Genomic DNA, 72,089 nt, shown 5'->3' with positions numbered 1-72,089 from the left:
ACCATGTCAAAACCACCAAGAGGAAGAACTCCTAAGTTACCAGAGAATTGAAAACCCTGCATAGTCCACAACAATCCATGACATACACCTTGATTGATGGTAGTGTCACCATTGGCCACTGTGACCAACATTTGTGCAGTTGGTGTTATACAGAGTTGGAGCTGCTCAGCTAGATTAGCATCCACAAAATTGTGGGTACTACCAGTATCTATAAGGACCAAAATCTTCTTCCCATGAAGTAGTCCATGCACTCGAATTGTATTTTGGGTAACCAAACCAGTTAAACCATGAAGTGAAATTTCCATAGTGGTATCAGTAGAGGTTGTAGGTGAAGGTATGTCTTCTTCAGACTCCTCAACTGACAATGGTGATTGTTCTTCATCAGAGGCTACAAGCATGAACAATTGTTGAGTTTTGCAAAAATGGCCTGGCCTATAAAACTCATCATAATTATAGCACAACCCTTGATCACGTATTACTTTCATTTGAGCAGGTGTAAGCTTCTTGATAGGAGGAATGTTGGGTGCTTGTTTTATAGGAGTGGATGGATGTGTGATCAATGGTTTGGGAGAGTAGAAAGATGGTTTAGTAGGGGTAGTGAGTGGGGATAAGGAGGGTTTATATCCCGATGAGGAAGGAATAAATGAGATGGTACTAGGATGAAATTGCCGATGAAATGGTTTAATTCGCTTAGTCTGTGAATCGACTGTAGCTTGTTGAATCCGAGCCAAGTAAAATGCCTCTGCATCAGATTTGGGTTTGAACATTTGCACGGGATGACGAATATCCTCCTTTAATGTAGGTGCTTTTTCACCACTTCGTGTCACTAATCAAAACACAAGATCGAAGAGGCTGATACCAAATGTTGTGAATCAACAATGGGGGACGAACAAACACATAGCAGTAACCTTCTCCTCCAAACGGATAGAGTCTGATATTTCTTTCTTACCTAATTACAAAGAAATCATTGGTCATAAATACAACCAATTCCCTCATCACTAAACTCTCACGCTATCAGCCGTCCATTCCGGTCTACCTAACCATCTAATGGCTAACAACGCGATCGGAATGAACCAAGCCACAACTGACACGTCGATAATGGAAAGAACCAATTACAGCTCACCGTTCTTACTCACCGAGTTACGACCAGACTCGGTCTCAGCTCACTGAGTTACAGAGTGACTAGGAATCAAGGTAATGAAACAAACTGGCTAGTACAAATATAGGCATATGACAAAGATCCCCGTCGAAACTTCGATCTAGTTTGAGTGAATCTTATATCATAAGAGAAGATTCTCAAGCATAAACAAACTAGGTACAATCAAAGTTCAACCACCGTTAGTCAATCAAATCAACTGAAAACTATAATAAACTGCAATTATCTAGTTTCCCACCAACGGTACTAATATAGCTTCTCAATCCCATAAAAGTCTTTAAAATGAGCGGTCGTAAGAGACTTCGCCTAATTAGGTTACTTTCTTCTCCGAATAGGAGGCTCCACCAGTAACAACACAACTAGGTAGTTTTGCTGGCTCTGAGGATTAGTTTGATCGAAATGCAAACTTCAATATTTATAGACCAGGGAAGTTTGGACACCAAGGAATTTCCAAAACCGAAAATATTCTCATGATATGCCCAAATTCGGTTTCCATAATTCCTGGAAATTATTTGTCCAAATAATGACCGAAATCTCAGTAGAAAATATTCAATTAGTAAATGCACATTACCAATTTTAACTTTCTAAAGATATGCATTTATTTGCTGGATAATAAAAGAATATAAAACTAAAAACCTTAATTAAAAGATTCTCAATTTATTTCGATCCGGGATTCTCCTTTAGCTATTAAGGAACATCTTTGGACAATAAAAGATAAGAGTTACTGCACATGTTCAAAGTATGTCGACATCTTAACTTTGTAAATCCTTTTTCACATTTACAATCTTGGAACCGATTTACCACACTTCCAAACAAGTTTAGAATTGGTTCATATGACTTTTAGAAACTATGTAATTGATCAAGAACACTCAATAACCAATCATAGGTTTCACGGTTCTACCAAAACAAGTTTCGGTTATACCTCCATGTAGGTACCGTAAATAGTCACATTAGCTTTCCAAAATTTGGTTGACTAGGTAATAGGATCGGTTCCCACATATATATGGTATCTGACTTGTATTTGGTGCACATGTCCATAGGATCGGTTCCCAATAACTAAAAACGTGTTGCACATGTTCATAGGATCGGTTCCCAATAACTAGAAACTTGCTGCACCTCTTACAAGGATCGATTCCCCTTTGTGATTAGTTTCACCTCTTCATAGGATCGGTTCCCCAATGTCTAGAGTTGGTCAAACCAATAACAACAAATCATACCATCTCAGGTGATTACTTAAGATCGGTTTCACTAATAAAAGCCATACTAATACTAAAGTCAGGCCTTGTGAATAGTTTTACCAAGAACATAAGCAAGTCATGAGCGGTTATACTAATCACACATATTGGTAATCCAAAGATTTGCAATGAATAACAAATACCAATAAGAGTAGCGATTTCCCTTTCTATTCACAAAACAAGTTTATGAACTTACTTCCTTTAAAAGAATGTAAAACATTGTTTCCTAGGATGAAATATTCACTTTACCCATACACATAATCACAATAACATTCATACGATTATGTCGACGTCTTATATACGAAGTTTAAAAGATAAGCGTTATACTTCGTATTGTATTCCTTAATACTACGTCTAACTAGAGTATAATCGTTCATGGTTTGCAGTTATGTTATCAATATGCACGACTTGAAAGATATGTTAGGGAATGAAACAGTGCAAGTCAAATATTACTAACCTCAAGAGGAAGGATGATGTCGTCGTTGTAGCTCCTTGCTTCTTCGCTTCTTCAAGTCTTCATGTAATACTTGTAATGTCTCATATCCTAATACTTTCAATATAACCTGTACGAAGTTGACTCTAGTACATAATCAAGCGACTCTTTAAATGAGTTTTGATTCATTAAAATATGACAACCAAACTTGACATACCAACGCTTGGTGAGTTCAACCGAGCTATGCTCTAACAAAAGGAGAATCGACTTTAGTCGCAACTAGTATCACACAGGAGGTGTGGGGATTAGGTTTCCCCGTTGCTAGAGTTCTCCCTTATATAGTTTTCCAATCAGGGTTTGCAATCTAAGTTACCTTGGTAACATAGCATTCAATATTCACCATTAGATGAAAACCTAATTAGATTCAAGCTAATATCTTTCAACCGTTGGATCGAACTTAGCTTGTTATACACAAATGAAATGTACCTTCATTTAAGTTTGAGTAACTGTACCTAAACGTGTACACTAGTTTGGCTCAACAGTAGTTAACTAAAGTTAGGTATATGAACACTCTCATATCAACCTTATTCATCTTAACCACAACTAGTTCAAATGACTCAAACGAAACTAGTTATAGAGTTGTTCAATTGCTATATTCTCATGGAAGTATATAAGAACACAATCGAAGCAAAATCGGTTTGATTCACTCAAATCAATTCATGAACATTATAGCCACAGTTTGCATAGAATGCATTCCTTATTATTGAAATGCATTAGTTCATGAACAAACCGATTTTATAACTTTAACCACTTAAGTATGCAAACGGGTACACATACTTAAAGTAGCCGAACTGAGTTTGGGTTCGCCAGTATGCAAACGGGTACGCCTACTTCCAAACGCAGCAGAAATTCCCGGACCCAAACCCTTCGCCAGTACGCGTACGGGTATGTGTACTTAGGATCTCGGAATTTCACAACTAACAGGTACACATACGGGTATGCATATTATAGTTCCGGTCATGGATCACATATATGCAAGCACGCATACTATGTTCATAATCCAGTGATGATTAAGTGTTGTAAACACTATTTCAATGATTGAAACATTCTTAAAGTATGACAATAGATGTTTTCACTAACTATTAGCATCAAAGAAATTTTCAAGTTATTGAAATAATCATTACGAAATATTCCAAGTCTACACCAAATGATTTTATCACACAAACCATGTAAGATGTTACTCGGCGATTTTCATATGATCATCTTTTGACTTTCATCGAGAATATAAGATGAACTTGGTTAAAGAGAAAGCTTACCAACACATATTTCGAGAAATATGTAAGCGATTTAAACTCATCTCTCCTTAGTAGTTCTTCGTCTTCTAATGATGAACGTCGTGAAGTTTAATGCTCAACTACACAATCTACTAGTCTGAGACATCACTATAAGTAGACTAGAAATCAAGACTTATAGTTTTGATCACTAACATTGACAAACAAGTTTGAGATAGCAACGCTTGCAAATTTTAACGAGCAGTGCTCTAATAATCTCCCCCTTTATCAATGTTATTGACAAAACTTTCAATACATATGGATTATAAAATAAATAAACTTTGTAGCTTCTCATCCAAATGATTGATCTCCTTGGTTCTTCAACATTACTCGAAATCTTCGTCACTTCCAAGTACTCCAATGGTTCTAAATGTGTTCAACTCAGCATCATAGTTGTTGAAGATCTGTAGCTATAACAATGAGAAAACAATTGCTCTCAATCATTGTTATACAATGTCATAGTATTATTACACAGCATCAAAGTCCAATTGTATCACAAATTTGACAAAAATACTATGGTGATATGTATCACTCCCCCTTAGTTAATACTTCATCTCACAATGAAAACCACTCCCCCTTACATAATGATCCGTAAACCATATGTATTTGTAGTGTGAACTACACATTAATTCTCCCCCTTTTTGTCAATATAAATTGGCAAAGGTACGAAAACTAATGGGATCCTCATGAAATTTTCATAGAGATACTTCATGACCAAAAGAGAACAATATATCAAATTGTTTCAATGATTTCACATAGTCGAAACTTAGTGTATTCATCAAGGAGTTTATAAAGATACAAGAAAACTCCTACAATATTCCACAACCGCACTCCCCACAAAGATTTGGAAATTAAGCACAAGTTCAAATAATAACTCTCGCCCATAAAATGTCATTACCGAAAGAACAAGAGCGACCTTACTTTTACAAGAAAAGAAGAATTTTTGAAGAACACTAAGATACTTAACAGAAATTCAACTACTGGAAACAAATGCATAATTGAAGTAACACCTAAACTGGAATTCCAAACTCAATTGCCCGACAGATCGAGATAAGTGCAGGGGGGAGGTTTTTGGAAAGACTAATGAACCAAAACAACACCAATAGAATGCCGTAAGTGTGGAAATTTAGCAGTATCTAATGGTTTGGTGAGAATATCAGCCAATTATTGTTCGGGAGGCACAAATTCCATATTTATGATACCATTTTCATAGAGATCTCGAATAAAATGATACCTTATGTGAATGTGCTTAGTTATTGAGTGCTCAACATGATTCTCAGTGATCCGAATCGCGCTTGAACTGTCACAAAAGATTTTCATTTTTCCAATGTCAATTCCATAATCAACAAACATTTGTTTCATCCAAAGAAGTTGAGTACAACATGAGCCTGCAACAATGTATTCTACTTCACATGTAGACAGGGATTCTGAATTTTGTGTCTTGATATGCCAAGCCACAAGATTCAATCATATATAGTAGAAACCCCCTGATGTACTTTTTCTGTCTTCTACACATCCTGCCCAATCAGTATCTGAATAGGCAGAAAGATTAGTGTTAGTATCAAAAGTGTAAGATAGACCATACCCGACAGTGTGATTGACGTATCGTATGATCCTTTTTGCAGCTGCAAGATGAGATTCCTTTGGATTTGCCTGAAACCTATCAAGCAACCAACACTAAAACAAATATCAGGTCTAGTGGATATAAAAGGCTTCTAATGATAGATCGATAGAGTTTTTGATCCACATTTACACCTTTATCATCTCGATTTAGTTTACCCGTGGTAGGCGTAGAAGTTAGTTTTGGAGTTGACTTATCAATACCGAATCTTGTGACAAGATCTCTTGCATATTTTTCTTGAGATAAGTAAATTCCATCATTGGGTTTTTGAATTTTTAAACCCAAAAAGAATTTTAATTCACCAACATTGCTCATTTCAAACTCCTTGCCAAGAGAGACTTTAAAATGTTTTGCAAGTTTCTCAGATGTTGATCCGTAGATGATATCATCTACATAAAATTGAGCGGTAACAACATATTTCCCACTCCATTTGGTAAACAATTTTTTATCAGCTCCACCTATCGAAAAACCTTTCCTAAGAAGGGAAGTAGTCAATTTTTCGAACCAGGCACGAGGTGCTTGTTTTAACCCATATAATGCCTTATTAAGCTTAAGAACATGATCTGGGAAATCAGGTTTTTCAAATCCCTTAGGTTGAGCGACATAGACCTCTTCCTTTGAATTTCCATTTAGGAAAGCAGATTTAATGTCCATTTGAAACAGCTTAACCTTAAAAAAACAAGCATAAGCTAATAACAACCGAATGGACTCAAGGCGTGCCACAGGAGGAAAGAAATCTTCAAAGTCGATTCCTTCTATCTGTGAATATCCCTGAGCGATAATTCTACCTTTGTTTTTGAAAATGGTGCCAAATTCATCAGACTTGTTCTTGAATATCCATTTAGTACCAATAATATTCATATTGGAGGGACAAGGTACGAGCTTCCATACGTCTTGTCTTTGGAACTGATTTAACTCTTCATGCATTGCATTCACCTAAAAGGGATCACTAAGTGCTTCATCAATGTTTCTCGGCTCTACTTGCGATAGATAACAACCAAAATTGCAAATATCATGAAGTTGTCTTCTCGTCTTATATGTAGCATCTCTTCCTCCAATAATACTGTTAGTATCATGATTCCTTTGAACCCGAAGATGCCGCGGAGGGGCACGTTCTTGTTCAACATGAATATCCTGACTAGGGATTTTCTCCTCATCACTAGAAACATCAGGATTAGTAATAGTTGGAGTAACATCTACTGATTCTGAAATTTCTTTGACTTTCTCAATTGTCTCGGTTGGAGGCAATTCAGCAGGAGAGTCATCATTACAAAAATTACTTAGATCATCAATTATAACATTTGCAGATTCCATCATGACTTGGGTTCTGAGATTAAACACTCGGAAACCACGACTATCTGATGCATAGCCAAGAAAAATACCTTCATCGCTTTTTGAGTCAAATTTCCCTTTCTGTTCACGGTCCTTTAGAATGTAGCACTTACTTCCAAATACTCTTAGATAATGTAAGTTGGGTTTCTTACTGTACCACAACTCATAGGGAGTGTTTAAGGTCTTAAACCGTAAGTACACACGATTGATCAAGTAGCAAGCCGTAAAAACAACCTCTCCCCAAAACCTTAACGCTAAGTTTTTGTTATGGAGCACTAACCTTTCCATTTCATGAATGTTTATATTCTTTCTTTCTGCAACTCCATTAGCTTGTGGAGTAATGGGTGGAGAGTATTGTTGAATAATCCCTAGATAATCACAGTATTCAAACACCTTGGTCTCCTTGAATTCAGTGTCACGATCGCTTCTAATTTTCTTTAGTTTGCGACCCTGTTCATTCTGGATTCTATTAACAATAATCTTGAATCCACTGAGGGTTTCATTCTTGTGAGTCAATAAAGCCACCCAAGTGAATCTGGTGTAATCATCTACCATAACCAAAGCATACTTCTTTCCAGCCACTGTAGGTTGTTGAATTGGGCCGAAGAGGTCCATATGAATTAAATCAAGTGGAGCTTTAGTGAGAATATCTCGAGATGATTTATGTGGAACTTTCGTTTGTTTACCCTTTTGACAGGCACCACATACACCTTCAATCTAGCATTGATTTTGGGAACACCTCTAACAAGTTCTTTGTTATTGATCTTAGTTATAAGTCAATAATTAAGGTGACCAAAACGCTCATGCCAAAGGTGTGTAGATTCCACCTTAGTCAAATTGCAACAATTACTAAACTGAGTATCCAACTGATAACAGTTATTTTTGCCACGTGATCCTTGAAAAATCACTTTTCCAAATTTGTCTACAATGTTACATCCATTAGCATTGAAGACAACCTTATGGCCTTTGTCACAGATTTGACTAACATAAAGAAGATTAGTAGCCATACCTTTATAGTATACTACATCACGAATTTCAGGAACGCCAGGTAATTTGATCGTCCCCTTCTTGCTTATGTCGCAGCAGCTCCCATCACCGAATGTTACTAGACCACCATCAAAGTCGCTTGTGTTGACAAACCACGAGAGATCTCCAGTCATATGTCCGCTACATCCACTATCAAGAAACCATTGAAATGGTGATGTTTATTTTAGAGCAAAATCTCCCATACTATATGTAAGGATTCGCAAGGTCGTCAACGCTATTAGATGGGTCAAGTCACGCTTTAGCCGCGAATGATTCGGTTAACCAATTTGAATAATAATTACTAAAAATTAATCCAACAATAATCTGGAGATGAAATTAGTACCACTATATAAATCTCGAAAATTTATGCGAAATGGACTACAAGAACGCGCAAATCGGATATATGTAGAAGAAGATATCACACTCGGAAGATAGAGTCGAAAATTAGTCAAAGTGCCGTCGACTTTGACCGCGACCGTTGACTTGGATTGACCGGACCTCTGGTTAGTAAATAGTCACCCCTTAATGTTCTTAATGGGATTCTAATAGTAAATTTTGATCCGACCTAGATTAGGTTAAATTAATCATAGTCAGGCATATTTAAGATTAATTAAGTGTTAATTAAACCTACTTAGCTAATTAATGAAACTAGATATTTTGAAAGTTCGATACTTATTTTCTTAAAACCTCAAGTTGCTTTTGTTGTGTTTGTAGGATAGGTATGGTAAGTCATCTATCAGCTATAGTGTTAATAGGGCGGTAAGTCATCCATCTGAATATTATTATAACTATTTCATTTAGTAGCGCGGTAAGTCATCCCTTTAAATATTAATGTTTATTAATATATTAGGGTGGTAAGTCATCCATCGACAATAATATTAGTAGGGCGGTAAGTCATCCGTTTGATTATTATTATATATTATTTTATTTTGGATGTCCATATTATACTTGTTTGTCTAACTTTCTGATCTTAATAGTAATATTCTGAATCATCGTTTGTACGGGCACGCTATGTGGATGATGTTATTATTATTTATTAGGGTTGTTATCGCGTCGTCTTCTCCAATGAGTTTGGCAAGGTTAGGATAACACTTTCTTCTTGTTGTATGAATTGTTGAATACTTAGATTCATTACTCTTTCTTTTAATTACTGTTATTCAAGAACTGTGAAGCATGTTGGTGATTATTTGAGAATTATATGTTACCAATGGGCACCATTGGGATGATGTGCTCACTTGTTCCCACTTCAGTTTTCAGTAATAAGAAAAAATGGAGCGCTCGAAGATATCCCTTCATAGCTTAGAGCTTTATTGAATCTAGTGTTTTTGTGCATCTTTTACTACATGTATACTTTCTTATTCTGTAAACAACACATTAATATATTCTTAGAACTCGAAAGACTTTCATTTATACAACATATCAGAGGGTTTGGTTTTTGTTACTAACACTTTCTGTAATATGATTTTTAAAATCGGTAATCTAGTTTTGATGCTTCAATTAGGTTATAATCCTATCAGCTAAGTAGCTTTAGTATTTGGGGCATCACACTAGCACTACTAACCACATAAGCTTTCTTATTAGTATTGAATTTCTTATAAGAGCAGATAAAAGTTGTACATCATTCTTGTGAAGACCACGTGCAACTTTTAATCTTTTTCTAAAAGGCAAACATACATGTTGGAAGTGATCATGAGAACCACAAAACAAACATGTACCAACATCTTTATCTTTGTTCGAAGAATTCTGAGCACCTTCAGGTTTCACAAAGCCCAAACCTCGCTTATCACCTGACATACGACAGATTTCAAATCCTTAAGTTTTGCAATTTTTGCAGTTAGATCAGAGTTGATCCGGATTTGTTCATCCAACTTCTTATGGAGATCAACAACCTCTTTAGAATGTTCTCGAAGCTCAGATTTTTTTATAATCTCGCAATGAAGTCCATCAATTTTCCTTATCAATCGATGTTTTTCTAGACAAAGATTATTGATGAATTTTTTTAAACTAGGATTCTCAAACATATCGATGGTTTCTAGAAAACGCTCGAAATTGAGTTTATCCATTTAGGATTCTCAACCATATCGTCCATACTCAGTTTGCTACAAACACATACTTATGAGGTCTTAAGTGTGTTTGCCTTCTCTGATACCAATTGAAAAGGTGGGGGTCTAACAACCACACCCAATATTCCGTTCGGCAATCTGAATAGACAAACTCCAATATACTTTCAAGAGAATCAACTAGACAGCCAGATTCAATCTATAGAGAAGTATATCAAAGAGTTATATCTCAATTTCTCAATTCAATCTGCAATCAAACAAATAGGAATTTGCGAGCCTGATTGAATAAGAGAAATAACTTGGAGGGTATCACAAACCAATATCCAAGTTTCAATCAATTCAATCAACAACCCAAAGGTCGGATTCAAGAACTGATTGAACTTAACGCACAACCTGTGATATTTTTATTATATAACAAAATATAATGCGGAAAATAAATAACTCAGACAACGGAAATTTAGTTAACGAGGAAACCGCAAATGCAAAAAAAACCCGGGACCTAATCTAGCTTTGAACGCCACACTGTATTAAACCGCTATAGACACTAGCCTACTACCAATGATCTTCGGACTGGAATGTAGTTGAGCCATAATCAATCTCACATTGATCAAGGTACAGTTGCGCTCCTTACATCTCTGAACTCTAACAGGATTCTACGCACTTAATTCCCTTAGATGATCTCATTCACAACCTAGATTTGCTACGACTCAAAGTCGAAGACTTGATAAACAAATATGTCTCACATAGAAAAGTCTGTTGTAATAGAAAAATTTGTCTCTCACAGAAATACTTCTGAGTTTTGTTCAGTCTTTTGATAAATCAAGGTGCACCGGAACCAATTGATAAACCGAAATTATTCCCTGAGAAAAGCCTAGTATTATCAATCACTCACAATAATCTCAATCGCATGGAAGCGAAACAAAATATTTTGGAATAAAAAACGATGAGACGAAGATGTTTGTGACTACTTTTAATCTTACCTATCGGCGATAAATCTCAAGCAAATCTTAGAAAAGATTATACTCAATCACGATAGTAAAAGTAAGATCAGAACACGCAACAACAGAGAAAATAGTTGGGCCTGGCTTCACAATCCCAATGAAGTCTTCAAGTCGTTAACCTGCAGGGTTTCGTGAAAAACCTAAGGTTAAATGAGAATCAACTCTAGTCGCAACTAGCATCACACATGAGGTATGGGTATTAGGTTTCCCAGTTGCTAGAGTTCTCCCTTATATACTTTTCCAATCAGGGTTTGCAATCTAAGTTACCCTGGTAACAAAGCATTCAATATTCACCGTTAGATGAAAACCTGATTAGATTCAAGCTAATATATTTCAACCGTTAGATCGAACTTAGATTGTTATACACAAATGAAATGTACCTTCATTTAGGTTTGAGTAACCGCACCTAAACGTGTATACTAGGTTGGCTCAACAGTAGTTAAACAAAGTGAGCTATATGAACACTCTCATATCAACCTTATTCATCTTAACCATAACTAGTTCAAATGACTCAAATGAAACTAGTTATAGAGTTGTTCAATTGCTATATTCTCATAGAACTATACAAGAACACAATCGAAGCAAAATCAGTTTGTTCTCTCGGGAATGACATTATATGGGGGAGATTTCCTAATTGAACTTTTGGTTAATTGCCAAATCTTTGTGGGGATTGCGGCTGTGGAATATTGTAGGAGTTTTCTTGTATCTTTATAAACTCCTTGATGAATACACTGGTTTCGGCTATGCGAAATCATCGAAAGAAAGTTGATATGTTCTCTTTTGGTCATGAAGTATCTCTATGGAAATTTCATTAAGATCCACTAGTTTTCGTACCTTTGCCAATTTATATTGACAAAAAAGGGGAGAATTAATGTGTAGTTCACACTACAAGTACATATGGTTTACGGATCATTATGTAAGGGGGAGTGGTTTTCATGTGAGATGAAGTATTGACTAAGGGGGAGTGACATATATCACCATAGTATTGTTGTCAAAGCTGTGATACAATTGGACTTTAATGCTGTGTAATAATACTATGACACTGTATAACAATGATTAACAGCTACTTTTTTCTCATTGTTATAGCTACGGATCTTCAACAACTATGATGTTGAGTTGAATACATTCAGAATCCATGGAGTACTTGGAAGTGACGAAGATTTCGAGTAATGTTGAAGAACCAAGGAACTCGAGCATTTGGATGAGAAGCTACAAAGTTTATTTATTTTGTCATATGTATTGATAGTGTTGTCACTAAAATTGACAAAGGGGGAGATTGTTAGAGCACTCCTCGGTCGAACTCGCAAGAGTTGCTATCTCAAGCTTGTTTGTCAAGTTTAGTTTCCAAAACTATAAGTCTTGATTTCTAGTCTACTTATAGCTAAGTCTCGTATTATGATAGAAAGTGTAGTTGAGCATTAGACTTCACGGCGTTCAACGATTGAAAACGAATAACTAATAAGTGGAGCTTGTGGAACTTCATCAACAAAAGGTATGTGGAGACTTGAACTCATCTATCACTCTAAAGTCTATCTACTATATCTCCTATTCGAGACAAAAGTCGTATAGCTATATAGACTTCAACTATGCACATTTGATATTTCGAGTTGAGTTTAACTCACTTGCATATTTCTCGAAATATGTGTTGGTAAGCTTTCTCTTTAACTAAGTTCATCTTATATTCTTGACGAAAGTCAAAAAGTTGATCATGTGAAAATCACCTCGTAACATCTTACATGATTTGTGTGAGACAGTCATTTGATTTACACTCGGAATGTTTCGTATTGATCATTCGATCACTTGAAAATTGCTTTGAAGCTAATAGTTATGTGTGAGACAACTATTGTCGTCTTCCAAGAATGTTTCAATGGTTGAAATGAGAGTTTAGAAAAATTGGATATAAGCACAGTATGCGTACTTGCATATGTATGATCCAAGTCCAGGAATCATGGTATCCGTGTCCATATGCGTACTGGTTAGTGTAGTGAAAGTCCGGGAACCTTGTACGCATACCGGTACGCGTACCGGCGTGAGGTTCAGGTCCGGGAATTTCTGCTGAGTTTGGTGGTATGCGTACCCGTTCGCATACTGGCGAGCCCAAACTTAGTCCTACCACTAAGGTATGCGTACCTGTTTGCGTACTTGAGTGGATGATGTTCTAAAATCGGTTTGTTCATGAACTAATACATTTATATATAATAAGGAATGCAATATTTTCCAAACCGTAGCTATAATTTTCATGAATTGATTTGAGTAAACCAAAATCGATTTTTGCTTCAATTGTGTCTTGTATACTTCTATGAGAATATAAACAATTGAACAACTTTAGAACTAGTTTCATCTGAGTCATTTGAACTAGTTATGGTTAAGATGAATAAGGTTGATATGAAAGTGTTCATATGGCTAACTTCGGTTAACTATTATTGAGCCAACAAAGGTGTACACGTTTAGGTATGGTTACTCATATCTGAATGAAGTCACTTTTCATTTGTGTGTAACAAGCTAAGTTCGATCTAACGGTTGAAAGATAGTAGCTTGAGTCTAATCAGGTTTTCATCTAACGACGAATATTGAATACTCTGTTACCAAGGTAACATTGATTGCAAACCCTGACTTGAAGACTATATAAAGGAGAACTCTAGCAAATGGGAAACCTAATCCCCACGCCTCCTGTGTGATACTAGTTGTGACTAGAGTCGATTATCCTTTAACCTTAAGTTTTTCACGAAACCCTGTAGGTTAACGAGTTGAAGACTTCATTGGGATTGTGAATCCATACCCAACTATTTTCTCTGTAGTTGCGTGTTCTGACCTTACTTTTACTATCGTGATTGAGTATAATCTTTGCTAAGATTTGCTTGAGATTTATCTCCGATGTGTAAAATTAAAAGTAGTCACAAACATATTCGTCTCATCGTTTGTGATTCCATAATATCTTGTTTCGCTTCCATACGATTAAGATTATTGTGAGGTGATTGATATTTGTAGGCTGTTCTTCGGGAATATAAGTCCGATATATCAATTGGTTCCTGTTCGCCTTGATTTATCAAAAGACGGAACAAAACTCATATATTTATCCATGGGAGAAAGATTTATCTATTCAATAGACTTTTATGTATGAGACAGATTGGTTTATCAAGTTTTCGACTTTGGATCGTAGCAACTCTTATTTGTGGGTGAGATCATCTAAGGGAATCAAGTGCGCAGAATCCGGCATGGTTCAAGAGGCGTAAGGAACGTGACTGTACCTTGATCAGTGTGAGATTGGTTAGGGCTCAACTACACTCCAGTCCGAAGTTAACTTGGAGTAGGCTAGTGTCTGTAGCGGCTTAATACAGTGTGGTGTTCAAATCTGGACTAGGTCCCGGGTGTTGATGGTGGATTTTCGACAAGGGATAAAATCGTAAAATCATGATACTACGTGTTTCTGACCTGGCTTCAGGAATGTATGTGACGATTCATATTTTATGATCCATGAACCGTTTCAAGATCTTTGACTGAGCGAACATTCCTTTCAGATCTATGATGAATATGTTTCTCGAAAGGCCTCCCAGCTGAGCGTTCAATGCTTCACACATTTCATCATCACCTCTACATATAATAAAAATGATTAGGAGGCTCCTAGATATAATTTTTTTTTAGAGAGCTTAACTCCTTCAGTACATCTCGCTGCTCGTTGTTCCATGACTATGTAGAGAGACCGTGTATAGAATCTCTTAATGATTGGGGGTTCCTAGACATAATGCTGGTTAGAGATTTTAACGCCTTCAGAACGTCACGCTGCTCGTTTTTCCCCGACTATACACCCCTCAGAACGAATATGATGCTTCAATTATCTCATATCTCGATTTTGCAAATAGATTAATTCTAGTGTGTCATTCATCAACTGAATTCCTAGAAAATAATCTATTATATCTCATTACTCTGTTCCATGGATGACCTGGATTCCATGGATTAGTAATAGATAATCATTTTATCTCATTACTCCGTTCCCTGAATCCCCAGCTGGATTCCATGGATTAGTAATAAATATTCAACTCATTGATTGACAAAGTTCTACTTGCTCATTCGAGCAAAATTGAAAGTTTCAGTCAAGAACAAACTCTTCTGAGAATCCAAAATATTGCTCAAACGCACACAAGAAAATATCAAAACTCTCAGGACTAAGACACGGGCATGCCACCTTGACCGACCAAGGTCGGCCCTTAGGCTTGCAAGGAGCCGATCCCACACTCTTTCATGATGTAGACCTAATTATCTCTCAATAGTTCATATTGGGTCCAAACTCTCTCCAACGAACTTGGGATTTGCTGAATTGGCCGTCAACTGGTTCCACGACCACCAGGGCCGGTTCCATAATCCCTTGGTCGGTCCCTCATCTCTCCATAACTAGGTTTTACTACCTAACGCTCACACGAGCACTATTTTAATAAATGATTAAACCAGCATTTGATCATCCTTTCATCAACTGGTCAACAAAGGACTTTGGTGCATGCTCACTCGAGCACTTGGGCGCTACATGGTCGACCATCATCCCATGTAGCCGGTCCCTCCTTAACTCAGTGATTTATTTTCAGTAAATCATCGATTGACCACCAATTGATTAAAATTAGGGTTTTGAACAAATGCTCTGCAAATCATAATCCTGAGCGAGTTCAAACACTAATAATTTTATATTGATCCAACAACCAACATACAGATTAATTATATAATATTCGGTCCATCTAACAATATTTTAATTAATATTTTATTTGGTCATGTTACCAATAATTCATCGAATGAGCAATATTTTCTCAGATGCTAGAATATTGATTCAACTATCAATATTCAGTAATTCATCAACCGACCAATAATTTCTCAGATGCTCGAATATTGATTCAACTTTGAATATCCAGTAATTCATCCAATGAGCAATATTTGCTTAGATGCTCGAATATTAATTCAACTATCAATATTCAGTAATTCATCCAATGAGCAAAATTTGCTCAGATGCTCGAATATTGATTCAACTATCAATATTCAGTAATTTATCGAATGAGCAATACCTGCTCAGATGCTTCAATATTGATTCAACTATCAATATTCAATAATTTATCGAATGAGCAATACTTGCTCAGATGCTCGAATATTGATTCAACTATCAATATTCAGTAATTCATCCAATGAGAAAAATTTGCTCAGATGCTCGAATATTGATTCAATTATCAATATTCAGTAATTTATCGAATGAGCAATACCTGCTCAGATGCTCGAATATTGATTCAACTATCAATATTCAATAATTTATCGAATGAGCAATACTTTCCCAGATGCTCAAATATTGATTCAACTATCAATATTCATTAATTTATTGAATGGGCAATACTTGCTCAGATGCTCGAATATTGATTCAACTATCAATATCCAGTAATTTATCGAATGAGCAATACTTGCTCAGATGCTCGAATATTGATCCAACTATCAATATTCAATAATCCATCATACGAGTAATATTTTCTCAGAACAATATTTGATCAGACTAACAATATTCATTATGTTGACTTAACTATCAACATCATTCATTCGAGTACTATACGTCCCAGCAAACATGTTCAGTTCATGAATCCTAGAGCATTCAACAATCACCCTCGACTGAACAATACTTAGACTCATCGTCTAATCAAGCCAACGACTGACTAATCAAATAACATCTGCTTTGCAGATTCCACGTTTGTGAGACATCAATCATGTCACATGGGGGATATTAATTAGGGTTTTGGTCTGGCGGCCTACGACACGTGTGTTCATCCATGATGAGAAATGTAAGTAAGTCGTGCAAGAAGTTGAGGGAGTTAGCAAAGTAGTGGGTGGACAATCAACCAAGTCTCTGCACGACCTGGAACTGGTCAAACCACGATTTTCCACTTTCCAACTCTTTCACTCGAGCAACCGTCAAACTTACTGGAGATCAATGCGTCTACTATTTTGGCAACATAAATAAGTTTATGAATCCATGATTAAAGGAAAAGACAACATTCGTCAAAAACAAAATAATTCTGATCCGAGCAATCACTCTCAGGAATTCAATCAATCGACCAGAACTTATTCGAACTCAACAGTTCACAGAAAACTTGGAGAAACCTTAAACTCATTCACAATCCTTGATCATCATTGATCTTGCACACTTCTCAGATTCCCTCATACAGATTAACCCTCTTCCCTCTTTTTTAACGAATTGACTATAGAACGACCATTGTCTTGGTTTAGGTCGGAGTCCTACATATTAATATCTAGAAATCAAAGCACTCTCGTGCAGTGCATCTGTTTGAGGATAGGCAGTTTGATCGGTTGAGGAGCCTCCATCCACACGGTCGTCTCTTCATTCCCTAAAAACCAAAAAATCGTGTTTCCCCATCAACATCGGGGTTTTTCTGCATATGTGGTTTCCTCGTTAACAAAACTTCTGGTGTTTGTGTTATTTCTTTTACGCATCATATTTGTTTATATAATTGAAATATCACAGGTTGTGCGTAAGTTCAATCAATTGTGAATCCAACCTTTGTTTGTTGATTATATTGATTGAAACTTGGATATTGGTTTTTGATACCATCCAAGCTATTTCTTATATTCAATCGGGCTCGCAAATTCCTATTTGTTTGATTGCATATTGAATTGAGAAATTGAGATATAATTCCTTGATATATTTTTCTTAAGATTGACTCTGACTGTCTAGTTGATTCTCTTGAAAGTATATTGGAGTTAGTACATACATATTGCTAAGCGAAAATTAGACCCCCGTTTTTTCAGATATGTAGAAGACGCACACAAGACATAGAAAATATGGAGATAATCATAAAAAAAGATAAAGAAGAGAATGAAAAATAGCAAGTGATGTGTTAGAGCATTGCTCGGTCGAACTCGCATGCGTTGCTATCTCAAGCATGTTTGTCAATGTTACTGATCAAAACTATAAGTCTTGATTTCTAGTCTATTATAGCTAAGTCTCGGATAAGGATAGAAAGTGTAGTTGAGCTCAAGGACTTCATGGCGATTCATCATACAAGTAGAAGAACTACTCAAGGAACCGGTGGAACTTCTCGACAAAAAATTTATGTGAAGACTTGAACTTATCTGTCACTCCAAAATCTATCTACTGTCTCCTACTCTTTGATACAAGAAGTCATATGCTATATATATAGACTTGGATTATACACATTTGGTATTTTGAGTCGAGTATACCTCGCCTATCTATATCTCGAAATATGTGTTGGTAAGCTTTTCGCTTGAACCAAGTTTATCTTTACCTAGTGACGAAAGTCATGATATGTTTCAATCATCTTGAAAATTTCTTTGACGAGAAATGGTGTAACAACTATATAACTTCCTCTAAGAATGTTTCAATGATTGAAATGAGAATTTAGATTACATAACCAATGGTAGACATAAGCATTGTTTTGGAAACACATTTATGTATAAGTCCTATTCCTTGAACCAAAGTTTGCGAACTTGGTTGATCAAGAGAACCGGAAGAATAGCGTGAGCCAAGTCCGCGAACTGCCGAAGTTCTCAAACCCGAGAATTTCTGCTGGAGTTGACAAAATACTTGCGTGAATCTAAGTCTGCGAACTCAGTCCCCGAACCCAGTCCGAGAACCGGCGAAGTTCTCAAACCCGAGAATTTCTGCTAGAGTTTGTAAACTCTGCCCGGTAACTTAAGTCCGCGAACCTAGTCTGCGAACTTGAGAAGGTTATATATCTGAAGATGATTTCTGAACTTAAACTTAAAAATACTAAGGAATGCAATTTGAAAATCGTGGCTATAAAAGTTCATGAACCGATTCAAGTGAATCAAATCATCTTTGCTTCAATTGTGTCTTGTGTAGTACATGAGATTTCCTTGCAATTGAACAACTCTCTAACTAGCTCATTTGAAGTCATTTGAACTAGTTATGGTGAATAAGAACATGGTTGATATGAAATGCTCATATGGATAACCATTTGGTTAACTATTGTTGAACCAACAAGTGCATACGTTTGGGTACGGTTAACAAACCTAGAAGCGTGCATTGTCAAGTTTGTGTAACAAGCTATGTTTTCGATTTAACGGTTGAGAAATATTAGCTTGAATCTAAATCAGGTTTTCATCTAACAGTGGATATTGATTGCTTTGTTACCAAGGTAACCTAATTGCGAACCTTGATTTTAAAGACTATATAAAGGAGACATCTAGTATTGTGCAAAACTAATCCCCACACCTTACGTGTGATACTAATTTGCATACTAGAGTCGATTCTCCTTTAACCTTTGGTTTTCTTCTTCTAAAACTAGGTTAATGACTTAAAGAATTCATTGGGATTGTTAAGCCAGACCGATACTACTTTTATCGTAGTTGTGTGATCTGATATTGCATCTTCTATCATACGAGTACAATCAGATTGATTGGCTTGAGATTTATATCTCCGATAGGAAAGATATAAAAAGTAATCACAAACATCTTTGTCTCATTGTTTGTGATTCCGCAACATCTTGTTTCGCTACCGTACGATTAAGATTGTTTTGAGGTGATTGATAACTCTAGGCTGTTCTTCGGGAATATAAGACCAGATTATCAATTGGTTCCTGTTCACCTTGATTATTATCAAAATATGGAACAAAACCTTTAGGGTTTATCTGTGGGAGACAGATTGATCCTTTGATAGACTTGTCCGTGGGAGACAGATTTGTTTATTGTCAAAGCCTGCGATTTGGGGTCGTAGCAACTCTTAGTTGTGGGTGAGATCAGCTAAGGGAATCAAGTGCGTTGTATCCTGCTGGGATCAGAGGCGTAGGGAGTACAATTGTACCTTGAATCAGTGGGAGACTGATTGGGGTTCAACTACAGTCCAGTCTGAAGTTAGCTTGGAGTAGGCTAGTGTCTGTAGCGGCTTAATACAGTGTGTGTTCAATCTGGACTAGGTCCCGGGGGTTTTCTGCATTTGCGGTTTCCTCGTTAACAAAATTTCTGGTGTCTGTGTTATTTATATTTCCGCATTGTATTTGTTTATATAATTGAAATAATACAGGTTGTGCGTTTGAATCAATCAATTGGAAATCCGACCTTTGGTTGTTGATTGATATTGATTGATCCTTGGATATTGGTCTTTGGTACCATCCAAGTTATTCCTTATATTTGATTAGAACTCGCAGTTCTTGCTTGAGTAAATCAAATCAAGAAGAGAGATATAAAATCGTTGATATACTTTTAATTGATTGAGTCTATTTGATTCTCTTAAAAGTATATTCGAGTTTGTCCATACAGATTTCTAAGCGAAATATTGGGTGGTGTTGTTAGACCCCCGCTTTTTCAATTGGTATCAGAGCAGGCAAACACGTTCAAGACCTTACAAGTCTGTGTTTGTAGCGATCTGACTCTATAGACAGAGGTGTTATCTCTATTAACGTACCACCAGTCTTTGATGGCTCAAATTACTTATGGTGGAAAATTGTTATGCGAGCTTTTCTTCAAGCACGTGATTTTCAATCATGGGTATATGTTTCTAATGGATATGATGCTCCCGTTGTGGCAGTTGGAGATGTAAACGTTCCAAAGAATATTGGTGAATATAATCTTGCAGAGATACTTGCTGCAAAGAAAAATTCCGATGGTTTGAATGCCATCATACATGCCATTACCCCAAATCTTCAGCACCATGTGTCAAATTGCACTAGGTCTAAAGATACTTGGGATATCTTAGAAACCGTATTTGAAGGTAACTCCAGTGAAAAGGAAGCTAGGCTTCAAAACCTTAATTTCGATTGGGAGAACCTTCGTATGGAAGATGAAGATACATTTTATGAGTTTAATCATAGAGTGTCTGAAATTTTTAATGCATCTTTTGCATTGGGTAAGACTATTCCTGAAAAGGACATTGTGATGAAAATTCTCAGATCGCTGCCATCTAGATACGAACCTAAAAAGCATGCTATCGTTGAGGGAAATAACCTTGATAATCTTTCCAGAAATACATTGGTTGGAAATCTAAAGATCTTTGATCATGAGCAAACATCCAAAATCGGAAAGGATGTTGCCTTTAAAGCACAGAAGAACACTAAATTACTTGATAAAGGTAAAAATGTTTATATCTCTGAGGATGATCGGTTTGAGGATGATTTTTAGGATGAAGATCTTGAAAATCAGTCTCCTTGATCACAAGACAGTTTAGGGATCTTCTATTAAAGAGAAGTAAACGGTTTTCAAGAGACAAACCTAGGTCATCCGATAAACCTCACAATCGCGTTCCTCCTAAAAAAAGGAATGCTGGCGAGGCTAATGTCGAGGACATGCCATGGTGATTTAAGTGTAAAGGTTTTGGTCATTTTGCAAACTAGTGCCCAAATCGTAGAAAATACACCGGGAACAAAGGTCTCGCTGTAACACTTGATGAGATGTCTGAGATCTATGATTCTGATGAAGACAGGAAATCAAGTGTCGGCCTTCTTTGTGAAAACATTGATTTTGATAATTGTAGCAGTACATATATCAACTTTGATGTCTTCGGTGAAGAGGATAATCCAATCAAGCTGGAAGAATCAATTGACTCATCCTTTGGAAACTCTGGTTGTAATGTTTCAGGATCTACTATGTGTCTAGCTGTGTTCACACCACAGATGCATGAATACTGTCCAAGTTTGACGTGCTCGTTTTGTTTTCATAAGGGTCATGAACTATCAAGATGTTACAAGTACAAACATCAAGTGAGGCACGCCAACAAACTTCAACGAAGAGAAAACCGATTGGCAAGAAAGCTTAAACTTGCTCAGAAGACTGCTGAAGTATGTAGGATTTTATCTTCGTCCAAGAAGTTGGTTTCCAAAGACAAAATAAGACCATTAGAGAAGAAAGTATGGTCAAATCTCTTTGATGGACATAAGTCTGAGGATTCCTCTCTAGAGAAAAATGGTGGAAAAATTGTTGTTCACCACAACACAAATTGATTGTGTTGTTAAGTAAATCTTGTCTCATGTGCCTGTCAAAAGAGACAAGGTTGTGTACCAATTAGGCTTTAGGAAAAGTTTTTCTTCTTCTTTTCTTAGTTGTTTGTCTATCAAAATAAAAGAAAAGGTTATTATAGACAAGTCTACTCTTTATAGGGTTTAGAGTTGGGCGTCCACGAACCAGTTTAAAGGTTGCGAACCTTACATTCTTTTTTCCTCTATGATATCTTTTACATCTTAAGACTGCTTGATGAGATTGTGAATTCCACTCACAAAAAAACCATTCGTTTATAACTGTTCTCTAAGCATCATGTCTTTGAATGGAAAAGATGTTAATATGATTGTTAAGCCATCAATCAAGGAAAAAGAGAAATCTCCAGTAACTCTTTCCTTGAAAAGAAAGAGGAGGAATACAAGAAATCCAAGAGCCGTCCCTTCTAACTCTCAGAAGTTTTCTGATGTTCTTGATGAGTTGAAGGAAGTAAGAAAGGAGATTACTGAAATAAAGGCTTACGTTTTAAGATCTTTGGAAATTCAGAAGGCTGTTCGACATCATCAGCCAAGACGGTTTGTTGGTATTGACTCCTTCCTCCACGAACCTTATATTCTAATGGTGGTAGGCTCGAAAACCTACAATAATATTACTGCAAGTGCACAACGTCTAACTTGTATACAATGGCAAGTACAGGTCGTTCCCACGAGGAGTGTGAAATACCACTACTAAGTAATACCAAGAATAACTAATCAAAAATATGATGTTTTTAAGAGTTTTCAGAAATTCAGACAAAATGAAATAATAAATAAATTTAACGATAAACAAAATGATAGAAGGTTGTTAGGATTTTCTGTTTCCACCAATTAATTATGCAAACTCTACTAATCTTTAAAAACCTATTCCATGCATTTTCAAATATTGTTTCTCCGCTGTAATTTTCTTCGCTTCAAGGGTAGTGATTCTAAAGCATTACCTATCAATCTTAAAGCATATCACGTCAAGGGATTTAATCAAAGCACGCCACATCAATTGAAAAGCATAAATAATCAATGAAATCAGATGAACAATAAAATACCAAGCTACATGAAGAAAAACTACTAGTCATTCAAATCATTATTGAGCATATAAATATGGAGTTTACACAATTTATTGGTTTCTACCTAAACCCTAACATAACACTAGCTAGAAATGGATTTCTCAAAAGCCATAAACATATTAAAATTAAACTCTAGCTAATGAAAAATGAAGAATCGAAAACAAAACTTCAAAACCCTTCCTTTGTTGCGGCACTGTGGCCAGATCCCCCCCCCCCCCCCCCCCCCTCAAATATTTGACATCCTTCTTATACACCTTCCCTTTCTTTTATTTCATTAAACAAAGTATCAAAATAAATTATTCTATGAAATACTTGCACACAATTTGATGTCGTCATCAGTATCTTTCTCCAAATAATATTGCCACCTCGTTCTTCCAATAAAATAATAAACTCCCCTTATTTCCAAAATTTCCCAAATGAAGAGAGAATTATTTTATTTCCAAATAATCTCACGTGTAAATATTCCTCAATTAATTCTTCACATGGCAAATAAATTATCTTTCCCGGTGGAATATATTTGTAATAAAGTAAGAAAGATAAAATACTTCTCATTTTTCAGTTTGCATGTGCCAACCTGATCGAATTTTAGATAGTGGTAAATAAGGTTGTCGTTCACTCAGACTTTGGTGAATTGATTCTAGGCTTAAATATAAAAATACTAACAATAAGAAATTATATACAAAATATTGTCACAGAATGAAGAATTTACTGGGACTCAGGATTTCATTGTTTTTCATATTCAAGTGGTTCAGAAAATAATCCTAGGCAATTATAGCTCAAAATAAAAGTAATATTAACTCTATTCTTTGCCAAAGTAGATTTCATAAAATATTAATTGTAAGTTGTGAGCATGAGGCATCAAAGGTAATTAAAACTAAGCATGCGACATCAGACAAAATAACAAATAACTAATATAAATCATAAAACAATTAAATTCTATCCAAATAGTTATAAAAGAATTAATTTAATTACCACATGGGTGAAAAACAACTTCCTCCGTTGTCCCGGTGATGGGTTCTAGCTCCGCATGGTGAAAACACACTCAAAAATATAACTCATAGCTCAAATGATGCTTCTATAGATGGAAAACTAATGAAAACAGAAGTTCGCAACGCTTTGTTGGCGTTACAGAAACTACTGTTACAATTACACTTCTGAACAATTGTTGCAAGGAAACAGTTACAATATACGATAAAAGAATACTGTTGTTGTCACTGTTTATATGTCGCTACAAAGACTGTTGCAAAACCGTGAATAAACCACGGTTTATTAACGACAGGCTTTGACAGCTTATTGTTCTTCGTCTTCTTCTCTTCCTGCAGGTGCAGAGAGCTCTGCAACTTCTTGTTCTTCACTCTGTTCTCGCCCCCAATCACTCCATAACCTTCCCCCTGCTTCCACAATATCTTTTATACTCAACAGACCCATCCAATCTCCACAATAACTCAATATTATTCGAGAATATTTTCTTTATTTTTTTCTTCAAGCCACGGGATTTACTTTCTTTTTATTTCTTCTCACACATATGTTTGCATTGAATTCTTCCAAGCACGTTGATTACTCGTCTCAGATGACGCTAACACGCAGCAGATATATACGCTAACTTCCCAAAACAACACCTTCCCGTTGAAAAAGAATATCTCCGGTTTATCTTCTTTCCTTTAAACTTCCAAAGCCAACAAGAATTCCCGATATATCTTCTTTTATGTTCTACACTTCCACACGTCTCTGAGTTGGCAAAGAAATCTCTTTCAATCAATAGAATATAATCTACAGAGTAAAATCTTCTCTCACAGTTCACGTATCTCCCATGATCAAATCCAGAATATCAAGTATTTATCACGTGAAATATTCTTATTTTATCGATTTTAACTTGCATACCATTCCTGTTTTAATGCAACAGGATATTCCCAAATCAATTCCAGCGAAAAAATCCCAACAAATCAGCCCAGAAATCAACACAGGAAGTTACGGAATCTGAAATTATTTTCCCGCCAAAATGTATTCTGTAAACAGTTATGAAGATGGTGATGGTTTCCCCTTATCCAGTGATAGGGTGCGGTTAGCAGTTGGTTCCTGGGGTACAAATAGTAATTGAGGTGCCCCTTAGTAATTGAGTGCCCCTTATCCAAATTAGGTTTCGTTTAACATGTGTCCTCTAGAGTACAAAAACCACTTTTCGAGCAACTTTCTCCATAAGAGCTTATTTCACAAAAACACCTACAAACAAGTTTATTAGTGATAAAATGATTCCCAACTAATGTATTTATGAGTGAAAATGCTTCGCACTTTTGTGCTCATCACCACCCCATTTTGATTTCAATTCCTTTGTTGCATTTGGGCCTCGCCGATGAAACAATTTTATGCTGCTGATATATATGGAGATACCAGGCCAGCTACATTTTGTCATTTTTTTCATTGTGGTTGATGATATATTGAAATACCAGGCCTTGTGGTTGCTGATATATGGAAATACCAGGCCAACCCCATTTCATAATTGTGGTTGCTGATACATGGAAATACCAGGCCAACCCAGCAGCTGATACATGGAAATACCAGGCCATCATAATAAGTGCTGCTGATATATAGAAATACCAGGCCATCATAATTGATCATTGTGGTTGCTGATACATGGAAATACCAGGCCAACCACATTTCATCATTGTGGTTACTGATATATGGAAGTACCAGGCCAAACACATTTTTCCATTTTCGTCGCAAACACCATTAAGTCTCACATTTTGTTGTTTATTCGTTGGATGATCGAATTTACTTGTACTTTCTACAAAAGCACTAAAATAGAATTAGTAACTACAATATTGTATCATAGCTGATATAAATATGGGTATAAAATGTAGCATATACATGCTTATCAAATGGATGTTGACGACAAGGAGTTCGGGAATGATAAGTAATTTCTCAAAGACATTGTTGCCTAGTATGTCTTCTTTTTGGTTTAGTTGGAAGAATAACTAGTGCTTTGAATAGCAACGAGTGCGACTACACATAGCTATTATTTTCATCTTCTTGTTCTTTTTTAGGTTTATTGGTATTAAATTCTGAAAATATTTGGAGGATAATGTTTTTGCAATATTAATCTTTATGATTTATTATATTGCAACGGGTTATGGGATTGGTTTTTACGTCCGTGAACTATATTTGTCCCATACTTTGTCAAAAGTAAAGTCGTTCATGGTCGGTATTCACGTACTGGTAAAAGAATGAATGGACTTTCGGCAAATACAAAAGTTAAGCCTATATTGTCAAATATTTGATGAAAGATAAAGTTAAAATCTTTTGTTTTCAAAGATTATGTATATTATTATCGTTATGCAAATAGTGATTGAAGATAGAATGAATCCTTGTGTATTCCGCAGTATTGATAATCCCTGATCCATATTTTATGTATTACTGTGAGGCTCCGTAATGTATCTTATGTTGAGCATTATACAACCAAGTTAATTTTCTTAGCTTAGTTATTGTTCCATGAGATATGTTATGTCGATCATATTGAACTAAATTAATCATCTTGTTTGGTTGTTTAGTTATTGCTCCGTAAGTATTCTTATGTCGAGCAAAATAAATGACAATTAAATTGATTACTTTGGTAATTAGTTTGGTTGTGTATTCCAATTAGATTAATTATGGATTCTCTTGTAATTAATCTAGTTGAGTATTTTCGTGTCTCCATAAAGTTCTCTTATGTTGAGCACAATCAATTGAATTGATCACTTTTTGGGTATTCCGATTAAATTAATCATGGGTTTACTTGTGATTAATTTGATTGAGTTTTTAGATATAGAAAATCATTCTCATGGTTTTTGGTATCCAATAAAAATCCTTCTTTTCTTTTGAAATTAAGGTCACTCTTGTTGTTCTTTCGGGAATGACATCAAATGGGGGAGAGTTCTTTTGAACTTGTGCTTAATGGTCATATCTTGAGGGGTGTGTTGCTGTGGAATTTTATAGGGTTTATCTTGTATCTTTAAACTCCTTGATGAATGCATTTAGCTTCGGCTTTATGATTGCATCTAAATTAGTTGGTATGTATTTTTCTTTTAGTCATGAAATGTCTCTTTCGGAAATTTCATTATGATCCCGTTCTTATAACTTTGCCAATTTTATTGACAAAATGGGGGAGAATTAATATGCAGTTCACACTACAAAAACATATGGTTTTCGGATCATTGTGTAAGGGGGAGTGGTTTCCATGTGAGATGGAGTATTGACTAAGGGGGAGTGATACATATCACCATAGTATTATTGTTGAAGTTGTGATACAATTGGACTTTGACACTGTATAATAATACTATTACACTGTATAACAATGATCGAGACTGATGCTTTCTCATTGTTATAGCTACGGATCTTCAACAACGGTGATGCTAAACGTACAACCTTTGGGATCATTGAAGTACTTGGAAGTGACGAAGATTTCGAGGAATGTTGAAGATTAGACATGTGGAATAGGAGCTACTAAAGTTTCTTTATATTTTTTGTATTCCATATGTATTGATAGTTTTGTCACTAAAATTGACAAAGGGGGAGATTATTAGAGCATTGCTCGGTCGAACTCGCATGCGTTTCTATCTCAAGCATGTTTGTCAATATTAGTGATCAAAACTATAAGTCTTGATTTCTAGTCTATTATAGCTAAGTCTCGGACTAGGATAGAAAGTGTAGTTGAACTCAAGGAATTCATGGCGATTCATCATCCAAGTAGAAGAACTACTCAAGGAACCAGTGGAAATTCTCGACAAAAAAGGTATGTGAAGACTTGAACTTATCTATCACTCAAAAGTCTATCTACTCTATCTCCTACTCCTTGAGATAAGAAGTCGTATGCTATATATATAGAATTGGATTATATACATTTGGTATTTCGAGCCGAGTATACCTCGCCTATCTATATATCGAAATATGTGTTGGTAAGCTTTTCGCTTTAACCAAGTTCATCTTTACCTAGTGACGAAAGTCATGATATGTTTCAATCTCTTGAAAATTGCTTTGACGAGAAATGGTGTAACAACTTTATAACGTCCTCTAAGAATGTTTCAATGATTGAAACGAGAGTTTAGATTACATAACCAATGGTGGACATAAGCATTATTGTGGAAACACATTTATGTATAAGTCCTATTCCTTGAACCAAAGTTTGCGAACTTTGTTGACCAAGAGAACCGGAAGAATGACGTGAGCCAAGTACGCGAACTCAGTCCGCGAACAACCGAAGTTCTCAAACCCGAGAATTTCTGCTGGAGTTGAAAAACTACTTGCGTGAATCTAAGTCCGTGAACTCAGTCAGCGAACCTAGTCTGCGAACCAGCGAAGTTCTCAAACCCGAGAATTTCTGCTGGAGTTTGTAAACTCTGCCTGGTAACTTAAGCCCACAAACCTAGTCTGCGAACTTGAGAAGGTTATATATTTGAAGATGATTTCTGAACTTAAACTTAAAAAGACTAAGGAATGCAGTTTGCAAACCGTGGCTATAAAAGTTCATGAACCAATTCAAGTGAATCAAATCATCTTTGCTTCAATTGTGTCTTGTGTAGTACATGAGATTTCCTTGCAATTGAACAACTCTATAACTAGTTCATTTGAAGTCATTTGAGCTAGTTATGGTGAAGAAGAACATGGTTGATATGAAATGCTGATATGGCTAACCATTTGGTTAACTATTATTGAACCAACAAGTACATACATTTGGGTACGGTTAACAAACCTAGAAGCGTGCATTTCCAAGTGTGTATAACAAGCTAAGTTTTCGATCTAACGGTTGAGAAATATTAGCTTGAATTTAAATTAGGTTTTCATCTAATGGTGGATATTGATTGCTTTGTACTAAGGTAACCTAATTGCAAACCCTGATTTGAAAGGCTATATAAAGGATACATCTAGTATTGTGCAAAACTAATCCCCACACCTTACGTGTGATACTACTTTGCATACTAGAGTCGGTTCTCCTTTAACCTTTGTTTTTCTTCTTCTAAAACCAGGTTAACGATTTAAAGACTTCATTGGGATTGTGAAGCCAAACAGATACTACTTTTATCGTAGTTGTGTTATCTGATCGTGCATCTTCTATCGTACGAGTACAATCAGATTGATTGGATTGAGATTGATATCTCCGATAGGAAAGATATAAAAAGTAATCACAAACATCTTCGTCTCATTGTTTGTGATTCCGCAACATCTTGTTTCACTAGCATACGATTAAGATTGTTGTGAGGTGATTGATAACTCTAGGTTGTTCTTCGGGAATATAAGACCGGATTATCAATTGGTTCCTCTTCACCTTGATTATTATCAAAAGACGGAACAAAACCTTTAGGGTTTATCTGTGGGAGACAGATTGATCCTTTGATAGACTTGTCTGTGGGAGACAGATTTGTTTATTGTAAAAGCCTGCGATTTTGGGTGGTAGCAACTCTTAGTTGTGGGTCAGATCAGCTAAGGGAATCAAGTGCGCAGTATCCTGATGGGATGAGAGGCGTAGGAGTACAACTGTACCTTGGATCAGTGGGAGACTGATTGGGTATCAACTACAGTCCAGTCCGAAGTTAGCTTGGAGTAGGCTAGTGTCTGTAGCGGCTTAATACAGTGTGTGTTCAATCTGGACTAGGTCCCGAGGTTTTTTTGCATTTGCGGTTTCATCGTTAACAAAATTTCTGGTGTCTGTGTTATTTCTATTTCCGCATTATATTTGTTTATATAATTGAAATAATACAAGTTGTGCGTTTGAATCAATCAATTGGAAATCCGACCTTTGGTTGTTGATTTATATTGATTGATCCTTGGATATTGGTCTTTGGTACCATCCAAGTTATTCCTTGTATTTGATTAGAACTCGCAGTTCTTGCTTGAGTAAATCAAATAAAGAAGAGAGATATAAACTCGTTGATATACTTTTAATTGACTGAGTCTGTTTGATTCTCTTAAAAGTATATTCGAGTTTTCCATACAGATTGCTAAGCGAAATATTGGGTGGTGTTGCTAGACCCCCGCTTTTTCATGATGCTATTACGCTTGTCTTGGATGGTCGCCAGAAACTTGCCACGGGACTGCCAATTCCATGGCGAATTTGGACGGATAAGATTGTATCTCATGGATGTCACTGTAGTACAGTGGTAAAGTCATTGGGTGATGATACCAGTGACCCGAGTTCAAAACTCGCCAGCATCAAATTCTTTACCGATCAAAAAAAAAAAGAAGATTGTATCTCATGAGAAAGGGTGGCCATTGATTATGGCCACATCATGTGTCAATAGCACATTGGTGCCATTGATACATGTTAATGGCGTAGTGGCGCTTTCAGCGCATGCCAGTGGCACGATGGCATGGTTGGCATGGTCAGCGCATGCCAGTAGCACAACGGTGCAAGTGGCGCCTGGCGTATCCATGCCCGCCAGATTTTGGCACATTGGTGTTGGACTCAAATGTGGTGTGGCAACATTAGATCCAGTAGCCACATCAATCCCAACGTTCTGTGGAACATTATTTGGCTTTGTTGGCGTAGCAACTTTGCCTAAATTAGGGTTTGGCATGCCGAAACCCTAATTAGCACATGCGGCATGCGACATGTGACCGTGGCACAATGGCATATTGTGTAAGTGATGCCAGAGCCAAGACAAAGGAACCATAGCCAGTCCATCATGTGGAAATGGCCACATGAACAAGTATTTCCACGAGTGGCTACGGTACGGTGCCTTTATTAGGGTTTCTTAAGTCCACACGGCTCGTGGCATGTCGTGGGGCCCGAAGTGGCATAATTTACACCACGACTGGAAATTAGGGTTTCATCCATCGTCACTAGAGCAAGGTCGTTCTATTGTCTAGGAGAACCACGTTGAAGTCTGTTATGGTGTTGGCCACGAACATAAGGTGGGTTGGCACATAGGTGCGTTATTCATGGCGCATTGGCGCGTTTGGCGTGTTACTACGGTAAAGTGGCTTGTTTGGCATGTGCGCTTGGCATGCTCGTTTGGCATGTTGGCGCGGGGGATGGCTTTGTGAAGCCAATTTAGCATGGCGTCCACTTGACACAATTCCACTCTCTTAATGTTGTGGCAAGTTTAGAGCAACCCGATTGGTCAATAAAAAGAGAGGGCGGCCAAGCATGGGTGTGGCCACACTTCTAACGTGGGTGTGACAAGTTTAAAGCGACCTGCTTGGTCGATGGGAAATAGGGCCGGCAAGTATGGGTCTCACCCACAACTTATGTGCGTGCGGCGGATTTAAGGCGACCTGATTGGTCGAGGTAAATAAGGCCGGTTTTGGCAACATGGGGCGTGGCCAATGGCAAATGGCGCCGGCTGGCCTAAGTCATGACCACGCCTCTCTTTTCTGCTGCTCCTATTCTGCGGCTCCTTTATTTCTTGTTTTCTGATTCTGGGCAAGATTTTGCACCTACTAGTCCATGGCAGATTAATTACCTAGTTTGCCTAGGCTTAATTTCGACAGGCAAGGTATGATATACTATGCAAGGCACAAAACCCTAATTTTTGCAAATTAGTCAGGGTAATTTCTGAATCTTGTGAATTATCACAAAATTGATTGAATTCTATGTGTTGACACAAAGTTCTTTAAGTTCATTGCCAGAGAGCAATATGCTTTCTGATTGAATACTTTATGCAAAGACCTTATCCTTGATACTTGGAAATTCGTGTTACTCTGCTGCGAGTGAACATAAATTGTCATGCCATATCAACATTAAGGGTTCATCCGGGGAACATAGCACAGAAGGCATTCAAAGAAACTTATATTAATTGAATAATACATGCAAAGTGCCAAAATTTACAGAATACCTGGGATTGTTGCTACATGCACCATTCTGGGTAAATTTCATGAGAAAATATTGAGTTGCTCAATAAATGCGCCAGTGAAGAGGTTGAACACTCATCACTTTCATATGGCTTCATTTCCTTGCAGAATGACGGCATATTAAATGCAAGGTTTTACAAATTTAGCCCTGAACTAAAAACCACCATAAACAAAAAGATATGATTTTCTATCTCCTATTTTATCAGTTGGGATGACCAGAATCTTATTGATCTGTTCTGTAATTTCTATAAGTCTTCTCTTAGTTTGGATTGTGTTATTAGATCCCTGTTTGATGATGGGAAGAGCATCAACATAAGGAAAAAATATAATTTCTTGGGGATTTCCTGATTTTCTTACATAAAAGAAAAAGAGAAACGAGTTTAGTTTCCTATTCCTCTCTATTTTTATTTTTATTTGTGAATACATATTGCATTGAAAATGAAAACTACTCTTGAAGAGTCTGGGTTACAAGGTTAGTAGAGCCATCTAATATAGAGGAAGTGTTCCTCAACATATTAGATTTATCTACTTAAAAACTTAATACAATCTGGTGGGTAGAATCCCATTCTAAAGAAGAAAAAAAAGTTTTTGCTTGTTTTGCAAGAGCATCCGCAACTGTATTTTTGTTTGAGGATAGGCGGTTTGCTCGGTTTGTTCCCTAAAAACCAGCAAATCGTTTTCCCCCATCAGTAGATTGGCGACCACACTGGCAGATTAATCTCTCGGTTGCAATCTCAATTCGTCAAAATGGTTGATCTTAGGTTAGGTTCAGTTACAAATCCTAACCCAAACGGTGCTAGCACTAGAAAAAATAATGGTGGTACTCCAGTGACTGTTCTCGTTCCGACAGTGGTGCTACTGATACTACTCCTCAAATAAAAATACAAGTGTCCACGCTAAAACCAACAATGGTACAGACAACAATATTCTCTTCGGGCGAGCTCCTGAAGAAATCAGAGAAGATCCACCTACCATAGCCGATATTATGAAGGTTCATGAAATTCTTTCCAAGAATCAGACAAGGCGGCAACACAGAAATAGTTATGCACCTATCTCAAGACTCTAATAGACAAGTTATCTTCTAAGCAAACTCAGCCCGAATGCCAGTCAGACAAAATAAGATCTAAGGAAACATCCTCAATTGTTGATCCCGAAATCTCTCCAATCCACATCGTGGAAGATGATGAAGTATGCAATGATCCACCATCAAGGGAATCAAAAAGTTTCATCACTCGAGATGATTTTGAGCGCTTTCTAGAGGATCGTGGAAAAGACAAGACATTATTTGTCCATCGTCACCAACCTCCATGTCCTTATACTATACAGAGAGTTCCTCTTTTGAAAGGTTATACTTCTCCAACGTTCACACTTTATAGAACAGGCAATACTCGAGAAAATGTCTCCCGGTTCTTGGAATCATTGGGCGAGCATGAGTACAACCATGTTTTCCGCTTTAAGGAGTTTTCAAAATCCTTAACCGGCAGAGCATACACATGGTACAACAACATCGCACCAAGAAGCATCACTGGTTGGGGAGAATTAATAAATGCTTTCTGCAGAAAGCACTTCTTCGTTTCAGAACAGGTCACCCTCTCAGACCTGGGAAGAATGTTTCAGGGGAACAATGAACATCCCAATGATTACGTGAAAATAACTTCATGAAGTAGCCAAACAATCAACGACTACTGCACCTGCTTTACTGGAAAGAGCAAAGTCTGCAAAGGTCGAGGAACCTCGTAGCAGACGACGCATGGTCAACAATCATTACGATCTCCAACCTTCAAAAAACGTTGTTGCTGAAAGGGAAGCCGAGACACGGCATCAGAACGCTTCTCCAACATCCCATGCTCCTCCAAAGGCGCAAAGAAAGAATAACCAATCCTGAAATGCACAAACTTCGACCCGGCATAAACGAATGGGGAAATGATCAGACAGACTCAAACTTCCCTCTTCTCATGAAGGAGTGATCGAGTTACTGGAAGTCTGGGTTGCACCATCTTGTCGTTCATCAGGAGAGAGCCAACTGAAGAGGAAATGGAGAATCCCACCGTATTCGTAGGTTCATAAATCATCCAACAAGTGACTACAATATTTTGAAGAACATCTTCAAAGAGAAGGTTGATCTATAATAGCTTCAACTGGGGACTGAAGGAGTACACAGAATCCTCTCCCAATCAACATCGTGTCAGCAAGTCCATTCCGGAAATACTTCCTGAGCCTCCATCCATATACAAAAATATGTACGACAGTAAATCATAGAAGAAACGAATTTGGAAGAATGTTGATTGATGCTGACACAGCTATCAACAACATTCCATTGAAAACCATCAGATCCGCGGGCATCACTCGACAAGAAGCTACTCATTCTCCCATCTCAATCAGATACCACGAAGGAACGCTCAGAAATTATTATGGATATATCACTCTCAAAGTGAAAATAGGTTCAACCTGGACAGAAACCAAGTTTCACATAATCAGGAAGATCCAAGATATGACACGATCCTCGAACGAGCGTGGATCCACGCTCAAAATATAACTACTGACAAAGCGTCTTTTGTTGTACATCTCTCCAAGGAGAAAGTTTTGATCTAGAAGATTTGGCGGACGTTCCATCATCAGAGCACTTGGAAGAATTTCGAACTTCGACGAGGTTGAAATAAGAACCTGTGAAAGATGCTTAAACATTCATCAAGAGGTTCCGCACTCAGGAAAGTCTCATTCCTCCCATGTCTATGTCATTTATTTCCTCACATGTTATCCTAGCATGGGGACTCAATTCTTCTAGCAACTCTGCTACTGCAAGACGTTATGAATGGGTAGCTTCACCACATTAATATTTTACCAAGTGTTTGAATCTGACACCTCTCTGAATCGAGCATCTCACTGAGATGATGTCCAAGCTTGGAAATGAACACTTTGGGCGTTTCTTCATAGGCTTGCAGGAGTGTCCATGTGTGCCACAAAATCAGAAAGTCTGCACAAGTGTTCAATCCCATTACCGCAATGAAAGGAATGTTTAATCAACAAAAGATACTCAAGATCGAGACGGTCAATCCTAAGACATTCGAGGCATAAGGAGTGTGAGGCTTCAACGCTCAAACATCTAATGTTTGAAGCATTTAGGATTTTTTCTTAAGTTATCCATTATTTTTAATTCCTCCTTGGATTAAGAAATTGAATCTATCAAACCAAAAGAAAATCCCTGCAACTGTATACCATCTACTTCTCCAAGGCCAACTAAAAGCCAAAAACCTCTCATCTCTGAGTGCTACATTCTTCAGAAGCCTTCATATTGTACTCCCAATCAAAGAATACACGTTCAATAATTACGCATCTAGTTTCAACACAAATATCTCGACGATGACACACTGATTCAATACCAGCACGATCAAAGTGTAACTGAACTACAATCGATAAGTCTTCATTAATTATCCCATGATAAGACTTTTGAAGCAGATGCAACATCATTGATCCATGGATGGCACAAACTCCTTCAACATGCACTGGGAACTTGATCTTATTGGAGAAATCTATTCAAATCTGTTTCAATAAATGTTATCCACATAAAAAGTTATTGTAACCTGATGTGATTCCATGAAACTTCATCAACGGGACCTCTCTACATCACAAGCCCATGCACGACCGAGGAACTTCCTCTCTTCACCAATCACATCCAGAATGAAGATTGCTGCTGCTATCTACCGCAACAACGTCGACTCACTGACGAAGCCAGTTCATAATAAAGTCATACTGTTTAGAAAAATTCGGGTTAAACTCCCAGTACACCTTCATCTTAGGAATGCTCAACCCACCAACTAGTTCGTGAATGTAAAATGATCACTGGATAGAGGAGCATAGGCTATGTCGATAATCATGGTTCTAGCCTTTTTGGTCTATGGAGAAACTACGACCATAGTATCGGTATCAACAAGGATATCCGTAGGAACTCCGTCCATGATATCAGAATCAACAACGGTCTTATGAGCAACATCCTCATGACATGGCTTCATCAACTAACCATTCCCTGAAGTGTTACACATGAAGTGGACTTCTCCAAGCACTAATGATTCATATCAAGTTGTGAATAGATGAAAACATGTTCACATGAAAGTCTTACCAAAGCTTGCACGTCGGGAGGGCACAAGCCACAGTCTTATACAAGATGTTCTCATTACCTCTACAAATGAGATACAACACACTTCAGGCCATGGGTTTCCAAAAACGTACCAATGGGTGAGGAATGGGACAATTCTTCCTCAATGAAAGATGTTCGTCTATGTCTCTTCTACAACATACCAAAAGGGCACATCAATCGGACATACGAGCATAAGGATATGGATTCCACACTTATTTTTATGAAATCTGAAAATTTGTACGGGATTACAAGTTATGAATGTGCATGCGCCATTGACTTCCCCAGACATCTCCAAACTGAAGGATTCTTTTTTCATATGATTACTCAGTCTCTTAGTTTCAAAAGTTGGGGTCAAGCACCGAATTCCGACGTCGTATGAGGTTCCTATAACTTCCAGAGCATACAACATGCAAGCAGCAAGTCTTAGACGGGATTCATAACCTCCATAGTTGATCGGTGTCCACCGGGTCTTTCCACTAAGTCTTTCATCAAGGTACCTCCAACTTCGACCACCTAGGTCTTTACATCAAATTTTCTACCTGGGTCCTCTATCTAGATCTTTCCAAAAGAAGGGAAACGAGAGAGATTTAACAAAATACTGCGGACTGAAGGTCCACTGATCATGGCGATCAGTTTCACAGTCCAAGACCCGTGGCACTGGACTCGTATATGCTAATCATTAATCATAAAATAAATGCTACCACCGGGACATGCGACCTTGGTCATTACATCATCCCCTCTTGAGAGCAACCTCGGTTATGGTCCCGTGACCAGGGTTTCAGAAGTGATGTTTCTACGACTGACAGAAACAAAAGATGGTACTGCAAGCACCAGGCTCGTGTATCAACCAAAGGGTTCAGATTGCAAACTAATCAATGACATTGAAATCCTTCATCAAGCGTTCAAGACACAAGCAAATGGTCTAAAGACACAACATGGGTGCTTCCATACTTTCATCAAACAAAAATAGGGAAAGGTGTCACGGGACCGGACCACCTAGACGTCCGGTCATGCCCTAGCCGTGGACGGTCCCACACCTTGCAATCCCTTAGTTTCTCATAATATTATTTCCTTTATCTCATGGAACTCCATCGTTTAAGCGAAAACCCTAGCTTTTCAATTTTCTCAAATATAGCTCAAACCATGAAAAAGCCAAAAAGTCAAATGGTCACATGACCGACTGGGCTTCTCACGTCAAAAATTAAAATATTATTATTTTAATATTCTCAAAATATCGGTCACGTGAGAAAAGTTCTACTTGCTCATTCGAGCAAAATTGAGAGTTTCATTCAAGATCAAACTCTTCTGAAAATCTAACATATTGCTCAAACACACACCAGAAAATATCAAAACTCTTAGGATTGAGACACGGGCATGCCACGTTGACAACCAAGGTTGGCCCTTAGGCTTGCAAGGAGCCGGTCCCACACTCTTTCATGATTTAGACCTAATTATTTCTCAACAGTTCATATTGGGTCCAAACTCTCTCCAACCAACTTGGGATTTGCTCAATCGACCGTTAACTGGTTCCACGACCACTAGAGCCGGTTCCATAATCCCTTGGTCGGTCCCACATCTCTCCATAACTAGGTTTTACTACCTAACGCTCACACGAGCACTATTTTAATAAATGATTAAACCAGCATTTGATCATCCTTTCATCAACTGGTCAACAAAAGACTTTGGTCCATGCTCACTCGAGCACTTGGGCGCTACATAGTCGACCATCATCCCATGTAGCCGGTCCCTCCTTCACTCAGTCATATATTTTCAGTAAATCATCGATTGACCAGCAATTGATCAAAATTAGGGTTTCGAACAATTGCTCTGCAAATCATAATTCTGAGCAAGTTCAAACACTAATAATTTTATGTTGATCCAACAACCAACATCCATATTAATTATATAATATTCGGTCCATCTACCAATATTTTAATTAATATTTTATTTGGTTATGCTACCAATAATTCATCGAATGATCAATATTTGCTCAGATACTCGAATATTGATTCAACTATCAACATTCAGTAATTCATCAAATGAGCAATATTTGCTCAGATGCTCGAATATTGATTCAACTATTAATATTCAGTAATTCATCCAATGAGCAATATTTGCTCAGATGCTCGAATATTAATTCAACTATCAATATTCAGTAATTCATCCAATGAGCAAAATTTGCTCAGATGCTCGAATATTGATTCAACTATAAATATTCAGTAATTTATCGAATGAGCAATACCTGCTCAGATGCTTCAATATTGATTCAACTATCAATATTCAATAATTTATCGAATGAGCAATACTTGATCAGATGCTCGAATATTGATTCAACTATCAATATTCATTAATTTATTGAATGGGCAATACTTGCTCAGATGCTCGAATATTGATTCAGCTATCAATATTCAGTAATTTATCGAATGAGCAATACTTGCTCAGATGCTCGAATATTGATCCAACTATCAATATTCAATAATTCATCATACGAGTAATATTTGCTCAGAACAATATTTGCTCAGACTAACAATATTCATTATGTTGACTTAACTATCAACATCATTCATTCGAGTACTATACGTCCCAGCAGACATGTTCAGTTCATGAATCCTAGAGCATTCAACAATCATGCTCGACTGAGCAATACTTAGACTCATCGTCTAATCAAGTCAACGACTGACTAATCAAATAACGTCTGCTTTGCAGATTCCACATTTGTGAGACATCAATCATGTCACATGGGGGATATTAATTAGGGTTTTGGTCTGGCGGCCTACGGGACGTGTGTTCATCCACGATGAAATATGTGAGTAAGTCGTGCAAGAAGTTGAGGGAGTTAGCAAAGTAGTAGGGTGGACAATCAACCAAGTCTCCGCACGACCTGGAACTGGTCAAACCACGATTTTCCACTTTCCAACTCTTTCACTCGAGCAACGTCACACTTACTGGAGATCAATGTGTCTACTATTCTGGCAATATAAATAAGTCTATGAATCCATGATTGAAGGATAAGACAAATATTCGTCAAAAACAGAAGAATTCTGATCTGAGCAATCACTCTCAAGAATTCAATCAATCGACCAGAACTTATTCGAACTCAACAGTTCACAAAAAACTTGCAGAAACCTTAAACACATTCACAATCCTTGATCATCATTGATCTCGCACACTTCTCAGCTTCCCTCCTAAAGATCGACCCTCTTCCCTCTTTGTGACCGAATTGACTCTGGAACGACCATTGTCTTGGTTTAGGCCGGAGTCCTACAGATTGATCTCTCGAACTCAAAGCACTCTCGTGCAGTGCATATGTTTGAGGATAGGCAGTTTGCTCGGTTGAGGAGCCTTTGTCCACATGATCGTCTCTACATTCCCTAAAACCCAGCAAATCGTTTTTCCCCATCAACATCGGGGTTTTTCTGCATTTGTCGTTTCCTCGTTAACAAAATTTCTGGTGTCTGTGTTATTTCTTTTACGCATTATATTTGCTTATATAATTGAAATATCACAGGTTGTGCGTAAGTTCAATCAATTGTGAATCCAACCTTTGGTTGTTGAAAAGGAAAACTAATCTTGAAGAGTCTGGGTTACAAGGTTAGTAGAGGCATCTAATATAGAGGAAGTGTTCCTCAGCATATTAGATTTATCTACTTAAAGTTTAAACTTAATACAATCCGGTGGGGTAGAACCCCATTCTAAAGAAGAAAAAAAAGTTTTTGCTTGTTTTGTAAGAGCATTCGCAACTGCATTTCCTGTCCTAGGAACAAAATGGAAGCTTTAAAAATTAATACAAGATTTTGCTACTTTATCTGCTTCATCGAAAAGATTTTTTCTACTCCAAGAGATATCTGAACTGGATCCATTGAGATACAAAAAAAGTCTTTCACAGTCGCCTTTAATGTTGAAATTTTGAATTCCTTTGTCTTTTTGCCAATGACATGCTTGAAAGACCCCGCAGTTTCCGTTTCTTGAAGGTATGCACTTGTTGTACGTTATCCTTTTCTACCTTCAAAACTTTCTGTATCATTTCGTAAAATTAGTGCAAAACTGGATGTGGAGGAGGCCGAGTCTCATGCCCCATCAACATTAATTTTGTGATTATGAGACTTGGGTGTTGTCCACGAGGTATTATGTTTTTTCTTAATTAGCTGGTGCAATTTTCTACCGTACTTAATGTAATTATGAATTAATACATACGATTGTAAATGTGCCATTGATATTCCCCGAAAAACTATGATGCATCCCTCCTTCCAAATAAACCACGTCTTAATAAGTAGGAATTCAATTAAAGTCTCCATTTTGTTTTCATGTATCCATGACCGGTGAGATCTAGAATGCGTAAAGAGGAATCAAAATTCATCCTTGTGGGATTAGTTCCTGTTGGGATCCCTCTCTATTTGATTAGTGGTTGGAGATATCGAGAAAAACACACTCAGTGGGCATATGCCGCATAATCATATGCAATTCTCCTGTAGGGTGCTTTTTTCGTCGGCAACGACTATGACTACTCATGCCACAATTTCCCAACTAAAACTGCAATTTCTTGTGTGAGGACGCCTATGAAATGTGTGTGCGCGCGCCATAAAAAGCGCACTGCAAATAAAGTAGAGCGGCGCACAAAGAACCAAAAGTGAAAAGAAACGCGTAATTCACACATCTCGTACACCGCTTCTTAACCCTAGTTTTTATTAATCCAGAAAAAAAGATACAACTGTGTTTCTCGAGTTTAGTGTGAAGTTTTGTTGACGAGGAAGGAAGAGTAAAGAAAAGAGAATTTTCTTCAATTCCGATCGATAGTTTTGACGGGACTTCACCAATTGTTTATACGTTAGTAACCCAAGGAATTTAGATCTTTGAAGCAATAATCTATCCCCGAGTGAGTATTATTACTTTTCGATCTTTTATATTCTAGGGTTTACTTTTTGATCCGATATAGTCTTCTCTGTGCACAGTGCAAGTTTAATTAATCTAATCTAGGGTTTTATTATCATGGTTTTGTTTTGGAATTATTCGTTTTCACGAGCTTGATTTTTGAGGGGGAGGAGAGAATTTACCCAGATTTCAGAAAATTCATCTGGTTAACAGAGTATAATGAAGTGCTTCATAACTTCTATAATCTCGTTTGGGTCACTGGATGCGGTTTTCAATGCATTGGTTTTTCAGATTCATTTGAAGTTGGGGAATTTTTGGTTTCTTATTTAGAGATTAGTTATTGCTAGAAGCCTAGAATTGCACATTCGTGGATCATACGTTTGCCTGGTAGACCTCAGATCCGTTTCGATTAGTTCTTGCGAGGTACTGTTACAGTTCTTTTTGTGCAATCTGGGATTGTGAATATTTATCACATCAGCTCAATCGACTATACTGTAGTCCCTACCTTGAACTCTTCATAGTTGTGGTTCTGGCCACTACTGACCTTTAGCTCGTATAAGTCTAGTTTGTTATCTTATCTCTCCACCATACTTCATTTATCTTGAAAAAATTGTTTATGTCTTTGAGGGTGAGTGATAACACACAGTATTAAATAATGGCTGCTAGAGTATCTCAGTTTTCCTGTTTTTACATCTATCAATTGTTTAGTTGTTAACTCATATGATCATCTTCTATTACGCAGACACGTAATTTGAAGTTCTCTTGAGTGGAAACAACACTTTAAGACTAGCACATACATTTGCATCAGGCACTCGTATTGAAGAATGGCAGATACTGCGTCGAGCTTTTGGGGTCCTGTTACATCAACCACAGAATGGTGTGAGAAGAATTATGCATATTCTTCTTATATTGCTGAATTCTACAACACTATCTCAAACGTCCCATGCATACTGTTGGCATTAATTGGACTTATAAATGCCTTGAGACAGCGTTTTGAGAAAAGATTTAGTGTCCTTCACATTTCGAACATGATACTTGCTATTGGGAGCATGCTTTTCCATGCAACCTTACAACATGTGTAAGTTTCCTGGCTCTGTAGGCTCTATGTTACCAACTACTTTGCATTCTAGTTTCCTCTGCAATAATTTAAAATATCCTACTAAATAGTTAAAATATCCTACTAAATTGTTGTGTTTCTCTTGTAATCAGCTAGGAACTCTTAGTTAAAATTGTTGGCCAACATAGGAAAAAATTATGCTTCCGTTAATTCACCTGTGTGAATCATATTGCTGTAGATAACTTGGAATGGCTAACTGCTTGTTTGAAATAAAGTGTATGCAAAACGGCTTGAAGTTTATAATGTGAAAGGGTGTTTTCAATATTGTGGCCTTTGCTTAAATATATTTCTGTTGTCTGGTCTTGCTTATATTTTACATTTGTACTGATAGATGATATAACATTCATTTCATCACTTGCATCTAGGCCAGTCTTGTGCACTTAGATCTGCTTAGAATCTGCTTGATTACGGAGCTTCTCAGTTTCCTTTTCCTAATTCTTTGTTCTTGAGCTATATTAATTTGATTTACCTCTGAACAACTATATGCAGACAACAGCAGAGTGACGAAACACCAATGGTTTGGGAAATGCTCCTTTATCTCTATATCCTTTACTCCCCAGATTGGCACTACAGGAGCACAATGCCAACTTTCTTGTTTCTCTATGGTGTTATGTTTGCCGCCGCTCATTCCCTAGTGCGTTTTGGTATTGGCTTCAAGTTTCATTATGCACTCCTTTGTCTCATATGCATCCCTCGAATGTACAAGTACTACATCTACACGGCAGATGCATCCGCAAAACGTCTTGCCAAGTTCTACGTGCTAACTATATCTCTAGGGACTCTGTGTTGGCTTGGTGATCGTTTGTTCTGTAAAGAGATCTCTGGCTGGTATTTTAACCCACAAGGTCATGCATTCTGGCATGTCCTTATGGGTTTGAACTCCTACTTTGCAAATACATTTTTGATGTTTTGCCGTGCCCAGCAACTGGGATGGTCCCCAATGGTTGTTCACTTCATGGGAGTTTTGCCTTACGTGAAGATTCAAAAGCCAAAGGCTCAGTAAAGAGAAGAGTAGAGATAGGCAGAACCCAGAAGAACTGGATCTTGAAGTTCTGAGTTGTTTGAAGATTTAGGAACGGTGAGGAAGCAAAAACAATTGATCGAAGTTGGGACCCTCTTTTGTTTTTCTTCCTCAAAATAGATGTAAATTGATTATTTAATATTGATTTTGGTTGGGTAGGATTCTCCCTGTTTAGTTTTAGTGGTATATCCAGTGTAAAACTAGCTTGTGCTTGAAATATACCATATATCTTTTCTCTGATGGGAATTATTAGAGCAGATCTTTTCTCTGAAATTCTCAAGCCCATTCTTATTTTTGTATTAGCATTATGACCCTCTTTTGATGATTTTTTGATAATAATTCGGTTAAGAGATTGGTGATACTGAAATTGCTGAAAAGGAACTTTGGAGTAGTCCTCACTCCTCAGGGTTCCACTATCTATGACAACAAAAACAAAATGTAAAAAAACTAACGCGCCAGGTAGGGGTCGAACCTACGACTTTCTGCTTAGGAAACAGACGCTCTATCCACTGAGCTACAGGCGCTTGGTTTTGTTTATTAAGCTGTGATTTGGATCCTCACATGATAATACCGAGAATCCCGTTAAATGATCTCAAACAACTACGAGTATAAGCAGTCCGCCGATCAGTTCGAGCTATTGGATAAAGTGAATTCAGATTTCTATAATGATGGTTATTTTAGGGTAAACTGGTGAAGTGACAAGTAATCTGTTTATAGGAATTACTGGTTAATCCAGTTTTTCATGACCGGTTAAGGCGTCAAAATAATTTATTCGTTAGTCCAAAAACATGTTTTTGGACCAGATTATTTATTCGTTGGTCCGAAAACTTTGTGAAGATTATAAGTGTGTTTTCTAAATGCCTAAAACACCCTTCTATATCTAATTAGTATCAATACATAACATATGTAGTATCATATTAGTATTGATATTTAATAGTATCAATACTTAACAATATCAATACATCCTTCCAGATCTGATTAGTATCAATACATAACATACGTAGTATCATATTAGTATTGATACTTAATAGTATCAATACATATGTTAACATATGTAGAATGTAGTATTGATACTATAATATTGATACCACATACTACATATGTAGTAGTAACATATGTAGTGTCAATACATAACATAATACATATTGGTATGTAGTATCAATACATAACATATTGATGCTACATATGTAGTATCAATACATAACATATTAATATGTAGTATCAATACATAACATAACACATATTGGTATGTGGTGAAGCTAATGGAGAGCATAAAAGAGGGTTTTACATAGTATTAAATGTTAGGGTTAGCAGAATAATTTTACTCTTTTCAAACCTTTTTTGGACTAGCGAGTAAATAACTTCTCTCACTGGACTAGTCATTAACCCAGGTCGGGTTTAGTGGACTAAACTGGAAAGTTCTCGATCTGCTTTTTAAGCAAATAGTAATTGTATGTTTGGATTACCAATGTCAATGTCCCATTTATGAAACTAGTAAAACCATCATGTATGATGTATATGCTTGAGTTTTATTCTTTTAATAACAACACCAAATTTGATAATAATGATATTTTTTTCGTTAGATATTCTTATTTGTACTCATTCCGTAGGTAATTCAAAGAGCTTTCCAAACATGTTAATTTTACAAAAATCCAGTGTGTATTTTGAAAGATATCAAGCTTTTAAATTTTTTGATATATTTTTAAAACAATGACATTTCTGTGAATATGTAAATATGTAAGGTTGAATATACAAATATTAATTTAATGTACGTTTTTACCCTTGAATATATATGAAGTGGTAGTTGATATTATAGGTCTTATTAGTAGTATTACGGTTACAACAAGTTATTTTATCATTTTGTGACCAACCTGAAAAGACGAGGGTACCCAAATACACCACAATCTTTTTATTTCAACCTATAAGTCCTCTGCCGAATGTGATCGTCTATGGACAAAGTCGAGACAATACAACAATTCGGTTCACACTTCGTGTAATCGTCTATGGATACGAGATCGAGACAATATGACAACAAGATAAATTGTGTGATTGACTATAGATACAAGATCGAGATAATACAACAACGAAGTATGTTACTTGATAATAGGTTCGGTAATAACCAAACTCTATAAGATTACTGTCAAGTAATGCAGAGTTAACGTATATGTGTATTTTATTTTATTATAATAAACAATTATAATGCGGAAGTCAAAGTAAAAGAAACAGTAAGATTTTGTTAACAAGGAAACCACAAATGCAGAAAATCCCCGGGACCTAGTCCAGTTTTGACTACTCTCATAACTAAGCCTCTATACAAAATCTAATACCAACTTCGTATAGTTGAGACCAAGAAGACAACCCCTAGCTACTTAGTTCCCTCAGTATCCCTGCGCCTTCGACTTTTAGAGTCACGCACGTGAATATAAAGTCCTTTGGATCGTATTCCAAACAGCAAAGGAAGAATCTATTTGGTAACCATTCTAATAAATCTTGTTAAAGATATATATGAGTCGTTGACAAAGGCTCTTCCGTCTAATCTAATAAACTCCTCTGTCTGGTTAGATCAATCTAATTTTAACTACCGAAAAAGTCAAGTATAGGTTCGCACTCAATCAATATAGATATCAAAGAGAAATATAGAGAATGATGATCTCACGCAACTAATCAATCAGATCTATCAAAGATAAGCTTATTCTAGTTGGATCCCAGCCGATCAAGGTTTGTGCACTAAATCGACAAGATACGAAAACTAACAAAAATTCTTCTTCGTCTTCAAATCTTCTTTTATCTTCAAAACCTGCACAACACCACTTGAATCTCTTGTGATCAATCACGCACAGAACGGAGTTTGTTAACAATGGATTATCACAAGATGTCTTTAGATCTAACAAAAGCTCTAAAGATCCTGTCGATACTTTGATCTAGTCTGAGTGAATCTTATACCAGAAGAAAAGATTCTCAAGAATAAACAAATTAGGTGCAATCAAAGTTTCAAAAATTGTTAGTCAATCAAATCAAATCGAATACTAATAACACTGCAATATTATTTAGTTTCCCACCAACGATACTCGTAGAGCTTCTTGATCCCACATAAGTTTTTAAACGAGCGGTCGTAAGAGATTTCACCTAATTATGATACTTTACTCTCTGAATAGACGATTTCACCAGAAACAACAATAAATGAAGTTTGCCTGACTTTTAGGATAGTTTGCTAGAAATGCAAACTTAGGTATTTATAGACCAAGGATGTTTGGACATCAACGAATTTCCAAAACCGAAAATATTCTCAAGATTTGCAATGAATGGAAAAATTCGGTTTTCATAATTCCAATAAGTGTTGGTCCAATATTTCCGAAATCTCTCAATAGAAAATTTTCAATTAGTAAATGCACATTACTAATTTATTCTCTAGAGATATGAATTAATTGCTGGTAATTAAAGCATATAAAATCAAAAACCTTAATTAAAAGATTCTTAATTTATTTCAACACAGGATCACCTTGAGTACTAAGGAATATCTTTGAACAATAAATGACAAGAGTTACTGCTCGTGTTCAAAGTATGTTGACATCTTTTCACAGCAAATCCTTATTTCATATCTACATGGATTTGCATTCTTGGAATCGGTTATACCGCAATTTCAAACAAGTTTATAATTGGTTTGCCAGTATTCCAAGACTACTATGTGACTGGTTATACTAAATCACAATGGTTAGTTATGATCGATCCTTCCAAGTCACATACATGGGTTCAAATCGGTTATACCAATCACTATGATTGGTTATACCTAAATATGGTATCTGCTTGTGACGGTCACACCAATCACTAGGATCGGTTACAACAATTACAAGGATCGGTCACACCAATTACAAGGATTGATCATACTATCTCATGGTGATTACTTAGGATCGGTTACACCAATTACCAGGACCAGTCATACCAAATCATAAGTTTAGGCATTGTGATCGTTTATACCAAGATATATAACCTGAGTTAAGATCGGTTATACCAATTCACACATATTGGTCATCCAAATTAGATGTGTGATGAATAGCAAGACCAATAATCCTATTGATTTCCCTTTCGATTCACAAAATAAGTTCATGAATGTACTTCCTTTAAACAAATGTAAAAAAATTGTTTCCATGGATGAAATCTTCACCATAACCTATTCACATAACCATATCACTATATACAAGATTATGTCGGTGTCATATCTAAGAAGTTCAAAAGATAAGCGTTATACTTCGTAGTCTAATTCCTGAATACTATGATCATACTATTATGATCATGTCACATCACTAGAGTATATATGCAATATATACAGTATATACATCTTCGCAGTTATGTTTTCATTATAGCACGACTTGAAAGATACGTTAGGAATGAAACAAGTTCAAGTCAGTATTACTAACCGTCGTTGTAGTTCGTTACTTCTTCACATCCTTCAGGTCTTCGAAGTAATACTTGTATATATCAACATTCCTAGACTTTCTAGTCTAACCTAAATGAAGTTGACTCTAGTATTTAACCAAGCAACTCTAGGTGAGTTTTGATACTAAAATATGACAACCAAACTTGACATACCAACACTTGGTGAATTCAACTAACATGCCCCTCCTTAATTTGTCAATTTTAGTGACAAAATTCTTATTACATATGTAGCTACACGAATTACAAAATAATTCATTCTTCAACAGCACAATAACCTGCATATATTCAATTAATAAATATCGTTGTTGACATTTGAATAACAAAATCTTTTACTCCCCCTAAAGTTAATCTAGGTGTTAGAGCACTGCTCGGTCGAATTCGTATGCGTTGTTATCTCAAGCATGTTTGTCAATGTTAATGATCAAAACTATAAGTCTTGATTTCTAGTCTACTATAGTTAAGTCTCGGACTAGGATAGAAAGTGTAGTTGAGATCAAGAACTCCATGGCGATCATCATACAAGACGAAGAACTAATCAAGGAACTGGTGGAATTCATCGACTAAAAGGTATGTGGAGACTTGAATTTATCTATCACTCAAAAGTCTATCTACTCTATCTCTTATCTTGAGACAAAAGTCGTTTTGTTATATAGACTTTGATTATACGCATTTGATATTTCGAGTCGAGTTTATCTCGCTTATCTATTTCTCGATATATGTGTTGGTAAGATTTCGCTTTGGCCAAGTTCATCTTTACCTAGTGACGAAAGTCATGTTATGTTTCAATCACCTGAAAATGGCTTTGACGAAAAATAGTCTGTGAATAACAACTATATAACGTCCTCTAAGAATCTTTCAATGATTTAAATGAGAGTTTAGATTATATAACCAATGTTGGATATAAGCATTGTGTGGCAACACATACATGTATAAGTCCTTATTCCTTGAACCAAAGTATGCGTATTTTGTTGATCTGGAAAACCGGAACAGAGTCTATGAACTGTCGGAGGTTCTCGTCCTGAGAAAATCTGATGGAGTTTGTGAATTGTTTACAAACTTATTCCGGGTACTTAAGTCCTCGAACTCAGTCCGCGTACTTAATTTGGCTATTTCTAAAAATGATTATTCGTGAACTTATACTTATATAAACTAAGGAATGCAAGTTTGCAAGCCGTAACTATAAAGTTCATGAATCGATTCGAGTGAATCAAATCGTTTTTGCTTCGGTTGTATCTTATATACTTCAATAAGATCTAAGCAATTGAACAACTCTCTAACTAGTTTATTTGAGTCATTTGAACTAGTTATGGTGAAGAAGAACATGGTTAATATGAAAGTGCTCATATGACCAACCATTTGGTTAACTACTGTTGAACCAACAAATGTACATGTTTGGGTACGGTTACACAAACCTAAAACGTGCATTTCATTTGTGTGTAACAAGCTAAGTTTTCGGTCTAACTGTTGAAAGATATAATCTTGAATCTAATCATGTTTTCATCTAACGGTGAATATTGAATGCTTTGTTACTAAGCTAACATTGATTGCAAACCCTGATTTGAAAGGTTATATAAGGGAGAACTCTAGCAACTGGGAAACCTAATCCCCACACCTCTTGTGTGATACTAGTTGTATAAGCTAGAGTCGATTCTCCTTTAACCATAGGTTTCTACCCAAACCCTGTAGGTTAACGACTTGAATATTTCATTGGGATTGTGAAGCCAGACCGATACTACTTTCTTGTAGTTGTGTGATCTGATCTTGTTGATTCTATCGTGTTGAGTACAATCGTAACGATTGGTTTGAGATTTATATCTCCGATAGGCAAGATATAAAAGTAATCACAAACATCTTCGTCTCATCATTTGTGATCCCACAATATCTTCTTTCGCCGCGTCGATTAAGACTATTGTGAGGTGATTGATAATACTGAGCTGTTCTTCAGGAATATAAGTCTGGCTTATCAATTGGTTCCTGTTCACCTTGATTTATCAAAAGATGGAACAAAACTCGTAGGTATTTCTGTGGGAGACAGATTTATCTATTACCGTAGACTTTTTTGTGTGATACAGATTTGTTTATTATAGTCTTTGACTTTGGGACGTAGCAACTCTTAGTTGTGGGTGAGATCAGCTAAGGGAATCAAGTACGTAGCATCCTGCTGGGATCAGAGACGTAGGAGCATAACTGTACCTTGGATTAGTGTGAGATTGATTGGGGTTCAACTACAGTCCAGACCGGAGTTAGTTTGTAGTAGGCTAGTGTCTGTAGTGGCTTAATACAATGTGTGTTCAATCTGGACTAAGTCCCGGGGTTTTTCTGCATTTGAGGTTTCCTCGTTAACAAAACTTCTGGTGTCTGTGTTATTTCTTTTCCGCGTTATAGTTTGTTATGTAATTGAAATATCACAGGTCGTGCATTTGAATCAATCAATTAGAATACCCAACCTTTGGTTGTTGATTTACATTGATTGATACTTGAACATTGGTCTTTGGTACCGTTCAAGTGATTTCTCTTGTATTCAATTAGACTCGCAGATTTCTATTTGCTTGAGTAAGAATTGAATCGAGAAAGAGAGATATAACTCTTTGATATACTTTATTAAGATTGAGTCTAGTTGATTCTCTTGAAAGTATATTGGAGTTAGTCCATACAGATTGCTAAGCGAAATATTGGGTGTGGTTATTATACCCCCACTTTTTCAATTGGTATCAGAGCATGAAAACACATTTAAAGACCTTACAAGTCCGTGTTTGTGGCAATCTGAGTCTAAGGACAAAATCTCTTCTCTGGCATATACGCATACCAAGATGTATCCTAAAGCTTTTAATTATGCAAAAATGTCTTGGAAATACCTCAAAGGATTGCTCCTTATATGATAATTCCGAATCCCGAGATAGGAAGGTTGTTTCATCAATTGTTGACATCTCTCCCTCCAATGAGACAATTGACAGTATGGCAAAAGCTGAAATGGAGCTCACCAAAATCTCAAAAAATTCTACTGAGAACATTGATTTTCATGATCATGCTCAACTTATTGATGAATTTGAAAATTCTCTTGATAGAGAATGTGAACTCTATAATATCATTGAGTCATTCTCTAACAATATTGAAAAACTTCTCCAAGAAACAACTCTACAACGTGAAAAGATTAGTAGTCTTGAGAATATTGTCAAGGAAGACTCAATTAGAGAAAAACGTTTGATCGAGACGCATTCATCAGATCTAAACATACTTCGTGTCGAAAAAGAGAAACTAGGCGCATCTCTTATTCTAGCCCATGAACAGTGCAGATCCTTGGAAAAGGAAAACTCTGTCTTACGGAGAAATTCTTCTGTACCAACTAGTTCTCATGAATTACAGCACATGAAGAGATGTCTTCCAGAACAAGGTTGTGTCAAGAAAGGTTTACATGACTTAAAATCTTCTCATATGGCTATGGAGTTAAAACAGGTGCCTGTTATTGCTTCTCTTCCACGAACCTGTACATTCTATGGGAAAAAGAATCACTATGCTATTCATTGTTTTGCCAGGAGGAAACAAATCTCCAATCTTCATAATTTGCTTTTTTCTACTATCAATGGAGTAAATAGTCTGTCGACTTCTGCAGTGAATCTCGTACCCGCAGAAAACCAAAAATCTTATAAAAATGATATTTTTTCTAGAAATCATCACAGGGTACAAGTTCATCCCAATGGTATAAATTCTTGTGCCACTAATGAACACATTCCCTGTGTTTATAAGAATGAATCTGGTAAATCTAAGTCTAGAAAATGGATCCCTCTCTATCATGATCCTCTTGAACCAATCTCAAGAGGTCCTAGATTTAGTCCTCAGAGAAAGCCTTCTAACAGATATGTTAAACAAGCTGTGTCTTACTCTTCTGGGATAAAAGACAACCAAACAAAGGCGAAGAACACAAAGGTCAAACTGTCAGATAATAAGTACAACTCCTTTCTCAATGATCATAGTGGGATTATTTCTCACTCTACCACCTGATTCCAGGTATTCTTTTCCTTGTTTCTAACTTGAGAGGTGAAAGGAAAATTATTGAGAAATGCTCAAGTATGTTGTATATTATTTTTCTGTTGAGTTTTTGTGCTGACGGTCCACAAACATTCGCGTCCTTCTCTTGTGATTTCATAGGGTTTCCACAACAAGAGTTTCCTTCTCCTGTTTACAGAACACATATATATATATATCACTCTATATGGTGTTTTTCCATCCCTAACAAAAAATTACATGGAGAACTCTGTAAAATCTCAAGAGATTATACATATTGATATGGAGGATGACACTCAAGGACGTGAATCAATTCAAGAGCTGGTTCTAAAGAAAATGCTTAAAATAAAGGATCACAACTCCTGAATTGAAGATTCCATCAAGGAATTAATGCATTTTCAGAACGATTCAAAGGTGTAGTTTGCAAATCTTCAACTGCAAATAAACCAACTCTTAGATGGTCAGGCCAGAATCCTTGCTAATCAGAATATTCTGATACGGAATCAAAAGAATCTCATCATGGACTGCGTCAATGCTAGACAACTTTCTCGGGTTGTTGATCGTAAAGTTGGTGTTCTAACTCACGAACATGGTGTGTCTACGGTCAAGAGAGTAAAGGAAATCAGTGATACCTTCTTTGATGGATTCATTGAAAGGTATGAGTTTCTCAATGAACTTTGATTTCAATTGTCTAGTAAATCTTTTTTTTTTTTGTTTAGAAGAATAACTAGAGTTTGGAATAGACATTATTGTGATTACACATAGCTATGTCCAACATTTTCATCTTCATGTTTTTAGGTTTATTTGTTTAAATTCTAAAATTGTTTGGAAATATGATTTTTGCAGTATTAATCTTCATGGTTTTATATATTGCAATTTGTTATGGGATATGTGTGTTTGCCTATGTGAACATGATTGTCCCATACCTTGTCAAAAGTTAAGTCTTTCGAATGTCGATATGAATGTATTGATAAAAGAATGAATGAGCTTTTGACATCACAAAAGTTTGAAGCATATTATGTCATTATTGATGGAAGATAAGATGAACTTTTGTTTACAAGGATTATATCTGTTGTATGTGATTGTGCAAACGGTGATGGAAAATATAATGAATCCTTGTCTATTCTGCAGTATTGATATTCCCTGATCCATATTTTATGTATAGACTGTGAGGCTCCATAAATTCACTTATGTTGAGCATGACCAATTAAATTGATCACACTCTTGTGGTAATTTAGTTATGTATTCTGATTGAATTAATCATGGGTTCTCTTGTGGTTAATTTAATTGAGTATATTTGGATTAAAATTCATATTCGTATGTGATTTGTTATGTCCAAAGAAATCCTTATTTTCTCTTGAAATTAAGACCACTCTTGTTGTTCTTTCGGGAATAACATTTTATGGGGGAGAGTTCTTAATTGAACTTGTGCTTTATTGCCAAATATTTGTGAGGAATGCGGCTGTGGAATATTATAAGAGTTATCTTGTATCTTTATAAACTCCTTGATGAAAGCATTTAGCTTCGGCTTTATGATTGCATCTAAATAAGTTGATATGTGCTTACTTTTGGTCATTAAATGTCTCTATGGAAATTTTCATTAGGATCCCGTTTTCGTACTTTTGCTAATTTTATTGACAAAAAGGGGGAGAATTAATGTGTAGTTCACACTATAAATACATATGGTTTTCGGATCATTATGTAACGGGGAGTGGTTTCCATGTGAGATGGAGTATTGACTAAGGCGGAGTGATACATATCACCATAGTATTGTTTTCGAAATTGTGATACAATTGAACTTTGATACTGTATAATAATAATATGACACTGTATAACAATGATTGAGAATTCTTGTTTTCTCATTGTTATAGCTACGGATTTTTAACAACGATGATGCTAAACTTACAACTTTTGTAATCATTGGAGTACTTGGAAGTGACGAAGATTTCGAGTAATGTTGAAGATTAGGCATGTGGAAGAAGAGCTACAAAAGTTTATTTATCTATTTTTGTAATCCATATGTATTGATAGTTTTGTCACTAAAATTGACAAAGGGGGAGATTGTTAGAGCACTGCTCGGCCGAACTCGCATGCGTTGCTATCTCAAGCATGTTTGTCAATGTTAGTGATCAAAACTATAAGTCTTGATTTCTAGTCTACTATAGCTAAGTCTCGGACTAGGATAGAAAGTGTAGTTGAGCTCAAGAACTCCATGGCGATTATCATACAAGACGAAGAACTAATCAAGGAACTGGTGGAACTTCATCGACTAAAAGGTATGTGGAGACTTGAACTTATCTATCACTCAAAAGTCTATCTACTCTATATCCTGTCTTGAGAGAAAAGTCGTTTTGTTATATAGACTTTGATTATACACATTTTCTATTCGAGCCGAGTTTATCTCGCTTATATATTTCTAGAAATATGTGTTGGTAAGATTTCGCTTTGGCCAAGTTCATATTTACCTAGTGACGAAATTCATGTTATGTTTCAATCACTTGAAAATGGCTTTGACGAAAAATAGTCTGTGAATAACAACTATATAACGTCCTCTAAGAATGTTTCAATGATTGAAATTAGAGTTTAGATTATATAACCAATGTTGGATATAAGAATTGTGAGGCAACACATACATGTATAAGTCCTTATTCCTTGAACCAAAGTATGCGTACTTTGTTGATCAGGAAAACCGGAACAGAGTCCGCGAACCCAGTCCGCGAACTGTCGGAGGTTCTCGTCCCGAGAAAATCTGCTGGAGTTTGTGAATTATTTACAAACTTATTCCGGGTACTTAAGTCTGCGAACTCAGTCCGCGTACTTAAGTTGGTTATTTCTAAAAACGATTATTCGTGAACTTATACTTATATAAGCTAAGGAATGCAAGTTTGCAAACCGTGGCTATAAAGTTCATGAATCGATTCGAGTGAATCAAATCGTTTTTTCTTCGATTGTGTCTTGTATACTTCTATAATATCTAAGCAATTGAACAACTCTCTAACTAGTTCATTTGAGTCATTTGAACTAGTTATGGTGAAGAAGAACATGGTTGATATGAAAGTGCTCATATGGCTAACCATTTGGTTAACTACTGTTGAACCAACAAATATTCATGTTTGGGTACGGTTACACAAACCTGAAACCTGCATTTCATTTGTGTGTAACAAGCTAAGTTTTCGATCTAACGGTTGAAAGATATTAGCTTGAATCTAATCAGGTTTTCATCTAACGGTGAATATTGAATGCTTTGTTACTAAGCTAACATTGATTTCAAACCGTGATTTGATAGACTATATAAGGGAGAATTCTAGCAACGGGGAAACCTAATCCCTACACCTCCTATGTGATACTAGTTGCATATGCTAGAGTCAATTCTCCTTTAACCTTAGGTTTCTACCTAGACCCTGTCGGTTAACGACTTGAAGACTTCATTGGGATTGTGAAGCCAGACCGTACTACTTTCTTGTAGTTGTGTGATCTGATCTTGCTGATTCTATCGTGTTACGTACATTCGTAACGATTGTCTTGAGATTGATATCTCCGATAGGCAAGATATAAAAGTAATGACAAACATATTCGTCTCAACGTTTGTGATTCCACAATATTACCTTTCGCCGTATCGATTAAGATTATTGTGAGGTGATTGATAATACTGAGCTGTTCTTCGGGAATATAAGTCTGGTTTATCAATTGGTTCCTGTTCACCTTGATTTATCAAAAGACGGAACAAAACTCGTAAGTATTTTTGTGGAAGACAGATTTATCTATTACCGTAGACTTTTTTGTGTGATACAGAGCATCCTGCTGGGATCAGAGACGTAGGAGCATAACTGTACCTTGGATCAGTGTGAGATTGATTGGGGTCCAACTACAGTCCAGACCGAAGTTAGTTTGTAGTAGTCTAGTGTTTGTAGCGGCTTAATACAGTGTGTGTTCAATATGGACTAGGTCCCGGGGTTTTTCTGTATTTGCGGTTTCCTCGTTAACAAAACTTCTGGTGTCTGTGTTATTTCTTTTCCGCGTTATAGTTTTTTATATAACCGAAATATCACAGGTTGTGCGTTTGAATCAATCAATTAGAATAACCAACCTTTGGTTGTTGATTTACATTGATTGATACTTGAACATTGGTCTTTGGCACCGTTCAAGTGATTTCTCTTGTATTCAATTAGACTCGCAGATTTCTATTTGCTTGAGTAAGAATTGAATCAAGAAAGAGAGATATAACTCTTTGGTATACTTTATTAAGATTGAGTCTAGTTGATTCTCTTGAAAGTATATTGGAGTTAGTCCATACAGATTGCTAAGAAAAATATTGGGTGTGGTTGTTATACCCCCACTTTTTCACTAGGTAAATATTCAATCCGAACATCTTTGTTATTACCCTTTTGTAGTAAGTATTACTGCACAACAATATGATATGTTTCTCCCCCTTAGTCAATGCTTTACTCTTTCGTTAGATATAACGTTTAAGCACAATTGTATATTCCTAGTGATTAAAAATCACTTGTTTACTCCATATATTTCTCCTCCTTTTGTCACAAAATGACAAAGGTTCGAGCAAATAAAGGATAAACCGAAAGGATCTTACAAATCTATAAGACTTGTATACAACCTATAATAGTTAAGCACGAAGGTTTCACATACCGTTTTAGATAACCAATATTAAAATCGAATCTACAAAAGTAATTTAGTTTCGATAGGTTATCAAGGAAACAATTGCCCGAAGCAATTTTCCCTAATAGTTCAACAACTCGACTAAGATACTAAACTCCCTTGTTAAACCGGTTGTGTGTGTACAATCGCTTGTTTCGATAAGACCAAAATAAAGATCAGAATTAACTTTATTTTCTTTTAACTCTAATTATCCAGACAATAACTCAGACCTTTCCCTTTAGATAAGACAAACACTAGGTTAGTTAACTAGTTTTTCTTATCAAGGCATTCGATTAGACTTGAATAACCGAATCCTCCAATTGATAAGTCTAACTAAGATCAGAATTAACTTAGTTTCTCTAATCCGGAATCAATTGGACTAAACAAATTATCCCGTATTTTTTTTAAGCTACAAACAATAGATACAAACCAAAATAATTTGACTTGCACAATTATTTTCTTACAGAAGTAATTGAACAAACATAAACATTACAGCACCGCAATTACACCGGATTCCGTGAAGCAAAAACACTTGATACCCAACAATAAAGAAGATACCAAACAATATTCCAAATAAATTGACACAGTTTTTCTTAACCAGAAAACAATTGAATCACATAAACAATCCATACACAGTATAATGGAACATATCAATTGTACCAAAATTTTGATTACTAGGATATGTCACACCAATTACTAGGATCGGTCACACCCAATTACTAGGATCGGTCACACCAATTACAAGGATCGATCATACCGTCTCATAGTGATTACTTAGGATCGGTTACACCAATTACCAGGACCGGACATGCCAAATCATAAGTCTAGGCATTGTGATCGGTTATACCAAGATACATAACCTGAGTTAAGATCAATTCTACCAACTCACACATATTGGTCATCCAAAGATATGCCATGGATAGCAAGACCAATAATCCTATTGATTTCCCTTTCGATTCACAAAAAAAGTTCATAAATGTACTTCCTTTAAACAAATGTAAAACATTGTTTCCTAGGACGAAATTTTCACCATAACCCATTCACATAATCATAACACTATATACAAGATTATAGCGATGTCATATCTACGAAGTTCAAAAGATAAGCATTATACTTCGTAGTCTAATTCCTTAATACTATGATCATACTGTTATGATCGTGTCACATCACTAAAGTATCATATACAATATATACAGTATTTGCAGCTTCTTAGTTATATTTTCAATATAACACGACTTGAAACATACGTTAGGAATGAAACAAGTTCAAGTTAGTATTACTAACCTCAAGTGGAAGGATGATGTCGTCGTTGTAGTTCGTTACTTCTTCACATTCTTCAAGTCTTCGGAGTAATACTTGTATGCCTCAACATTCCAAGACTTTCTAGTCTAACATAAAAGAAATGGACTCTATTATTTAATCAAGCGACTCTAGATGAGTTTTGATACTAAAATATGACAACCAAACTTGACATACCAACGCTTAGTGAGTTCAACCGAGCTATGCTCTAACACAACCAAAATACTTCTTTTCTTTATATTAGTATTAGTAAGATTTTCTAAAAATAGAGAGATTAAATAAGATTCCCAAGGATATTTTTTAAACTAGAAAGTTTAGTAAATGCTCCCGTCTATAAGAGATATATCCTGTGCGAGTGAGAAGAAAACTTGGTTATTATTCCAATAAGGATGAATATTGATTTTCTGACGGTGATATTGTTGTTATTAAAAATGTGTTTGGTGAAGAGTTATATTTGCTTCGCATCATCCAATTATGCAGAACGTTTTAATCTTTGCTCGATGAAATGTGAACACTGTCATTCCTCTCCTAGTTTTTACGAAATTATATTAAGCTACAACTGTAAAACAACTTAGCTTTTGCTTGTGCACTCAGTGCATAAAAATGTGCCAGGGCGGATGAGGTCCTGTAAGTGATGATATAAATGCTTTCCTCAAGTGTTGTCGCTTGGGTTGAGCTTACTATGACTGCATCACCGGCCCAAGTATGCTCCCTCTCTCTCTAGTTAATTTTTTTTAGGTAAATAAGTAAATTGCTTCAGGTCATGGTGCAGAGGAAGTAAAAATCTGTGTGAGTTCTTGTTCTAACAAGAGCACCAAGGGAAACCGGCATTATGTCAGTGGTTTGTTGGGTGCAATAATAAAAAACAATGAAAAGTCAAATAATTTTTTTTTATTCATACTTAGCTCTTTTATAATGGAAGTGATGGATTTGACTAAACGAGGGAACCTCCAAATCTCCGCAACAGCAACACGGTAAAACTTTGGAAAAACAGAGTGAGTCACGTATTCAACACGCTGTCCTTAAGACATTAGCTCCAGGCTACACCCAAAAGAGATGCGATATCCCTCACAGGATGGATGCCTCCAGGATAAACACCCTACTATACCTACTATTAGCATATGTAGTAGATGCTTAACTTGAGCTTGGCAACTCCGAGAAAAAAAACCTTAAGGAAAAACGCAAAAGCTTAAGAAAAACAATAGAAAAATATTTTCCTTTGCGGGCCTCTCTAAAATATAGAGAAACCTCTTTCTTTTTTTTATTTACAAAAGGAGAGAAATTTGTTTATACGATGGAATAATGCAACTTAGGAAGGATAACTCCCCGATGTGGGACTAAAAAGCTTATATAGTCTCTTAAAACAAATAAAAGTGGAAACTCCATGATGTGAGACTAATAAGTTTTTCATTCACAAATAAAACAATATTTTTATTAAAAACTTAAAAAAAAAAATATTTATTAATCGTTTTCCAGCAATCCCTAACGTGAATGAAAGCTCAATAAAACATGAAAACACAAATAGATCTTGGTAAATCAACATCCCAATATCACGACCCGAATTGTATGAACAGACAGGCGGATCATGCATGTTGAAGTCATACTATCCATTCCAACGTCCTCTCTCATATACAACATTGTGTTGACTCCAGGGTCATACTATAGATTGCAAACAATCATTATAGTGTATAACTAGAGCTTTCATCTTTAATTTTCCATATATGGGACTAAAGGTTCCGTTCACCAAAGTGAAAATGGGCTAGTGAACCCTTAATGATCCTTAGGTCCTAAGTTCCAATAATACCAAAACCATCAAAACAACATGAAACTCATTCAAAATGAATTAAATTTCGATAAAAAACGAAAAATCACATAAAAACGCAGAAAATACCATTTTAGGCAGAGGTGTCCATGAGGTCTTGAACCTTTTATTCCTGAGATATTACCGGAACTACTTGCTAGAGACAGTGAATGCGACGTCTTGAACTGTGATGTAGTTTTTCAAGTGGTAAATAAAGTTCGTTCAACTCGGACTTGTGTAGACTCGATTTCAGACTTAATAATAAAGAAAATATATACACAAAAAAAAGTTGTCACAATAACGAGAGGTACTGAGACTCGGGATTTCACCAATTTTCATACTCATGTGGTTCAAAAATCAATTCTACACAATTATAGCTCATATGATAAAGATTATTGACTCTTATTCTTTTCCAACGTAGATTCCGAAAGTAATGACTGTAAATCTAAAGCATGGGACATCAAAACACTTAAACTAAGCATGACCCATCAATTGAAACCACAACCATTCAAGAGAAATCATAAATCAATTCAATTTTAGTGCAAAAAAGTCATATAAAGAATTAATAGAATTACCACAATGATGAAAAAGGGCTTCCTCCGTCGTCCCAGTGTTGGGTTTAGCTCCTCATATCAAAAACATGCTCGAAGTATTTATTCATGGCTCCAAAGTGTTTGAAGAGAGTGAAAATACAAGAAAAAGATAAAACAGATCAATTGCAACGTTTATATGCGTGGTAGATCGACTGTTGCTAACGATACAGAAGATGTAAGACTGTTGGGAACGATACTATGTGTGTCATGGATAAACCACACTTTTCTGCGACTGACTTGGGTCGTCTAATGTTCTTCAGCTTCGTCTTCTTCCTCCTGCTGCTGCAACTTTCTCTGCAGCGTGATTTCTTCGTACCAGAGCTTCCCCTAAACTACGTAAAGACCCCAAACTACTCGAATTTTTTTCTTAATACTCCTCCAAGACTATATATACACCACAGTCCAAGAATATTGCTTCCAAATCTTTTTTTTCTTTCACCAAAAGACTCGGGATTTTTTCCTTTTTTATCTCTTCCTTCACGCGTGTTTTGATTTTGTCCAAACTCTTCTAAATCCGGTAATTAACCTTGGAAGAATTCAAACAAAATATCCTCTCCAAACTTGCACGTAATTTCCAACCAAACTATCTTGATAAACTTTCTTATTTCCATGTTTCACGTAACCCCTGTTTTGCTTCAAATCAATATCTAGCCCATTTTGGTCCATTTGATCACCTATACCAACATTGTTTGGCCCAATCCATTCCATCTTGATAAAAATCAGCGATTGAATCTTCTTTAATTGTGTTTAAAAATCCAACCCTAATTCTTAACCTTCGCTGCTCACATTTCCCGCCAATTTTGAGGATTTGAAACCGTGAAGAAGAAGGGTGTCCCCCTAATCCATTGTTGGGTGCGAATAGCAAATGGTGGTGAGTAGTAAAGAGGATATCCCTTATCAATTGGATGCCCCTTAGTAATTGAGTACCCCTTATCCAAAATGGGGGTTCGTATAGTAATTTTCTCCCACGAGCGCAAATACCACTTTTCGAGCCAATTTTCACGCACAAGCTTATGTCTCCAAAAACACCTACAAAGACATAAAATAACCAAATAAGTACAGAATCGAGCATTAACAATATATACAATTGAGATCAAAATAGACACATAAATGCGTCTATCAAATACCCCCAAACTTATTATTTGCTAGTCCTCGAGCAAATCAAATCTAGAAAATAAAATCCCAACTCACCGTCGCAGACATCGTCGGTTGCATTTAGCATATGCAATAAGCCTTTAAACCCTAGGTGGCCCTAGTGGCGGAGTTTTGTCTCCAGAGGGATTACCAGAGGTATACCCGCAAAACCTTTACTCCAGACCCTAGCTATCTACACAGAACCTTGGAAGGCACTAAAGAATCTCCTTGGTTGGCATACTTATTTACTACAGGAGGAAGTACCCTGATGCGAAATTCCAATTGTTGTACACGAGTTCGCACTCAAGCATACTAAAATTCATATAAAGTGACAGAGCTCTACTCAGATAGTCGCATCTAAACTCAGAATCAAACAAATCACATGGATAGATTAAGAAGATGGATATAGAAAAACGTAGATGGTTTTGATGTTGACTTAGGTGAACGGTGTTTCTCATATCTGTCTGAAGGCCACTGCTATAATGAACCTATCCTAATGGACTGAGATACCGGTCTGACTAATATCAACACATTGGCATATACAAGGGTACCAGTGGTCGATAATCCTAACTCTAGGTCAACACAACTGGCATATACAAGGGTTCCAGTGGTCGACTTTATTGAATTTATTCCAGTTGGTCTGATGGTATGGTCTCAGTTTCTTTTTTTTTTCTCTTTTTTTTTTCCTTTTTCAACTTTTTTTTTATGGCTATCTTAATCACTCTATTTCACCCTAGCAATGGTAACAACTTGAATCGTGAGCCCCACCTAATCACTTAGAGAAACATATTTTAAAAATAAAAAAATAAAAAATAGAAGTGAAAACGACTCAATGAGATATGGCGAAACTACCATGTTATTTCTAACACCTGAGCTGTGTTCTTTTATGAATAGACTCTTTAGATATTGTCATCTAGTCAGATTGATTCCTCAACTCCTACAACCAAAATGCTTCCATCCACTTAGATTGGTTAGTGCCATCCTTAATAGGCATAAATTTCTAGGCTCTGGAGTTTAATTATGCAACTAAAAAGTTTCTCCTATACCCCCAAACTTAAATCTAACATTGTCCTCAATGTTCTAAAGATCAAATTAAAAGCATGAACAAGGAGAAACTGTTACCATTTGAAGCAAAAGAGATAAGGAAAGATATTACCGTATTGCATGAGAATGGGTTACCTCCCAAGAAGTGCTAAGTTTAACGTCTTCATCCAGACTAAGAAAGGATTAGTCACCTCATAGAATCATAAAGTAATAGCCGAAATATCTGTGGGTCATCAAAACCAAATAGAGCTATCAGAAGTAAAAGGAATCTGCAACCTGTCAAGAAAACAAACAAATAAAGCACACCCTTGTCTAGTTTCCTATTTAAGACAACTACATCTAGTTGTGGTTCAGGTTCAGGTTCTATAACTGGGTCCAAATAAAATATTTTCATGGGTTGCGTTTCCTCATAGGTTAGATCCAAATGTTCAGGTTCTAGATTCTGGAAAAACTCAAATAAAAACTTAGAAGCACATAATAATAACCTGAATAATTGAGGATCCTCCAAGTCAATCAGATTTGACTTACACAGCTGACTAAATGAGAGTGGTGATCTTCCTTAAACAAGTATGTTGACCCTAATCTCCTAAAGTAATTAGGTTTAGTCTCAAAACTTAATATTCGACACATTTGAAAATCAAACATTCCCACATTTGGAAGAAAAATATTTGGTGGGAAAACAAAGTCAATCTGGGTATCATAGCCTGGGTAAACTACATCAACCAGATGATGGGTTTCTAATAACTGAAATTTCTTGTGGACATCACTAGGTTCAGGAAAACGTGTATGAAGATAATCTTGTAAAATGGTTGAGGCACATATGTCAAGTCCCAAGTGAGGGACCTTTCTAAGAGTTAAATCACATGGAGAATGATAATCACCCCCAAACTTAGAGTTTCCAGTGTCTCTAGAAAGACTAGTCACAACTTCTCTAATTTCAAGGTCATCTAATTCATGAAAATGGTCAATTGATTCTTTAAGTCAGGTACATCCTCACTCATCTCGACGAGTTCATTTTCTTTTTCTAAGTCTATTGTTTCTAAATCGCTAGACTCAAAATATACTCGTTCCTCTAAACCATTATTAGCTTCATAATCAAAAGGAAATACTACATCGTCTAAAACGGGGGTATATCTAGTCAAATCCTCGTCCTTTTGAATAGGTGAATAATTATTAAAATTATTTGGATTTGAACTAGAAATAATATTATTATTAAGCTCAGTTGGAGTAGAAAATTCCTGATCACTATGCCTATTTATTTCAAATTCTTCATCAACACTATCCTCATCATAATCATTATAATAACATGAAAATGGTTGAACCTCATCTAAACAACAAGTAATGTTACCAATTATATCCTCGTCATCTTGATTATGCAAATAACTATCCTCATTTTCAAGGGTACTATTGGAAACACTATATTGGAAATTAAGACTATTTTGAGCAGTTCTTTCCTGGGCCTCTAACAACATTTTCTGAGTCGACTCACATGACGTCCTGATTTTATCTAGGAAAGAAGGTTCACACGTTGCATTGCTTTTATTCATAACTAAGTTATTCATCTCAGCTGAACTATGTGTCGACTCAAGTAACTTTTGTGTCGACTCAGCTAACTTACATGCGTACTTTAGTAGAGAAGAATCGTACGACCGGTGGGCGTATGGATAGTAATTGGGCTCACCATGGTATGGACCATAACCTTCAAAAGGCTGATGTTCCCAAACACTATTCACACTATGGTCAAAGTAGTAACATCCATTTTGAAACTCAGTCGGATATTCGTTGTATTGGCTATTGTAATACCAGTTCGGCATTCTATTGCAGGGGTGTGAGTTGTCACACAAAATAAAACCCACTGACAGGGGATTCGTAGGTGGATAGAGTCTTACCTCCCGTACCAGACGGGCGATGAAACGTTGAAGTCGACTCAGGACACCGACTCCAATGTCAGTGTACGAACCCGAGGGGCCGAGACAGTATCGTAACTGTCGTCCTTCCCTGCAAACAATTTGTATTTAATTTTTAACCCTTCCTTAGGGTTTCAAAATAATAATAATGTCCAGTCCAAAAATAAAGTCCAAAAACTGTCCAAAAATAAAAAGAAAAATTACAAAAATGAAACCCTATTTACAGTTTCTAAAAATAAAGAGAAATAAAGTCCAAATAAAATAAATATATACAAAATCTTCTCCACTCCTTGGACTCCTCTTTTCTTTCCTTCTTTGGCGATGCTTTCCTTTTATAGCACTTTTTCTTTCCTTGTAGCTTCGCTCCAAATCTGAAAAGAATAAAAAAATACCAAACAGAGAGAACAAAAAATAATAAAAATAAACCTAAACAAATCTAAATACAAGTCCGCGTCGGCGGCGCCAAAAATTGATGTAGTTTTTCAAGTGGTAAATAAAGTTCGTTCAACTCGGACTTGTGTAGGCTCGATTTATGACTTAATAATAAAGAAAATATATACACAAAAAAAAGTTGTCACAATAACGAGAGGTACTGAGACTCGGGATTTCACCAATTTTCATACTCATGTGGTTCAAAAATCAATTCTACACAATTATAGCTCATATGATAAAGATTATTGACTCTTATTCTTTGCCAACGTAGATTCCGAAAGTAATGACTGTAAATCTAAAGCATGGGACATCAAAACACTTAAGATAAGCATGACCCATCAATTGAAACCACAACCATTCAAGAGAAATCATAAATCAATTCAATTTTAGTGCAAAAAAGTCATATAAAGAATTAATAGAATTACCACAATGATGAAAAAGGGCTTCCTCCGTCGTCCCAGTGTTGGATTTAGCTCCTCATATCAAAAACATGCTCGAAGTATTTATTCATGGCTCCAAAGTGTTTGAAGAGAGTGAAAATACAAGAAAAAGATAAAACAGATCAATTGCAACGTTTATATGCGTGGTAGATCGACTGTTGCTAACGATACAGAAGATGTAAGACTGTTGGGAACGATACTATGTGTGTCGTGGATAAACCACACTTTTCTGCGACTGACTTGGGTCGTCTAATGTTCTTCAGCTTCGTCTTCTTCCTCCTGCTGCTGCAACTTTCTCTGTAGCGTGATTTCTTCGTACCAGAGCTTCCCCTAAACTACGTAAAGTCCCCAAACTACTCGACTTTTTTTCTTAATACTCCTCCAAGACTATATATACACCACAGTCCATGAATATTGCTTCCAAATCTTTTTTTTTCTTTCACCAAAAGACTCGGGATTTTTTCCTTTTTTATCTCTTCCTTCACGCGTGTTTTGATTTTGTCCAAACTCTTCTAAATCCGGTAATTAACCCTGGAAGAATCCAAACAAAATATCCTCTCCAAACTTGCACGTAATTTCCAACCAAACTATCTTGATAAACTTTCTTATTTCCATGTTTCACGTAACCCCTGTTTTGCTTCAAATCAATATCTAGCCCATTTTGGTCCATTTGATCACCTATACCAACATTGTTTGGCCCAATCCATTCCATCCTGATACAAATCAACGATTGAATCTTCTTTAATTGTGTTTAAAAATCCAACCCTAATTCTTAACCTTCGATGCTCACATTTCCTGCCAATTTTGAGGATTTGAAACCGTGAAGAAGAAGGGTATCCCCCTAATCCATTGTTGGGTGCGAATAGCAAATGGTGGTGAGTAGTAAAGAGGATATCCCTTATCAATTGGATGCCCCTTAGTAATTGAGTACCCCTTATCCAAAATGGGGGAGCGCAAATACCACTTTTCGAGCCAATTTTCCCGCACAAGCTTATTTCTCCAAAAACACCTACAAAGACATAAAATAACCAAATAAGTACAGAATCGAGCACTAACAATATATACAATTGAGATCAAAATAGACACATAAATGCGTCTATCAAACTGCTAGCGTTTGGTTTAATTCGCGATAAAAACCATGCATGAAATCTCCAAGGTTGCTGCCAAACTCGTGGTGTTGTGTCCAATTTGGCCCTGAACATATCCCATTTCTCAGAATGCTCTAGAGAATCAGCTCATACTCTCATAGGAAGCGGCCTCACTTCCTCATTCAGATAGATGAGTTCCATCATGAGTGTTTATTGTTACACCCCACTTCAATCTTAAATTGAAACTGTAGAACTCATTAAGACTTTTCTAAAAGTCATCCTCCACATGCAGTCACACTATCACGTCTATACCATAGGGAAGGGACAGAGAATGACATTCTCTGACAGTGTTTACCTTTACCCACCACAAATTCCATAATGAATTGAGAAATATATGTCTGTTTGGATCTTCCAAAAACAAATCCTCCTGCTAGAATGAAAACATATCCACTCGTACACTTAGACTCGTCTGAGTCATCTATCCAGTTTGCATCACAAATTCCCTCAAGGACACCATGATACCTTTTATATATCAAACAAAAGGTCATAGAGTAATTTATGTATCGTAAAATACTCTACTAAATGCATCCCAATGCTCATGCCCTGGATTATAAGTATACCTACTTGACTTACTTGCACTATAGGAAATATCTGGACTCTTACAGTTCATTAAATTCATCAGACATCCTATAACTCTTGAGTATTCAACTTGTGATACTCCATTAACCTTAATATTCTTGAATCTACAAGAAGAATCATATAGAGTACAAGCAGGCTTATAATCAAAATGATTGTACATCTCTTAAGCACAAATTCAACAAAGTGAGAACGACCAATACTATAACCATTATAATGTCTTCTAATCCTCATGCATAAGATCACATCAATAAGTCCTAAGTATTTTATGTCAACGTTCTCATTCAACGCATGCTTTAAGTGAAATTAATTACATCTATGTTTGTATCAAGTATAAGCATACCACAAATATACAAACACGCAATCACACGTGCATCTTTAACGAGTTTACTGTAAATACACTTGTCCGATTCATTAACTTAAATCCACTACTCATTATCATATGATCAAAAAATTTATGTCACTGTTTATGTGCTTATTTAAAACCATACAAAGATTTGTTAAACTTACAAACTTTTTCTTCACAACCTTTTAATACAAAGTCCTCAGGTTGGTTTATGTAGATTTCTTTATCTAATTCATGGTTTTAGAAAAACTGTCTTAACATCCATATGATGTATCTCTAAGTTGTTTATGGAAGAAATAGAAATTAGCATATCAACGGAAGTAATTCTCATCACAGGTGAATAAGAATCAAGGAAATCTACACTTTTTTTTAGTTTATAACCTTTAGCTATCAACCTAGCCTTATATTTTTCCACAATTCCATCTACCTTACATTCCTATTAAATACTCATTAAGTTTGTCTTATATGCTATTTGGTACCCTCCCTTACATCCTATCATGTTACTCCATGGAGGTAAACTAGCAAACTCCCAAGTCTGGTTCTAACAGACTGGGTCCATTTCACTAAATGAAGCTTCTTACCATAGTGTGGTTTTAGTATATGTTATAACTTCTTTACGAGTCTGGAGCTCAAGACTAAGCTAGGCATATTATGAAGTCAGACCCATAAGAAGTCTTAGTTCTAATAGTCCTTTTACTTCTCCTAGGATAAACTCTACTTCATCTTCCTTTGAAGGTAAATTCAGACTAGTTCGAAAGACGTCTAGGGGATCACACATCCTTAAGAAGATACAAATTTCAAAATAAACATGTTAAAAGAAATCAACATCCCTAGACTCCATAAAATTATTCATACCAATGTCAGAAAAAGCAGAACTCGCAACAACTATATGCAGTAGGATACTCAGGATACGTTATGAAGATACAGTCAACAGTTTTGGTTCATATATTAGTTCTCTTAGGAGGGGGAATAACTACCATATCCAAACACCCCCACACTTTGACGTATGCATAAGAAGGTTGACTATCTTTCCGTACTCATATAGAGTTTTACCCGATCCTTTAAAGGTTACTCTATTTAGGATATAACAAATTTAGAGGACGACCTCCCCCACCAGTTGGCGGTTAATCCATTAATCAACATGGAATATATCATCTCCTTAATGTTTCTGTTCTTACATTGTGTGATCTCATGAATAACGCCGTTTAATAAGTAAAGTTCTGATATATGTATTTCATACTCGCCATCACGTTCAGACCTAACCTTTTAGTGGTAACATATACTTCGCTTTCAATTTCAATTTTTTGCTCTTAAGGCTTCTAAGGCATCATCCTTATCCCTAAGCAAGTATACAAGATAATACCTCGTATAATCATCTATCAAAGTCATAAACCACCTTAGTTTGGGTTGATTTCATGTCAGCTAGGTCTAACTGAATTAATTTCAAGGGCTTAAAATTACTCTGAAATTTTTTTCTAAAAGGTTTTATAGCATATTTTGATTCTAGAAAGATTTAACTTTTGTTTTCAATATCCAAACTAAATTTGGGTACGCAGCCTACACTAGCTAGTTTATGCATTGACTTATAAGTTTACGGTTACAAGTCTACCATGCAAAGCATTCAGTCACACAAAAGAAAACACAAGAATCAACTATTTTCACTTCATCAGTTTTTCCGTTAAGCTTATATAGACCCAAAATCTTATAACCGTTGCCCAAAAAATCAATGCCCTTAGTTACAACAAGTTTTCTAGATTCAATTAATATCTTAAATCTTTTATTATCTATAACAGAACAAGATACAATATTCTTGCATATGGACGGAACATGAAAACTTCATTCAATGTGATAATATTAAAGATATGAGCTTCTGCTCGACGTTTCCCTTTTATGCAACCTTTGTCGCGGATGAGTTACTCATACAGTGTAGTTTCTCGACATCCTCTATCCTCTGATAGAAGGTGAACAGGTCTCTATTTCAACAAACATTCATGTTTGATGACTCCAGAGTCCACCCACCAGTCTCTCACATTGGTTATTAAAATTACTTCTGACATTATGCCATTGAACTCGTTCTAGTTTGTTTCAACTAAATTAGCATTAACTTTATACTTATTAAGGTTTTTACGTTGTCTACAATTTACTGTTGTATGGCAAGAAATTTTACAAACATAACAATCACCCTTAATTAAAGTAATACAAGATTCAGTTTTATGAAACACACCTTTATTACGAGAACTATTCTTAGGGGTTGCGTTTGATGTTCTCACCTTTTCCGTCTTTGGAAGATTTATTTTCAGCCACATGCGCGTATTATCCATGTCCTTTGTAGATGACACCTTTATTCACAAACCTCAATTCCGAATCGGAAAGTAAAATATGAGTTTTGAAGATAACGTCTAGATCTACAAACTTCGTTTCAATCACCATTTCAAAAAGCTCATGGTTACTCCATAAACACTAATTTATGCTCGTCAGAATTTTCAGGTACGCTTCTTTGTTTTGTAAAATATCAAAAAAAAATACTTTTACAACTCCAAAAATACTAAAATTTTACATAGGTAACTTCATCAACTATGTTGACTTATAAGTTTACGGTTCCAAGTCTACCATGGAAAACATTCAGTCAAAAGAAAATACAAGAATCAACTATGTTCACTTCATCAGTTTTTCCGTTAAGCTTATATAGACCCTAAATCTTATAACCGTTGCCTAAAAAATCACTTCCTTAGTTACAACAAGTTTTCTAGATTCAATTAATATCTTAAATATTTTATCATCTATAACATAACAAGATACAAGATTCTTGCATATCGCCGGAACATGAAAAATTCATTCAATATGATAATATTAAAGATATGAGCTTCTGCTCGACCTTTCTCTATTATGATACCTCTGTCACGGATGAGTTACTCATACAGTGTAGTTTCTCAACATCCTCTATCCTCTGATAGAAGGTGAACATGTCTCTATTTCAACAAAAAATCATGCTTGGTGACTCCAGAGTCCACCCACCAGTATCTCACATTGGTTACTAAAATAATTTCTGATGTTATGCCGTTGAACTCGTTCTAGTTTGTTTCAACTAAATTAGCATTAACTTTCTACTTATTAAGGTTTTTACCTTGTCAACAATTTACTGCTGTATGGCTAGAAATTTTACAAACATAACAATCACCCTTAATTAAAGTAATACTATATTCAGGTTTATGAAACACACCTTTCTTACGAGAACTATGCTTAGGGTTGCGTTTGACGTTCTCACCTTTTCCCGGATTGGAAGGTTTATTTTCAGCCACATGCGCCTATTAGCCATATCTCTTGCAGATAACACCTTTATCACAAACCACAATTCTGAATCGCAAAGTATAATATGAGTTTTGAAGATAACATCTATATCTACAAACTTCGTTTGAATCACCATTTCAAAAAGCTCATGGTTACTCCATAAACACTAATTTAGTCAAAAACAAATATATGCTCGTCAGAATTTTCAGGAACGCTTCTCTATTTTGTAAAATATCAAAAAAATACTTTTATAACTCCAAAAATTCTGAAATTTTACATGGGTAACTTCATCAACTATGTTGACTTATAAGTTTACGGTTCTAAGTCTAACATGCAAAACATTCAGTCACATAAAAGAAAACACAAGAATCAACTATGTTCACTTCATCAGTTTTTCCGTTAAGCTTATATAGACCCTAAATCTTATAACTGTTGCCTAAAAAATCACTGCCCTTAGTTACAACAAGTTTTCTAGATTCAATTAATATCTTAAATCTTTTATCAACTATAACACAACAAGATACAAGATTCTTGCATATCGTCGGAACATGAAAACTTCATTCAATGTGATAATATTAAAGATATGAGCTTCTGCGCGACCTTTCCCTTTTATGCAACCTCTGTCGCGGATGAGTTACTCATACAGTGTAGTTTCTCGACATCCTCTATCCTCTGATAGAAGGTGAACAGTTCTCTATTTCAACAAACATGCATGCTTGGTGACTCCAGAGTCCACCCACCAGTCTCTCATATTGGTTATTAAAATAACTTCTGACGTTATTCCATTGAACTCGTTCTAGTTTGTTTCAACTAAATTAGCATTAACTTTCTACTTATTAAGGTTTTTAAGTTGTCAAAAATTTACTGCTGTATGGCCAGAAATTTCACAAACATAACAATCACCCTTAATTAAAGTAATACTAGATTCAGGTTTATAAAACACACCTTTCTTACGAGAACTATGCTTAGGGTTGCGTTTGACGTTCTCACCTTTTCCAACATTGGAAGGTTTATTTTCAGCCACATGCGCCTATTAGCCATGTCTCTTGCAGATGACACCTTTATTCACAAACCTCAATTCCGAACGGAAAGTAAAATATGAGTTTTGAAGATAACATCTATATCTACAAACTTCGTCTGAATCACCATTTCCAAAATATCATGGTTACCCCATAAACACTAATTTAGTCAAAAACAAATCTATGCTCGTCAGAATTTTCAGGAACGCTTCTCTGTTTTGTAAAATACCAAAAAAATACTTTTACAACTCCAAAAATTCTGAAATTGTACGTGGGTAACTATCAGGTTATATATTACATTGGGTCAAAAGAGTTCATTGAAATTCCTTCTAGGTTAAGAGATAAAATCGAAACTATACAGCTGACCAAACATTCGTATTTGTTTTTCACTCCACAATTAACATCCATAATTCACAAATCAATCAACTATTTTCGATTATTACAAATACTAATGTCTTAAGATTGTTGGGTGCAATAATAAAAAACAATGAAAAGTCAAATAAATAAAAGTTATTGATACTTAGCTCCTTTATAATGGAAGCGATGGATTTGATTAAACGAGCAAACCCCCCAGATCTCCGCAACAGTAGCACAGTAAAACTTTGGAAAAACAGATTGAGTCATGTATTCAACACGCTGTCCTTAATACATTAGATCCAGGATACATCCAAAAGCGATGCGATATCCTCAAAGGATGGATGCCTCCGGGAAAAAAAACCTTAAGGAAAAACGCAAACGCTTAAGAAAAACAATAGAAAAATATTTTCCTTTGA

At 36.1% G+C, this 72,089-nt stretch overlaps 1 protein-coding gene and 1 non-coding gene across 2 annotated transcripts; one reads left to right on the top strand and one right to left on the bottom strand.

Annotated features, from left to right (window-relative positions):
• Positions 1 to 40,790: 40,790 nt before the first annotated feature.
• LOC113323137 (alkaline ceramidase-like) lies at positions 40,791 to 43,473 on the top strand. The gene is made up of 3 exons (XM_026571404.1): positions 40,791 to 41,066; positions 41,805 to 42,140; positions 42,669 to 43,473. The coding sequence occupies exons 2-3, from the start codon at positions 41,887 to 41,889 to the stop codon at positions 43,180 to 43,182; spliced, it is 768 nt and encodes a 255-aa protein (XP_026427189.1). The 5' UTR covers positions 40,791 to 41,066; positions 41,805 to 41,886; the 3' UTR covers positions 43,183 to 43,473.
• A 178-nt stretch (positions 43,474 to 43,651) lies between these two features.
• On the bottom strand, positions 43,652 to 43,724 carry TRNAR-CCU. Its single transcript has one exon. It is a non-coding gene; the product is annotated as a tRNA-Arg (tRNA).
• Positions 43,725 to 72,089: the final 28,365 nt, after the last annotated feature.

The sequence above is a fragment of the Papaver somniferum genome, chromosome 11 (genome assembly GCF_003573695.1).
Source record: "Papaver somniferum cultivar HN1 chromosome 11, ASM357369v1, whole genome shotgun sequence".
NCBI classification, from domain to species: Eukaryota; Viridiplantae; Streptophyta; class Magnoliopsida; order Ranunculales; family Papaveraceae; genus Papaver; species Papaver somniferum.
Note: the sequence above shows the minus strand (reverse complement) of the source record. Positions and strands in the feature narration are given on the sequence as shown.

Excerpts from the sequence above, each read along its gene's own strand:
- LOC113323137 (XM_026571404.1), top strand. The coding sequence starts at position 41,887 with ATGGCAGATACTGCGTCGAGCTTTTGGGGTCCTGTTACATCAACCACA. Across the intron at positions 42,141-42,668 it reads CATGCAACCTTACAACATGT|ACAACAGCAGAGTGACGAAA; the intron begins GTAAGTTTCCTG and ends AACTATATGCAG.